Below are 72089 nucleotides of genomic sequence, written 5' to 3'. Positions count from 1 at the left end.
AATTCTCCTTAAGACAATACTTAAACAGCTTTGTAAGTATGGGAGCTAGTTCTGGTTGAGCGCTATAATTGGAATGTCATCAGGGCCAGTTGCTTAACTGGAATCAAGGATTTTTATTAGCTTAGCAACATCATGCACAGATATCTGTATGTTGCATAACGTGTTTTCAGATACAGGAGGAAATACGGGAGGTTGGCGGCCTTGATTGCATAAAGTAGAATTAGCTGAAAAGTTTTTGGCAATGAGATTGGCTTGGTCTGATGCTGACAAGATTACCTCAGGTCCATTGATGATGGTTGGGATAGAACACATGCCTCTGTTCAGGACCCTGTTTGTTATTTGCCAAAACTGGTGGAAACCAAGCTGCTGTTTAGCTACTTTGGACTTGATGGATTGAGCATACAATTCTCTGGTGTTCTTTATTACTTTTTACAGTGGTTGCTGGCAGTTCTGAAGGAGGTTTTAGTCTTAGGTTGGAAGCAATGGAAAAAGTGATTTCTGTATGCAATGGCAGCAGCATATTCTGGAGAGAACCATGGATGGCTGTTACATTTTTGCTGGAACTTTTTAAATAGTATGAAGTGATCTATATCTAAAATTAACCATTGCGTCAGATCTGATACTATAGAGGACACATTCTTTTTAAACATGGAATCCAGAGGTAGATCTGATATAAATGTACGGAAGCTATCTCACTCAGCCATATAGTATTGATATAATGTACGATGGAGAGGTACATCTGAGCACATTACATTTTGTGTTTATCTTAACTGAAACAACTGAGTGGTGGGAAGATCTCAGGGGAGATTTTGAGGATGAACATAGCTCAGGGCAAGTTGTGAGAAAAAGGTTTATGAGACTTACATACTGATCTTCAGCATCAGGCACATGGATGGGTTCGTGAACAATCTGAGTAAAGTCATAAGCAATTGAGAAATCGTGACAGAACCTCCCTATCTTGTTTTGGTGAGCTAACCATTCCACATTGTGAACAATGAAGTCTTCACAGATGTGACTGTTAGCCGAAGGATGAGCAGACAGGATGTGGTCAATTTTCTCTGGTATGCTCTTAAAGATAGTAACTCCGCTGTTGTGGGAGCGACAAAGGGCAAATATAAATACAGTGGTGTGAGCAAGCGCAAACCGGAAGCACATATAGTGTAATTTAGGGTCTTCTTTGCAGATGTCACTACCACATGGAAAGCTATCTTTAAAATAGGCACACATTTCATGCCTGTGACGATCTTGGGGTCAGATTTTGATGTTAAGTTAGAGTACCTTTTAATTACAAACTCATCTAGGGAAATAGTCAGTTCAATGCCAGTTCATTTAGGAATAATAGGTCAGGTTTGGTCTCCTGTAATTGGGTTTCAACCTCTTGGAGGTTGGAATGTAGACCTCTGATGTTGGAGAAAGAGATATGGTAGTGGGGGTCTATGTTGGAAATTGGAGTTCTGGGTTTAATCATGTTTTCTTTCTTAAGTCTTTTCATGATGGAGTGTGGGGATTTGTGGGACAGGTCGACAGACTTGGTTAAAGCAGGGCAGTGAGTGAAACAAAGAAATATTTTTTTTTGTAGCATCGAAATTGGCCAAAAACATTCATTCCTTCACCCTCAATTTGGCCGGGGTCGTTTTTTGCGCTGACATTTTTGCAAAGTCATCATCTCCTTTTGATTGATTATGCTTAATTTCAACACTCCACTTCCGTTCGCGCGATGGAGACATCGATTAAAACATTACGTTTTTTTCACTTTCTTTTCCTCCTTTGCCTTACGGATTCGAGTCTTTTAACAACACCTCTTTCCACCCGGGCCGCATAATCTGTTTTCACCACCCCCCTCCCTGCTACTACCACTATTTTTTTTTTCGGTGTTCCTTACTACACCACTGTCACACACCCGGGTGTAGGGGAATAAATAAGAGCACCAGATTACCGGTGTAGGGTAAGGAGTGAGGTCCCTTGAAAAAAGAAAAGGAGTGAGGTCCCTTGATAAAAGGAGAGAAGAGTCCGTACACATGAGGCACGGACGCAAAAAGTTCTTCTCCTAAAAGACAATGTTGGACAGGCAGAGTACAACTCTAGAATACAGTCCTCACTCCTCCCGTAAACCCCACTATTGAAGTGAGTAATCTTTTTACCTTAATGTTCTGAATTGCAGTGTTGTCACGTTTTCATGATTGTTAATAAATTCTTGTCGTTTATACTTGTTGTACGTTTAGTAATTATTAAAGCTGGTCGGTAGTTTTGGGACTTGGAAGAACCTAAACCCGTACCAACAGTGGTGACCCCAACTAGCAACATAGAATACGCAAAGCAACGTTTTTTTTTATGTTTTAATAACAAAAGGAAAATGCGTAAAATTAAAGTTTATTTTTAAATAAAAATAATCCATAACATGAATCCCGGCGTCAGAGTGGTTAAAAATAAATAAACAAAACATTTACGTACGTAAGTTAAAAATAAAAAAAAATAAAAAAATAATGACTAGTTATGTTTTTGTGCCGAGATTTATTTTATACAAGTATCGTTACCCTTTCATCGGGATATTCACATTTTTCTCGCACAACAAATATGGCCGACCGGGTCTTCTTCAATTTGCACGCGGCGCCAGTCTCGTGATTGGCTGATGTGAACACTACGTCACACTTCGTCTTCCTCTTGCTCTGTCCCTACTATTACTACTATACGGTGTCATCTAGCTAACTGTCGCTATAAATAAATAAATAAGATAAAAATAAATAATAATAATAATAATAAAAATCATAAATAAATGTGAAATGGCGTTGCCCACATTCAGTCTGATTCCAACGGATGTACGGAATGACCCTGCTTTGTTTTTTGCACAGCTAGATTTATATTTTCGGCAGAAAACGATATCAGGACAGACTGAAAAGTTTTGCCATGTGGCGACTATATTACCTCAGGATGTTATCGTCGAGGTGAGAGACCTAATTATATCTCCTCCCACGGAGAAACCATATGACACCCTACGAAAAAGAGTGACAACTGCTGTGTCAGTTTCAGCACACAGGCGAATCTCACAATTATTAGAACAGGAAACGATGGGGGATAGCACGCCGTCACAGTTTCTAAAGCGCCTGTAGAAGTTGGCTGAAGGGACAATGGACAATAATATTGTCAAACACATCTTCCTACAGCGCATACCAACCGAGTATAAGGTGGTAATAGCTGCACAAGATGAATCTATGCCAGTGGAACGAGTGGCTGAGATAGCTGACCATATTGCCGATATAATGTCGACACAGTCGTCAACGGTGGCTGGCGTTCAGACATCGGAGAAAGACGAGCTACTCTCCAAACTAATGGAGGGACAGACCAGATTGGAAGCTCGCATGAACAAAATGGCGGAGGACATCGCGAGACTTACCCTCGAGAATAAGCAAAGGCGGGGGGGTGCGCGCAGCCACTCCAGAGAACGGAGGCAAGATAGGACCATTTGCTGGAAGCACAAGAGATTTGGGGAGAAGGCAAATTCCTGTATCCTACCGTGTAGTTACAAGAGTTTGGGAAAAGCTTAAACCGACAGAAGAATGTGGCATCAACTGTCGGTTCATCTCGTTCAGGCCGCCTATTGTATGTGGTGGACAAAAACTCAGGTACGTCCTTTTTGGTGGACAGCGGGGCACAGGTGTCTCTCATTCCTGCGACAAGAAATCCCCTCCCTGTAAATTCACACTACGAGCTGTGAATGGCTCGTTAATACACACATATGGGGAGAAGTGTATGGACCTTAATTTAGGCCTGCATAGAACATTTACCCACATTTTTATAGTGGCGGATGTAGACAGTGCTATTTTAGGTACCGATTTTTTACAGGCGTTCGGTTTGGTGGTGGATATAACAGGCCAGTGTCTGAAAGATCCAGAAACGCATCTCACAGCATGTGGGGTAGTTAGGACTGGTACTCCATTGTGTCCAGCAGTGGCACATGCAAACCAGGATAACGATTTTCTGAGTCTCTTGAAGGAATACCCTTCAATTTCAGTGCCTTCTTTCCATAGGGACGTTTTGCCACACTCCACCACACACTATATCGAAACAAATGGTCCGCCCGTTCATAGCAAAGCTAGGCGCTTAGCACCAGAAAAGGTAACAGCGGCCAAGGCTGAATTTCAGCAAATGATGAAGTTAGGCATAGTTCGCCCTTCAAAGAGCGAATGGGCTTCACCTCTTCATCTTGTCAACAAAGGTGTTAACACATGGCGGGCATGTGGGGACTACAGAGCACTGAATGCAGTCACTAAACCAGATAGATACCCAGTACCACATGTCCAGGACGTGACAGCAGTGGCTCAAAATAACCGTTTTTTTACAAAATTGGATTTAATTCGAGCATATCACCAAATACCGATGGAGCCCGAACACATTCCTAAAACGGCTATCATCACCCCATTCGGGATGTTCGAGTTCATGCGAGTTCCTTTTGGGTTGCGGAATGCAGCACAAACATTCCAACGGTTCATAGACCAGGTGTTGTCAGATTTGCCATTCGTCTGTGCATATATTGACGATGTACTTATTGCTAGCCAAACTAGAAAAGAACACATCGGTCATGTGCGACAGGTCTTCGAACGTTTGAAGCAATATGGGATAGTCCTAAACCCATTAAAATGTGCTTTTGGTCAATCCGAAGTATTTTTTTAGGGCACCATATTTCAGAGGGGGGAATATCCCCATCACCAGAGATGGTCAAGGCCATTCAAAATTTCCCTATCCCTGCCACAATGAGGCAGCTGCGTCAATTCTTGGGGCTGATAAACTTTTATCGTAGGTTCTTACCTCACTGTGCACAAGTACTTTTACCATTGACAAGTTTGTTGACAAATGTGAGGAAGTGTGACATTGTATTTTCAGAGTACGCGGTAGAAGCATTCAACAAGATCAAGGCTATGTTGCAGGAGACTGCAAAATTGTCTCACATCCAACCCAATCAGGAGCTGTGCCTAGCAGTGGATGCATCCGCAATTGGAATTGGAGCGGTCCTACAACAAAAATGTGATGCAGACTGGAAACCCATTTGCTTTTTCTCAAAAAAATTAACAGAGACTGAGAAACGCTATAGTACATTTTCCAGAGAGCTGTTAGCTGCATTCTCCGCGATATGCCATTTCCGGCAGCACTTGGAAGGTCAGCAGTTCCATATCCTCACGAACCACAAACACCTGTTAGGTGCTTTACAGTCTTCCTCGGACAAATATTCTCCCAGAGAGATTCGCCAGATGGATTATATCCTTCAATTGACATCGGATATCCGGCACATCAAGGGAGCAGACAACATCCCAGCAGACACCTTATCGCGGGGAATTAATTCCTTCCTGTTGCAGCCGGCAATTGACGTCGACACCTTGTCTAAAGAACAACAGAAGGATGAACATTTACAAAATCTCCTGCAGAATAATCCAACTTAATTGAACCTAGTGACAATTACCAACCCTACCAGCCACACAAAAGTTGTGTGTGACACAAGCACAAACAAACTGCGACCATACGTTCCAGCATCGCTACGCAAAGACATATTTAAGGCAGTACACGGTCTATCGCATCCAGGGGCCAATGCCTCTGTAAGGCTACTAACAGACCAATATGTCTGGCCGCGAATAAAAGCTGATACAAGAGCGTGGGCGAAAACGTGTGTGGAGTGTCAAAAAGCCAAGGTCGGTCGTCACACACGGGCTCCTCTAGGCACGTTTCCAGTTCCAGATGAGAGATTTCAGCACATTCATGTACCTAAGGGTTTAGAGACTTGCACGCACGTCTTTATCCGTGATACGGAAAGGAGGCATTCCCTGCAACCGCTGTATCGTGGCCCCTTTAAGGTTGTGGAGAGACAAAATAAGTTTTTCAAGGTGCTTATCAAGAATGAGGAACAAAACATTTCGGTAGACAGGTTAAAACCCGCAGCACTGGAAGAGACATATCTGAAAGTATCACCCCCAAACGCCATGCCGGTAGATATGACACTTCAGAAAGTAGAAAAGAAAAAGACACGGTCAGGTAGACATGTCAGATGGCCAGCACATTTAAAAAATTTTGTGACGGTTTAAATAAAATTAAAAATGTTGCCCATTTATTTCAGGTACTCCGTATTTTGGGGGGGGGAGTACTGTAGGGGAATAAATAAGAGCACCGGATTACCGGTGTAGGGTAAGGAGTGAGGTCCCTTGAAAAAAGAAAAGGAGTGAGGTCCCTTGATAAAAGGAGAGAAGAGTCCGTACACATGAGGCACGGACGCAAAAAGTTCTTCTCCTAAAAGACAATGTTGGACAGGCAGAGTACAACTCTAGAATACAGTCCTCACTCCTCCTGTAAACCCCACTATTGAAGTGAGTAATCTTTTTACCTTAATGTTCTGAATTGCAGTGTTGTCATGTTTTCATGTTTGTTAATAAATTCTTGTCGTTTATACTTGTTGTACGTTTAGTAATTATTAAAGCTGGTCGGTAGTTTTGGGACTTGGAAGAACCTAAACCCGTACCAACACGGGCATCGCCGGGCACTCCTGCTAGTAAAAACTGAAAACAACTGATTACACCATTGTTGCATGTATGGACCCGGATTGGGTGTGACTTGGATGTCTTTAAACTGTCTACAATGTTTAGTTTCTACTTCGTTACTACCACTGACTAAAATTCTTCCCTTATATGCTAAATAAAAAAGTAAAAACAATTGATTACGCATTTATTGCAGTACAGACCCTGAATTTGTGTGATTTGGAAGCCATTAAACTGTTTTCTTCTTCTTTCCTTATATGCTAAATGCCAAACACCATTACTACATTATTACAGCCAAGACAGTGTGCTTTTGATGGCTTTAAACTGTGTTTTATTTGATAATTGAAAATTAAACACATTGATTATTAAAAATAAATTGTACCTTTACTTTTAGATATTGTTCTCGAAAACTAATATTCCAGAATGACGTTTCACAATAATTACATGTGCTTTGTTTTATAATTACATTTCATAAAAATTGATCAACAAAAATAAACTGTTGCTTCACTTTTACAGTAGATTTATTTCTGTTTATATTACGAGATTTATCGGTGATTACATGATTCCAGCTTGTTTAAAGCAGTCATTTCGAGAGTCATAACGTTGAACGTTCATAGAAGAGCAGTCGGGTAAAGTGTTTCCATTCTTTGCACCACCTTTTACAACTAGCGTTGAACGTTCGATCCTAACCTCTGCAGCTAATTTTTTTCTCCCTATAACAGGTTACCGCTGCTATTTACACTGTTTTTAGGGCGTGAATTAATTTTTTTTCCTATATTTTTGAGATACGTAAATAAGTCAAAAACCCAAATAAATTGTTTGTTTTTTTCCTAATTCACTATAATTGTATTCACACGAAAATAGCTCATTGAACATATTAAATTGTTTGGGCCCAATTTCATTTCTTTTCAGCTATATAATCAATATTTCTTTCATAAATTATATAATAATTCTGCTTCTGTTGTCTAACACTTAACATTTAAAAAGGTTTACATTGTTTCCATCTCTAAATTGTTCTACTTATATTGTTTATAATAGAAACAAAATCCTGTATATATTATTCAAAATAAAAAACAGTTGTTTATTACTTAAAGAAACCGTTCTGTTTATACTGTTCCTTTTTTCTGCTTACTTAAAACTATCAATTTCTGAAAAACCGTATACATTTTTACATGGTAACATACATGTGACTACAGAAATTTAGTTCCCTTGAAGTGATAAAGGGTTTGAGAGTTTTTTGCTACCTTAACTCCGTGCCCTGAAAAATACCCTGAACTATACCCTGCCTGCCAGCTTAGTCCGCATGAACCAAATGACATTGCAACTTTGGCGGTTACCATAAATTTTAACAACGTTTGAAAAAGGGTCACCATTTCAGTCGGTCCCCCTTCTGGGGCACCTCCGACATTAGAGAGAGAACAAGAATGCTGAAAAAGAGCGGTTGTGGAAAAGAAAACATTGGTTATAATTAAGTGCAACGAGACGTTAGGATTGATGATGTTTTATAAAGGTTTCCAAGATATAGGGGTACAAAGAGGATGGTACATTTCTTTGATAAAAGTCTTTACCCAGGGAAACTGGTCCGTCGCATGTGGATGCTTCTATCGTTCTCACATATCTGAGACAGATTTCTTCTTTGTATCTCCCTCCAGGACAATCCTCTATTCCGATTGGGTGAAACCTCTGGTGACATTGAGAGAAGAAAGGAAGAGAAAAGTAGAAGAGTAAGGAGAAAGAGAGAAATAAGGGAAGCATACCGTAGCAGCATCATAGTAGTAGTTCACTACACAACCACCAATTTTGGTTGTTTGTTCATAATATTTGCGCATGGGATTTCTGACAGCGATTAGCAAAGTTACATTTAGTTACATTTACGGAAAATTTTGTGACAACCCCACCCTCACTCACAAAATGAGGAGTCAATTCCGAAAGCCATTCTTGGAGGTGTCTATTCCGAAAGCCGTTGTTGGGGGTGTCTATTCTGAAAGCCATTCTTAACATGTAGAGGTTGGGAGTTGGCCAACAACAAAAACAACAACAGCCGTATTTTAAATTTTTACACGGGGTAATGCATGCTACCACCGGGCAACACCGGTTAGCGGGTCCTGCTAGTATAAATAATAATAATAATAATAATAATATAGAACGAAAGAGACTTATTAGCAGTGATGCAAGAAGAATGCCTTAAAGGATGAGTCACAGTTTAAAATTTTTTTTTAACAAAATAAAAGAATTTTTTAATTTTTGTTTCATTTTATTTCAAAGTTCTCACAAATCAAGGTGGGGACCCTTTCTGGGGCTAACACTTGATCTCTATATGAGATACATAAATATTCGAATATTCCATTAAAGTTCTCCTGAGTTAGTAAAGAAGTAGAGGACATCATTTTAATCTGCCTAATTGACCATTTAAATATCTTAAAGTATATCTTTCTTGTGGTCTCTTGGTCCTACTGGATTCCAGGACAATAATTCATCTAGTCTGGTGGAGTAACCAGCTTTGTGCTGTTACTTAGAATTTACATCATTTGGAGAAGGTGCACCATTCATCTTAAAAGCCAGTGTGTGTTAACCATACCGAAAAGATGCATTCTCTATCTGTATAAAAGCCAAGTACGTCCAAGGATAGAGTACTGCTGCCACATCTGGGCAGGAGCTGCTAAAAACAGCTTATCCTGCCTTGACAGAGTACAAAATAGACTTCGTAGCTGAGTGGGGGATGCCCTTTTCTCTTCCCTGCAGCCTCTCTCCCACAGAAGAGACGTTGCGAGCCTGTCTTTGTTTTATTGCTATTTCCATGGCAAGTGCTCGTCTGAACTCCAATCTCTCGTTCCCCCTCGCCAATCTTTCACAAGAAACACATGTCTGGCTGAAACTACTGTCAATAATAATTTTCCCCACTCTTTGTCTGTGCCTAAATCCAAACCTAGATTCCATGAGCAGAGCTTCTTTCTCAGAAGTGCACGACTGTGGAACTCTCTTTCATTTGCCTGTTTCCCACCTGACTACAACTTGGATGTCTTCAAGTCCAACATAAACAAATTCCTGACAAACCGCCCTCTTAAGTAAGACACTCTATCAAATCTCCAATACTAATGATTACTACAATACCATCTCATTGATCACTGTACACGCAATAACCCTTATCCCCGAGTGGCCTCCGTGCCTTGATAAAGTGGTGACCTTCATGTAAAAAAAAAAAAAAAAAAAAAAAAGATCTTATTTGAGCTACAAATGTTATATGATTTTTAATATTTAGCCAGAGTTTACTCGTAGGGAAAAATATCCTCACGCCAGGTTGTCTTGACAAACAAAGAGAAACATTAGACACTTAAGGATAGTGTCTAGTAGGCATTCAAGTTCTCTCCAGTAGGCATAAGTAGCGGTTGTGATTATGACTTAACAATACACACATATATCTACTAACAGATATTAGTGACTTTGCATAATTCTGTTGTTGTGTGGGAGTTGCATAAACTCAAGCCGATGAAAGGATTATAAAGAGTGACCTTGTACCATACTTAGTCTTGCGTGAGTTGGATCAATACAAACAAATAAAAGGGTTATAATATGTGACCTTGTAGCACATTCGCCATTTTGGAGTCGGTGAATGAATGCAAGCACGTTAGAAGGTCTGTTAAATGGGGATAGACCGCTAAGCTTACTAATTGACAAAAGCGTTAATCTCATTCACTGAGATCTACAATTGCTCTGTGCGAGCAGTGCAGTAGTTTATTGGATCAGCGTGAAGTACAGAAAAATTTGAGCTAGTGAATTTTTGTCCTATTTGAGGATTCAAGATAAGGTTTATGACAAGTTGGTTTGAGAAGTTTCTGAAGATTAATAAGATTGGTCTGGTGCAATTCATCAGTTCACTGGTCAAATACCTCACTATACTACAAGATCATATATGAAATACTGTTGTTATATTTGGGCTGGTGAATAACTGTCCCATTTGAAGGTTCTTGATAAGGTTTAGAAGTGTATCAGTAATTTGATTAGCCCCACTTCTCTATTTCCTCCCTGTCACAGATGCGATGTTGCTAGTCTCAGTCTCTTCTATAAAACTAATATGGAATGTTTTGAGAATTGTCTGATTTATTTCCTGCTTCTTTTGTACCAGCTTACTTGACTCGTTGGTTTAGTAGTCTCCATCAATTCGCTGTTTTGATACCCGATTATAATATATTTTCCTAGATTCTTTTCAAGAACTGTATGATTGTTAAACTCTCTTTCTGCTAACTGTTTTCCACCTACCTATAACCTTGATCTTAAAAAAAAAGTATGAAAGAAATAAATAGGCAACGAATAACTGTTACCAAAGGCAATACAGATTATTTTCTACCTACATGGATAAGGTTTTTGTGTGTTTTAAAGTATTTTAATGTTTATTTATTTATTTTTTTTTGCATTTTAATAACTAGATAAAAGTATGATCAATTTTATCTTAATTTTCAAAATGGCTGACCACCCTTAGCGAGAATTTACCAAAGAATTTTTTTTTTTTGTGAACTTGATTTTCAAGAAATAGTTAACAAATATGGGTTCTTAAAATCTTAAAATTTACTATTTTTATCAAATTGAAAAGAGAAAAGTACAAAAAACAAAAAAACAAAAGAATATCAAATTTCGGAGCAAGTAGACTGATGTGGTTCTCGATTGTCTAACTGTGTCGGATATATACTCGAGAGTCAAAACAATGAAAAGAATATTCTGTTGTCATAGTCCAACTCATTACATTCAGACTCAATATCTGGTTGGAATTAATGGGAGTAATGTTTTTTTGCATACATACACACATGATATATATGACACAATCATGTTGACACATCAGTTCTTGCTAGATCACCAAAGTTAAGCAACGATGAGGATGGCCAGTACCAGATGGGTGACCATTTGGGAAGGCTAGGCACTGTATGTACTGCACCAAATTGTAGAAATTTTCAGGTTCAAGGATGGAATACTGCTACCATATCTGGGCAGGAGCTGCTAAAAGCAGCCTATCCTGCCTTGACAGAGTACAAAATTGGCTTAGTGGGGGATGCCCTTTTCTCTTCCCTGCAACCTCTCTCCCACAGAAGAGACGTTGCGAGCCTATCCTTGTTTTATCGTTATTTCCATGGCAGGTGCTTGTCTGAACTCCAATCTCTGGTCCCCCCTCGCCAATCTTTCATGAAAAACACTCGTCTAGCTGAATCCATTGTGAAAAATTTTCCCCACTCTTTATCTGAGCCTAAATCGAAACGTAGATTCCATGAACAAAGCTTCTTTCTTAGAACTGCACGCCTGTGGAACTCTGTTCTGTCTGCCTGCTTCCCACCTGACTACAACCTGGATGTCTTCAAGTCCAACATAAACAAATTCCTAATGAACCCCCACCTCAAGTAAACACTTCAATAAATCTCCACACTAATGTACTGTACTTGCAATAACCCTTATCCCTGAGTGGCTTCCGGACCTTGATAAGTGGTGACCACCATGTAAAAAAAAAAAAAAAATGGTTGGTATCTGGGGGCGTGTTTAACTCACGGAGAGAGGTACACCTCCGAATCAAGACAGAAAGCAACAACCGTCTTTATTTGTCTTTCCAAGATTACCATCGCTCTACAATTTGGAGAGACTTGGTCGCTGACACTGTTAAAACAGCAGAGCCACTGCATGCATGCATACACACATGAATTGTGTGTTTATTAGTTATTAATTCCCTTTGTGATTGGGTTTGAATCTCCCGATCATCAGGAATTGTCACCTCGTACACTGATGATTGCATAAGCATGAAACACTAGTGTCTGTAGATATAAAAGAATAATTTCATTATAATTATCAAGCCCCTTTAAGATTACTTAAGGATGGGCACTGTGGAAAATATGAATTAAAAAGCAGTCAACTAGAGTTTACGCAGTGTTCACGACTTCCACTCATTCGAACACTCCACACCTGAATTGAGCATTTATTAGTTGTTAATTCCCTTCATTCCCGTAGCAATTGTTTGCTGGCCTGGAGGTAAAGACTTAACAAATGGAGTGAAAAATTGTTTCGCGGCTGGGTTCGAATCTCCTCACTGGCAAGAATTGCAATCTCCTATACTGCTGATTGCATAAACATGAAACACTCGTGTCTGTAGGTAAAAAAAAAAAAAAGCATTATTACTTAATCATAAATATAAATATATAAAATGTAGTAATAAGTAGTGATCTATAGTGATTAGTAGGGCTATGACAACAGCATATTCTTTTCATTGTTTTGACTCTTGATTGTATATTCTATATGCTTTTATATAGAGTGATGTGGTTCTCAGTTGATTAACTGTGCCTAACTGTGTCGGATATATACCCGAGAGTCAAAACAATGGTAAGAAAAATTTGTTGTCATAGCCCTAGTAATAAAAATGTACATTATTAAAAAATAAGAATAGATTTAAGGTTTCCAAAATTCATACTAGAATTGTACAAAAGGACCCATGGCATAACAGAACTGAATTTTACCAAATACTCTATGTGATACTCTTCTGGATGTTGAAGGTTCAATCCTCAGTGCGGACAATATAAAGAAATGACTGACGGAATGGGAGAATGCTACTCTGTGGATTAAGTAAAGGCGTTCAAAATTTTGTGCAGATTTTCGAGTTCGGGTTTGTATTACTGTACACATAGATTCGAAAAAGTTGTCAAAAAACAAATATAGAACAAATAAATGTTATCAAAAGCAAGATAAGTTACTTTTCTACCTAACTGGATATATTTTTTGTGTTTCTATTCAGTGTAACATGTTTATTCAGCTCGAAAAACATGCAGTGTTTACCGATGTATTGGAAAATTCAAAATGGCAGCCGACTCTCTCTCGGAGAGGGTACGTTTGGGAAAAGGTATTATAAATAATAAACTAGACAAAATACTGTTAGAAATTCGCTCAATATATGTTACCGTGACATAAGTTGACATGTATTCGGTTGTTTTCTAACAGTATTTTGTCTAGTTTATTATTTATAATACCTTTTCCCAAACGTACCCTCTCCGAGAGAGAGTCAGCTGCCATTTTGAATTTTCCAATACATCGGTAAACACTGCATGTTTTTCGAGCTGAATAAACATGTTACACTGAATAAAAACACAAAAAATATATCCAGTTAGGTAGAAAAGTAACTTATCTTGCCTTTGATAACATTTATTTGTTCTATATTTGTTTTTTGACAACTTTTTCGAATCTATGTGTACAGTAATACAAACCCTCGAGTTCAATAGAAAAATTATTGAGTTTGACAAAATACATCTAAAAAAAGTTATATCAGCCAAATCTTTGTCAAAAACAACACTCAAGATGAGAACAGTAGTTTGAATAATGCAGATATTTTTTATCAAAGATGAGTAACGACATCTATTTTGATGGCCTTGTACCCAATTTTTTTTTAAATGTAAGACTTTTTATATTTTTTGCAAATCAATAATGCAAAGGGTAGTATCTGTTCTCATACTACATTTATATTTTTTGCACCCTGTCAATAAAGGAGAGATCCTTGTAGACTGAGGCAACTTAACATTTTTGTCCCACCACAGTGCATCTGTTTGAGAGTTGTATTTCCCTACTTCAAAAAGCGACCTCGTGGGGAGGCAACTAAATAAGTATATGGACTTTTGATGAATTGTGATGCACCTAGAAGTGCACTCAATGATTCTATTATCTACATATTAATATGATAGCGTGTGTGTTATTGTGTGTCACACTTACAATTTTTTTTTTCTGAGTGACTCATTTAATTATGACCCTCCATTTCTTGTAATAAAGAATTTTACCAAGAATTCTTCATAAGTTTTGATTTTGGTTTCGCTTATAGCTGAAGGAACTCAAGTTTATATATATATATATATATATATATATATATATATATATATAAACTAATATGGGTGCCCGGCGTTGCCTGGGTGTTTGGGGGGTGTGTGTTGAGCAAAAAAAAAAAAAAAAAAGTGGTAGTAGGAACGCAGGCTCGAACCCATACCGCGAAGGAGGAAAAGAACGGGAAAAAAAACTGACGTCTTTGCTATTACGACCTTCGCCAAACTGGAAGTGATGTAGGTCTTAATAAAGGCTAGACAATCGAAAAGAGGGGAGGACTTTCAAAAATATCGGTGAAAAAAGTGCCCCCTCCCTGTAGAAAAGTGCTCAGGTGAAAAAATTAATGGTTTTAGCCAATTTTTCGGGATTTGCCGTCTGAAGAGTCGAGCTTCAAAACGATACTAATCTTGTGAAAATCCGTTGCCTCTGTTGAAAGTTTTAGGCAGACATGCAAACATATTAATACATTGGTAACTCAAGTTTTCGACCCAAACCAATTAAAAAACTTGCCATATCTCTGAATACCCTTTATGTCAAATTCCAAATGTTTAGACCAGAAATTGTCTGAGTAATTTGATAGAGACCGCAAAGGTCAAATTAAAAAATTTTTTTACCCCTATTATGACCCCTTAACATTTATTGTTTTCTGTTCAAATCAAGTTATTAAGTTAGATCCATGTCCAAGGAACTTATATCTAAAATTTCAATTGTTTAGACCCAAAATTGTCGGAGGAGTTTGGTAGAGTTCTCAAAAGTCAAATTGCTGAACTTTGACCCCTTAACAGCCAAATTTCTGGCCGAAAACTGATCACAAAAATTTTCCCAAATCTCAGTACCCTGTATATCAAATTTCGAGTCTGTAGACTTAAAATTGACAAAGTTATTGCGTAGGGAAATGTACACACACACACACACACACACACACACAGATGCGTTCACTTATATATATATTTCTTCACAAGTTTCGGTTTCGATTCAAGCTGATGTACTCAACTTTAACAACTTTATAAAATATAAGAATAGAAAATTGACTCTATAATAATATATACGAAATCTGCATAAAATAAAATATATTTAAACTTATTTTATGACCGAGCGTCCCTGCTGACTTAGATAAATACTTTTGCAGTTTTAACAAAGGAGCTAAAATAATATCAAGGTGTCTCCATTTATGCTAAACATCCACAGAATGCCAACATCAATATATTGCATATGAAAGAGTATGCTGTGGAATTTTCACAGATCCTATTAGTATTGTTATAATTCTTATGAGGTAATTCTTTTCATTTCACACCGGGAGGGATGAGGGAGCCCCAAGTTGAAGTGAGATGGGGAGCCCATTTTTTTGGTTATCATCATTCATCAACCCAAGCGTTTATACTTGTAGCATTTTAAACCCTTTTTTTTCTTTATTTTTTTTTTAAATTTTAACTAATTTAGATCACATGATAAAAATGAATGTCATTCACATAACAGGAAGTAGTCTGACCCTTTGACCTGAAACCATCATGTTGGTGATTAACTACTAGTAACTTCTCTCATTCAATTTGATTACCCCCCCCCCATCCTATTACAAGGTCTGACACTGGAGCTTTTTAAAACCATTCAAATGGAAACTCACAATTCACTTTTGGTCAAGGGGGCCCGGGCAGAGGTGAATATTAATCAGAATCAGAACTAAACTTTGAACATAAAAACGTACTGTGTAGGAGGTTTCTGTATTTGAAGTCATTATATCTAGAAGACCTTGAGTGAGTTATAATCACATCATGAAACTTTTTATCTTTTTTTTTTTTTAAACATGGAGTTCACCAAGACGGTCTTGCCAATAGCCACTCAGGGATAAGCGTTATTGTGTGTACAGTAATCAAAGGGATAGTGTAGCAATAGTATTGGAGAATTGGTAAGGTGTCATTACTTAGGGGGGGGGGGGGCGGTTCATCAGGAATTTGTTTGTGTTGGACTTGAAGACATCCAGGTTGAAGTCGGGAGGGAAATAGGCAAGCAGAACAGAGTAGCAACAACATTATTTCTAGGATTCCATCTTTCAGTATGAACTTCTCTTCAAGTTGACAAATTAAATTCTAGTGGCCAAATCCCAAATTAGAGATGTCTCATATGTTGATGATTTCTCTTTTCTTAAACATCTATCACTTGCAGCAAGGCATTGATTTGCATGCAACTGCCTAATGCATGTTTATACATATACTAGACTATCCGTGACCCGTTGAGTCAGTATGTTATATTAGCTAAGGAATTAATGTATGAGCGTGAAACTTGTGACGTAAAGAAAATAGTTTTTTGTGACATAACAGAAACATTTCTATGAAAGTATATTAAAATGAAAAAAGAATATAGATATATTTCTGAGTCGTTCTGTTTATAATTATTTTTGAAAAAAAAAAAACTTACAGCCATTGAATTATAAGTGATTTGCCATACTTATAGGTAACTGTGCACTGAACAGATGCCATAATACTTAAAGTTAAATTCAAATTTTGATATATCTTTTAATTTAAATGCAAAAAAAAACAAAAAAAAAACAAAAACAATTGGAACGCTGAAAATGTACACACAGTAAAACAATACATTTTATTGTTGCATTGATTATTTATTTGTAACGCAAATTAAAAAAAACATTTTCGGGGTTATTTATGTGGGTAGTGTAGAAGAAAATGTATGAATGTTTTTTAAGAAAGGTGTATTAAAAAATGGAGAATAAATTAAAAATAAGTTAAATGTAATATGGAAATCAACGACGTAAAAAAAAAAAAAGCAGAAAGTATTAACGATTGTTTATTTGAATAATTTAAAAGTGAAAAAAAATTGGGACGCTGAAAACGTACACAGTAAAACAATACGTTTTATTGTCACGTTGCTTATTATGGGTTTATGTTTATGTATGCATGCGCAACTGAAAGTCGTAAACATGATGTTGGGATATAACACCCGTTACAAGATCATTTGAGTTTTATAATTATATAGATTAATGGTGTTCTTATCTACTATTAGTAATTATTGGTTCCCATATTGTATTTAATTCTATACTAGGTCTACTTAGAAGATCATTGTGGCACAACCAATGTGCTGCTCCTTTGGAGCATCTTACTCTCTACTAGTGATGGGATGATTCCAATATTTTTACAGATTCTGATTCTTGTTAAATTTCTAAATATTATTTTTTAAGGCAAGGTGTTGGATTACCCTAAAAACCAATATAATATATGCATATATTTTCGCAAACATAAAAATATACTTGTGTAGATTGGTCTAGAGGTTTTTGTCTTACTGGTAGTTTTAAATCAATGAATAATTATTTCATTATTGATCCGAAAATGAAGTTTTAAACAAAAATAAATCTAAACAGTTAAAAAGAATCGTTTTCGGCATTGGAAAATGAGTACACATTTTTTCCAATTCCAATTAATTATAACATTACTCTCTACCATCTTTCACTGTCTATAACTTTTACCTTGTCCCATAAGAGTAGATGGCTTCCTTTTTCCCTCCACATGTGGCCAATCATACCAGTCTTTTGAATGGCTTCATGTATTATGGCTTTCTGATGTTCTAGGCTTATTTTTAATGGATGACATGTTTCATATTTGTATATTTTTTTTTTACATTTACATGATGATGTTTTCTGAAGGAGGTTGGACTGTGACAAGATATTTATAGAGAAAAATATAAAGTAGAAAGTATGTAAATTACGATGTCTTTTGATTAATAAAAGTGACCAAATTAGCAGAAAAATCACACCCCTTCTCTATTGAGGTCACTAGCAGGAAGATTTTTACTCTTAATTTCTACTTTTCTCAGATTACTTGCCTTTTGGATTCCCGCTCTAACCCCAATTATACCAACATACAGAAATTTAAATGTAATGTGAATGAACTCATCTCCCCACTTAGGTTGCACCCCTATCATGGTAGTTCCTTGTGCTTTCAGTGGTAATTGGGGTATTAATGTTGTTTTTTGACGTTCAACTTAAAAAGATCATAACTCCTTCCATAATAAGCTTCATTAAACCATTAGAATCGACACATTTTTTCCGACAAAAAACAAGTTTATTTATCCCATTAGCATAGAAATCTGGAGTTCTGGAAGTAATGACGTCATTGATCCTGGCTTTTGAAGTTTTTTTCACGCAATAAGTTGTCGAGATGCTTGAAAAAGTGACAGATGAGTTAGAGTCTCGTAGCCTAATTAGTTCAGCTTTTGCAGGGTCAGTTGAACAACATGCGGGCGAGCGTTGTCATGGAGGAGAATTGGTCCCTTCATATTGACCAATCTTGGAGTTTCTGGTGTATTTCGTCAATTTGTCAGCAGTACTTATCCACCGTAATCGTTTCACCCAGATTCAAGAAGCTGTGATGGAGGAGACCAGCTGCAGACCACCAAACAGTCATGTTAACCTCTTTGTGGTGCAATTTCGGCGTTGGGAAGTGTTATGGAGCTTCTCCAGCATCCAACCACTGTGTTGAATGTCGCCAGTTGTTGTGGAGGATTCACTTCTTATCACAAACTACAATCTGCTTCAGAAATGAGTCGTTTTTGTTGAGTAGAAGGAACGTAGAAGTCGCCTCAAAACGATTTCTTTTAATCATCGTTCAATTCATGCGGCACCCATTTATCCAACTTTTTTTACTTCCCTATTTGCTTTAAATAGTGAACGACTGTTGAGTGGTTGTCCTCAAGTTTAACAGCAACTTGTGTGGTTTTGCGTGGCTTTCAAATGTTCGTTATCAACCGCAGTCGGCCGGCAACGACCATCTTCATCTTTGAGGCTCTCGTCACCAGTGTGAAATTTCTTGAACCACAGTGGTTCCTGGGCCAAACACATCACTGATATCAAGAGCTGTTGGCAACTTTTCAGCCTAGTTTGAACTGGAATGAGAAAATCATGTGGAGTTGAATTTTGTCCATATTCTTGAAAAGCCTTCCCCAAAAAATGAATGAAGAGATTGAGAACTTTAACTAATAACACTATTCGATAGAGTGAAAAATGCGCTTCAAAATGATATATAACATGGCTATATATATATATATATATATATATATATATATATATATATATATCAACGAATTAATTCAGAAATCATATGAAATAACGTGAGAAAACGATATTGTTTTTGCACCAACCTAATAAACTTAATCTGAAAATGATATTCAATCAATTTCAGTGGATAAATCTATATAAATAAAAAATATGTTTGTATGTATGTATGTGCGAAAATATTTAACTGATAAACTCTTAAACTACTGGTTACATAACACTGGAATTAATAAGAAATAGTAATCATACACCAAGGATGGTTTATAACAAGTAAATCTTTTAAGATGGATGAATAGCATGTACAGAAATAAGTTGACAAGTTGAAATGCAAAATGTTCATTTCAACTTGCCGGCATATTTCTATGTGCAAATTCATTCATAGCTTGAAGTGGTTTAATTTTAAATCTTAATCTGCTGATAGATCAAAGGTTAGCGAACAAAAGGTGGAGTGCTAAATGTTTTGGTTTCTATTCTAGCTGATGGCAACCAAGTCATATATATATGACTAAACACTGGGTTTTTAATGTTGATGCAATAAATGAAAAAGAGATGCAGTTCATGCACTGAAACCTTTTAACATCTAATTTATAAAAACTTACTATATCTGTCTCCATTTTTTTTCAAAATGCATCTCCTCCGATACAAAGTCACAGAGCAGTGTGAAGTGACTCAAATAATTGCATTTTTATGGATCATTCTTTTATAGGCTTTAGCTGGTAAAAATAGCTGCTAAGGAGTCAAAATTGAAAAACTTTGGAACTTGGCAGGTGTAAGGCGACTTAAACTGCTCTTGTACCCATGAGGAATTATACGTTGATATGTTAAAGTCAGCTCATTTTTAATCATTTATTCATCTGACGACAGGTCACGCAGTAACAACCAAGGTTGGAACAGTAAATGTTTGGATTTCGATTCTAGCTGATGGTACCATCATATTTTTTTTTTTTTTATTCTAGCTGATGATTGGAAATCATTACTGTATATTGGATACAATATAATAATCAATAGAGAATTGGCTCTATGATAATAAATACAAAATCTGCATAAATTAAAATAGATCTGAGCATATTTTATGACCGGGCGACCTGCTAGTTTATATATATATGCATTAAACATGATAAAGACAAAAAATAATCTTTATACAGTAGCCTATCACAATAGAGAAAGCTCAACACGGATGGGTGGTGCAAATGAAGATAAGAAATAACTGATTACGGTTCAAAGTTAAGTAAAATATCTTTATTCTTTTATTATATTTTTCTATACTATTTTTTTGATATTTCTTCCTATATCTATATATTTTTTAAATTTTGTTTATTTCTTCTATTTATCTCTATTTTTTTTAATTTTCTATTCAACCTCTATTTACCTATAGTATATTTTTAGGCTAATATTTTTATGCTGTTTTTGTGTGTATATGTGTGTGTGTGTATACTTTGTTCCTCTTTTGATGAGAAACATTGAAATACCATGGTGTCAATATATATATATAGAATGGTTGAAACAAAAGTATTTTTCATGATGTAAACCATTAGTCTCGTTTTGGAGCAAAGTGAAAAAAAAAAAAAAAATGTAATAGGTTCTGTACTGTCTGACAAGCTCCAGCTCATTGCATCACCACAATGCTGCATCCCTAATTTGTTTTACAAGTATTTCTACAGAATATGTTCCAATGAACTTACTGCTTTTGTAATCCCAAAAGAAAATTTACCTACAAATCACACCTCTTCTCTATAGAGGTTGCTAGATAGATTTTTATTCTTAATTTCTACTTTCCTCAGATCACTTGCCTTTTGGATTCCCGATTATACAAACATCTTCTTGCTCAACTCCTCACTCAGGTTGCACCCCTATCACAATAGTTCCTTGTGCTTTCAGTGGTAATTTGAGCATTAATAATAAACGGAATATGAAAATAATGATATTCAATCAATTTCAGTGGATAAATCTGCATAAATAGAACAGTAGATGTACGTGTATTTGTGAAAATATTTAATTGATAAACTCCTGGTTACATAATACTGAAATTGACAGGAAATAGTAATTATACACCAAGGATGGTTTATAATGAGTAAAATCTTTGGATGAATGCATAGCATGTACAGAAATATGTCAGCAAGTTGAAATGCGAAATATTCATTTCAACTTGTCAATATATTTCCATTACTTTTGTGCATGCGTAAATTCATTCATAGCTTGAAGTGGTTTAATTTTAAATCTTTCTTATCTCTTAATAGCTCAAAGGTTAGGGAACATAGCTGGAGTGGTAAATGTTTTGGTTTCAATTCTAGCTGATGGCACTCAAGTCATTTTTTTTTTAATTTTTTAAATCAGTACTAATATATGATTCAATAAAGAATTGGCTCTGTAATAATAAATACAAAATCTGCATGAATTAAAATATAAGTGTATTTTACGCCCCCACCCCAGTTAACAACAAATTCACTAATTGTACTTTATATTTTTACGAGCGGGGGTACTCGGCGTTGCCCGTTTTTTTTTTTTTTTTTTTTTTTTTTTTTTTTTTTTTTAGGTGTGTTTGTAAGGGGGGGGGTAAAAAGAAAATAGCGAACAAACAGAAAACTTCTTTAAAGAGGAAATCGGAAAAAAACGAAGCATAAATCAGAGAAAATGATGGACATGTTCTGAAAAACAAAAAAACACAGCGAAAAGCAAAAAATGGCATAAATAACCCTTCGATTCGGTTAACTTCATGGTGCGTTTCACCCAGTAGAATTAAAATTCCATTCCAGTATTTTTATGCAACTACAAAGTAAAGAAAATCCAAACCAGTGTTCCTTTGTAACTGTTTCTTGTGGACGATCCCGCAATGGTGTGAAGTGGTGGCGTACGAGGGAGGAATTTATTAGAGAGAAAAGATTTTACCACTTCCATTGATCTTAACCGATTTTGGCCGTGAACTCTCAGCAGATAGAATATAGGAATCTACAATTATTGAGGAAGTGGATAGGTAATAGGCCTATAACACACCTCAGATATTGTGGTACAGTTTGTGCATATTACATTTGCATGAAATGTCTTGATTTTTAATCCTATTAAGGTCAAAATCAGAGGGGAAAAATGAGTTCATATATATATATATATACATACAAGAATAGCCATCCGTACAAAAAAAAAAAAATTTGCTTAAACTTTCCATCTCACTTGGCCCAAATGACACGACCATTAGTTGTATAAATAAATGGGTGATATTGAATTTTCTCGCTCACACACCCTTATTCTGAATTTGTGGCTTTGGGTTGCCATCAGTAGACCGTTTCTCTTTAAGCAAACGATCATAAACAACATTTTAAGTGTAATTTAGATAGTTTAAAACTGTTATAAATGGTTGCACGCTAAAAATAAAATAATTTTTTTTTCATAAAAAGAAAAAAACTTTTAGTAAAATTTGATGTTTTTTGTAATCAGGTAAAATTTGCATTTTTACTTGATATTTAATTTTCATTCAAAAAAAAAAAAAAAAAAAAAAAAAAGACTATTCCTGCAAATTTTAATAGCTATTAATTATAAAATAGTCGCTGAAAAAAAAAAAAAATTATGATGGTTTGCTGCAGAAGAGGCAGTCTATTCATGGCTGCCCACGGCTACAAATTTGGAACAGCAATATGCAAGAGAGAAATTTTAATATCACCAATAAATGTTATAAAGAAAAATAGATCAAACGTTGCTAAAGGCTCCATATTTATTTGCTACTACACAGATGCAAGGGGCAGTGCTACTCGTTTTCCTGGCTTGCTCCACTTAACATTATGAAGAGAGAATTAAAAAAAAAATTCCAAACAAGGTAGAATTAAATAGCATTTTTTAGTTTTAGTCTTACATATAACTTGACTCGATGTCTTTCTGGAAATATTTCTGACTAGAAAAATATCAGGGAAACCAGTGCCAACAATAGAATCTTCAATTCATACAATATGATATAACTTGATTGAAGATTGACCGGTCTCTACTCATTAGCGAACGTTAACCATTATGCTACAAATTATATTATTCCTTTAAAGCTACTAAGTAGTTGCTAATGAACTTAAACGATAAATTTTCAGTTTCAAAATAACTTCAAGAAAAACACAAAAAGACTAAACCAAAATTTCTTTATGGACACCCCCCACTTTTTTTTTTCCCCCCCCAAAATGGGAGGATGCTTGAAACGCTTTGTTAAAAAGAAAAAATAAAACATTTCAGCCAAGTCAGAGCATGAGTTTATTGCAAGAAAAAAAATAAAGTTCCTGGCATGCATTAACCTTTTTATTTTGTTAAAAATTATTATTGATGAGAAATCTTTTAGAGTTAAAATATATTGAGAAATACACATTTTGTATCGAGAAACACTTTAAATATGTAAACATTAGATAAAGAATAAGTTATCCAATATGGTCCAAATGAGATGGCCATTTTGGATAACTTCTTATTACTTACTTAATGTTTACATTTTTAAAACGTCCATAAATTTTTTTAACAATAGAGCAATTTTTTTAATATTTCAGATTTATGAAGACAAATCATTGCAAGGAAGATTAAAGTGGATTAAAAACTCATCCGCCTCTATACAATCTATTTTTATATAAAAGGAACTTTGTCTGGGAGTTCATTTCATATGGACTCCAAAACACCTGGCCTGATTTTTATGAAATTATATACGAAGTTACTTTATGTGCCTGGCAGTTTTTTTGTTTTTTTTGATCGGTTTTGTATTGGAACGTCTTCAATAAGTATCGATAATCAAAATAATCTGATGAAAGAAAGTTAACACCTTACACAGCCCAACATCACAAGTGCATCTGAAGTTTTATCACAAACCAAAACGCTCAACCTATAAAATCAATAGTAAGTTCTTTGATATGACAGGGATGCGTTCAAAATTAATAGGCGATTTCATAGATATCGATGACAATAAAAATATGGGAATGTGAAACATTTGTTGATCATCATTTAATCCCGTATAACGTTGGGTCACTCTGCTAGTCATTGTATGAATTTGAATATCTAATTCAATTCTATCTTACGCTTAAATTGAGGAAAAAATAAATCTAGTTCATTTTGCATGATTCTTCTGATTAAAATATTTAAAATAAAAAAAACAAAAAAAAAACATTTAAGACACAGCCTTTGCTTTGCTTATAATAGGAAAGAAAAGGAAAAAGCAAAAAACAGAAAGTGTTTCCATGCTTGATGAAAGCATATCATCGGAACTAAGTTGATATAAAAAATATAAATAAATTTGAATGTTCCTTTAGAAAAAAAAAAAAAAAATATATATATATATATATATATAAATATATATATATATATAATGCGTTGTATCGGTTTCTTGACTTACAAATTCTAAAGTAAATTACTGTCAATGATTAGTTGGGAAGTTGAAGACGAGGGAAAAATCAATTCAAAATGTGCACTTTTGCTTCTAGAGAAATTTTCAATGTTATCATTATCAAAGAAAAAAATAAAAATTGGAAACTTGTGTCCAGAAATTTAGAGCCCAGATAATCTTTTGACTGCTAATGGCAACAAAAGCCAATGATTCAGTGCCAAAAGAGCAAAGTTACTGACAATTTATGTTGTAGCAAAGTTACTGACAATTTATTATGCTGTAGTTGCACATAATTGAATGACAATAAAATAAGAACTGTTGTACATACATAAACTTGGTAGACAAGTCAGGCATAGTATGAAGTATATTTGTTCTAATCATGGTTGAATTGTAGAAAGGGTTTTCAACTTAATTAACGATTTCATAGGTAGCATTGTTTTTTATGCTTGTCTGGAGTTACCAAGCATATGAAAAAAAATCTGGGGGATGCATATACTCATGACTGAAAGAGCATAGCATATACCAAAAATCACACAATTTGAGCAAGCAGTTTTATTTTCATAAAAAAATTTTAAGCAATTAATGAGTATTCATAGAAGTTGCAAGGCTGAAAAAAAAAAAAAAAAAATTCACAAGTTTGAATTATTTGGAGTTATCTCCCTTCCCCTCCAATAATGTTTTCAAATGACCTCACAAAAACCAATTGCTCGTTCTCTAGCCATAAAATTTAATTTTCTTATTTAAAAATATAACAACTTGATCAATTTACATACTATTTGGAATACAATATTTTTTTTTCTGTTACAGGCAAATACATCATGCAGATTTTTCCTTATTTTTTTTTTTCATCGAAGTGGAGGAACTTTGGGCAAGCACTTTTTATTTTGTTTTTAGTCACCTTTTTTAAAGGGTCACCCTATATCAGGTAGAACCATCCATGGTATATCTAATGTAGAAGAATCAATGCTTCGTCGTTGTATTGAAATTAGAAAATGGAAATATTGAATTTCAAGTGAAACCAATGGTATCTACTGAATTGTCATGTTACAGCAATAAAAATACCTAAAAATTATAAAATACGATAAGGTAGAAAATTAATTATTAATGAAAACAGTTTTCAAAGACAATTAGCGAAAATTGAGTTTAAAAAAAAAAAAAAAAAAATTTTTTTTAAAATAGAAACCGGAGAGTTCTAGTTGTAATAAAAGGGAGGTAAATTTTTCTGAAAACTGAAAAATTTTGATCAATTTAGCAACTTAATTTTTGCCAATCATCTTCAAAAACTTTTCATTAATAATTCATTTTCTACCTTATCGTTTTTTTGTCATTTTTGCATATTTCCATTACTGTGACATGACAATTTACTAGATACTATTTAAGCTAAACCTAAGGGGAGGGAGGCCTCTCCGGTCTTGGATGACAACCTTCCTAAAGCTGGTGACTCAAAAAAATTACCGGTCTGCAAACCTAAACTGCTTAAGGAGTAGATAGGCACTGTCTATCACCTAGCTTCCATACTCCTTTTGCCTATTAGCCAGGCATAGAGGTGGAATCACAGGGATTCAACAGTAACACTCAGTGGTTCATCTTGTTTCCTGACTAGGGCAATGAACGTCGTTTTCTCCACTTCCAACATATCCCATCCCTCTAAACTTGGCACTTGGGAGTGCCTAAATGCCATAATGCCAAAGCAGGTAGATTGGGTTGACCATCTGATGGTTTGAGGGTACCGGATTGACAGATCCTGGCTGCTATTCCCAACTGGTAGTACAGGTGCTCTAACTCTTTGGTAGCGCTTAGAGCGGCTGCTCCATCAACAGTTGAATAATATCGGGATGGTTGTAGTGCCATATCGTGCATGGAAAGGGACCCTGCACTCATCTCCGGTGGGCTTTCCTGAGGTCACAATCCTAGTAGATGGAAGGTCAACTGATGGCTTACTTGTGTTGCATGTCTGGTATTCTGCATAACCATTTATTCAGCACCCCTTACCTAAACTGAAACTCTTAAAAAATGACAGTACAATAAAAAATTACGCTTAAACCAGGACAAAACTCAAACAAAACCAAATTGCCTCCTTACTTGAGTCTTGCATTTACGAACATCCATGAGCTTAGAACTAATTTAATTGATGTTGAAGCATTTCTCCTAACAAACACCCCGGATATCTTAGCACTAAGTAAGAATAACCTACACTCCTCCATCCCCTCTAACTACTTTAACATGCCCGGATATCTCCCACTCTGCCATAAGGACTGACAGACATATGGAGTCAATATTCGAAACACCCTCCTCATGACTAGAGAAACAAAACTAGAATCGGACAATCAAGCCTTTATGTGCTTTAGACTTAACATACAACATAATATTAGTTACTTTTATTGTCTCTACTGCTCTCCCTATACCCAGGACTGTACCCTAATAAACAAAGTTTCTGACATCATAGATACAGCACTCCCCCTCAACGCCAGCGCACAAGTGCATGGATTTGGGGACTTCAATGTTCACCACAGCACCTGGCTTGGATTTTCCACTTACACAGACGCAGCTGGTAGCACAACACAGCTTCTCTATATCTTATTCCCCATCACAGATGATTACGTTTCCAACCCGTTTTCCAGACCAGCAAGAAGAACACGCATCACTTCTAGATCTGTTTCTGACAACAGTTCCTGATGATTGTTACGAATGCCGACAGCCCACTTGGGAACGCTGATCATGCAGTGATAATGGTTAAAATCACCCTAAACTCTAGAGCCAAAACTGAAGCACCACTGCTCAAAACAACAAAATATTATAAAAAGGCTGATTGGGAAGCCATCAGAGATCTCATCAAAGACGTCCCATGGTGAAATACCTTTTCACTTCCTGCTGAACAGTGCGCAATTGAGACTACTGAATGGTTCAAAACAGCAATTGAAGCACATGTTCCTACGCAGAAATTTTATAGCAAGCCTCACTCTCCTCAATGGTTTACTTCCACTTGTGCAGCTGCCATTTCACTAAGGCAGCATGCGTACCACAAATTTAACTAACGTAAGCCCAGTTCAAACAGACAAATATATAGAAGCCAGAAATGACTGTAAGAAAGAAATAGCGACAGCTAAGAAAGAATTTACTGAATCCACCAAAAAACGCATTGAAGCACACAAATTAGAAACGCTTGACTTCTGGAAAATCTACAACAGTGTAGTAAATAATGGGCAATCAACAATTCCCTCACTATCCAACAATCATGAGGTTGTTTGCTCAGCAACAGAGAAGGCTAACATGCTTGCCAATTGGTTTGCCTCCAACTCTACACTGGCCCCTGCTAACTACCCCCTCCCTGACTTTCCTTTGCAGAAAGACGCCACACTAGACGATCTTGAAAATCACCCCTTCTCAGGTGAATGCAGTCATAAAAAATCTTGACACTTCAAAAGCATGTAGACCTGATTTCATCCCACCTGTGCTATTAAAAAAGTGCTCCGCTGAAGTAGCTCCAATCCTCTCCAAACTTTACAAATGCCTTAATGAATCTTGCTTTCCTGCCTGTTGGAAAACTGCTTCTGTGATACCAGCTATCAAGAATTCTCGCAAAAGAACTGACCCAGTAAATTATCGCCCCATTAGCTTCCTCCCACTTTCCGCCAAAATATTTGAGTCCATAATTGACTAAGCTCTAGTCCATCATCTTACAGATGCTAAACTTCTGACTGACCAACAATATGGATTTAGGCAAGCCCGTTCCACAGCAGACATTCTAACTAATCTCTGAATGTATATACCATTCACTGGACAAAGCAAGGGAGGGTAAGGCTTTTGACAGGGTATAGCATGAAGGTCTTCTCAGGAAAATCAGTTCATATGGTATCACTGGAAGAATATTAACATAATTAAATCCTTCTTAGATAAGAGAAAAACCCAGGTTGTCCTCGATGGCCGTACATCTAAACAATATGATATAAATGTGAGAGTGCCTCAAGGGTCTATCCTTGGACCTCTATTATTCCTAATATTCATAAATGACCTCTCTGACAAAATTGTCTGTGAGATGGCTATATATGCTGATGACACCACGCTCTATAACAGACAGGACAGGAAAAACAAAAGAACACATATCTAAAGAAATGGCAGAAACAATAGAGGATGACCTCCAATCTGTAGTGAAATGGGGACAAAAATGGATGGTCACATTCAATGCTGCTAAAACTAAACTTGTTTCCTTCAATAATTACAAGAAAGCATCAAAGACTCTTTATCTGAAAATACATCTTTAAAACTCCTCGGCCTAACGTTCACAGTAAACATGAGTTGGAACAATTACATTGAGAGCCAGGACCATTGCGAAGAAGGTAGGTTCCCTTTACTGTGCTAGAAAGCTAGTAACGCCTGAAAGTATCCTGGACCTCTATAAGGCCATCATTCGCCCATGTATGGATTATTGATGTCATATTTGGGCTGGTGCATCTGCTACTAGTCTCTCGCTCCTAGGCAAGGTTCAAAATAGAGTCGCCAACCTGATAGGTGCGTAACTGTCATCTAAGCTTCAACCTCTGTCCCATCGACGAAATGTAGCATCCCTCTGCCTTTTTTACAAGTACTTTAACAGAGAATGCTCTGACGAACTGCAAGCACTTGTACCCCATAGACATAAATATCCCCAACAAGCAGCTAAATCCTACCCCTTCACAGTAGAGATCTCTAGATGTAAGAGAGTTTCCTACTTCAGTAGTTTCTTCCCCAGAACCGCTAGACTTTGGAATTCCCTTCCGGGTTCCTGCTTCTCCAACTGTACTGACACGCAGAAGTTCAAGTGTAACATGAACCGACATCTTGCTGCCCAACTTCCCACCTAGTACCTCTGTAGCTTATGTGCCCGATAGTAGCCCCCTACATCAATGTTGCAATGTGCCTTCTTTGGAGTGAAAAATGTACTAAAAAAAAAAAAAAGAAATACATTATTGTTGGAAGAACCATAAATAAATGCATTTCATTTGCACTTAAAAAAAGTGCGGAGTCAGATTTTTATTTCTTTGTTTGTTTCTTTGCGACGGTACCAGACAATGTGTGGGTTCGAGTGGTTGAAATGTAATGACACGGATAAAGTGTAATAGCCATGAAAGAGTAGAACATTTTGAGAGAATGAAATCTGAATGAGATATCAAAACTGTTTAATTGTCAACTGAGCAAAAGAAGGAATTTATACAAAAAAAATGCAGTGAAAAAAGAAAACTTCTTGGAATGGAGGCATATCAGCAACAGCAATTGACAAAAACAAGTAAAAGAACCAAGTAGAACAGTATCATCATCACCTGGTACTCTTCATAAATGGTCATTGTTGCTTTGACTGAATATAAGGATTCTTGGGATTTTGCAGATACCCGGCCCCCATCCCATTTGTTACATGAAAATGTTTTAAAGAAAAAATATATTTTTAAATACATTTGTCCACAAATGTTTATTCTCAATTTTTTAACTTCCTTTACCATTTTTTTAAGTAATAAATATTTCAGAGATTTCTGAGATGCATACTGTCTACGGTAGAGTCAAGTTAATGTGACGAATGGGAGGGGGGATTACTTAGACAAGCAAAATCTACAAATAATAAAATGAAAACAAAAGAAACAAGTCTATTAAGATATATTAAGCAAAAATAGAAACATGTTTTGGGGTTTTTTTGTTTTTTTTTAAACATGCAACCGTTCTAGAGCATCATGTCATGTATCTTTCTTATTTTGGAAAGGACAAAGATTCAGTTTTTGAAAGGTGCTGGTCCCCAAAACAAAAAAAAATGTTGGATTTTAATGGAATTATACTTTACCTTTTTTATTTTTTTTAGAAGCAAAAAGCAGCCAATAATAAAAATAAAAAAAGATATTTCACATCTTATACATGAAATATCTTTGCTGAAAGAAAAATGAAACTACAGTTTTCAAATAAATAAAAAAAAGGAAAGATTTTAATAACAATCTGCCTAAATAAGTGCTCCATTAAAACAGTTGTAGAGTTTAATAATCTGAATGAAAACAAATTTATAAAAAAAGTTTTGTTTGTTTTGTTTTTTACAACTGCGCAAGATGACTTCCAGTTGTACAGTGACTTTTTCAGCAGGATTTAACGGCCACCTTGAATAAATTACATTTTTAGCTGCAGATCGGTTAGCATTTTTTGCATTGTGCTACGAGGTATTTGCAATTCAGCAGAGCGTTTACGTGCAGATTTTTTTGGCGATTGCATTACAGACTGCTCAACTGCAGAAACGAGCTCAACACTCGTCGTAGGCCTACCGCATCGGGGAGCATCCAGGACACATCCGGTCTCAAACACCTTTTTCTCCCATTCTCGTAAGACCCGGGGCGTTGGTGCCGGCTTTTCAAATCGTTCTTCGAATTTACGTCGGATGATTGGAACTTTCTGATTATTCCGATTTCGTTCGTGCATCCAGACTGAGGCCACCAATCTCTCTTCTATCGTATATGGACTTTGATCGCTCATTGTGTTGATCATCTGAAATCAGAAATAAAAGCAAAACTATTTTAATATAATTTCACATCAGTTCTAATTTTGCTGCGAAAATGTCGAAAAACATACCTATAAAGTTGAATTATATTACAGAAATTAGAAAGCCAAATAACGATGTGTTTTTCTCCAAAATAAATTATTCATCTTAAAGAATATATATATTTCGACTTATAAAAAAGGCTTCATCAACTTCCGACATATTTGTGAATCATTTTTTCTGTTGGAGATATAAAATCCCTCATGAATAGCAGACCATGGAGGTGTTAGTCATGGTTGGTTTAAATGTCTCTTGTGTTATACATAGAGGTGTGTTAGGGGTTAATATAAAGTTGAGTTTTTTGTCGCACTAATATTGATATTAAAAGCCTACATTTTCCATTTAAAAATTATTAAAACAAACTTTATATACTCAGTCATGGACATGCGAGCAACTAAAAAGATAAATTTGTCTCTCTCTCTCTCTCTCTATATATATATATATAAGCGAAAATGTGTGGGTGTTAGTGTGTGCACCTTTTCTCTATATCTACAAAAGGCTCTTAGAGGGGGGGGGCACTTGGTCGACTCACTCCTTAAAACTTTTTATATGCTATCTAAATCATAATATCTACGACTTAAGAACGGGGGTCACGTCTATCTTTTACGCGCTATTTTCAAGATTTTATTTTTTGATCGCCGCGAGTTGATTCAGCTTTTTCGTATAAAAGCGAAACTAATTCAAAGCTGGCATTGTTCCGGGCACGAATATCCAGAAAGCAATCAGCTTTGATCAATGCGGAGTTTCTCCTTATATCAGACAATTGCTATTCAATTTGGACAATTCCCTTTTTATGGGGAGCTGGTTTCTCCCCAACATCTTGGAGAAACAAAACCAGCCAAAGTTGGGTAAACAAACCCCCAAAAAAACTGCCCCTCAGTCCGCTACTTCTATTTGACCTCATTAAGTCATTAAGTGCGGGTACCTATCAATTCTTTTTCTACGTATATAAATTCAAATGTTTTTCAGTTACTCTTTCTTGCAGGCCAAGCGGCTAACATGTCACGTTTTTGCCACACTTTATTTTCCAACTTCGCCTCAAGGCTTCGGGTTCGATCCTGTCTACCTACCAAAACTTTTTTTTTTAAACTTCCCCACTCCCTCCTGACACAAACACCTGGGCAACGATTTTTTTTAATAAGTTTTAAAATTGTTAATTGTTTCTTTTTATATAATATTTAAACAGGGTTATTACTTCGCTTATTTTTTTGTTTTGAAATGGGGGCTCACCACGGGATATCTTTTTTCCAAGCAAATATAATATCTATGGATGATCTGATTCTGGCCAGAGATATTCAGCTCTTTATGTCCCACCCTCCCTTCTCTGACTAAGCATCTAACAAGTGCAGTGTCGACCACTCAAAGACGCTGGCAAAACATATTGCACATGTTTACATGAGTAAACATCAGAAAAAAGTGAGCTAGAAAATGAATAACAATAAAAAAAATATTAAAACTGATCATTGAACTCCACAGACCAGCAACGACATTACAATTAGTTGTTGACTTTCTGATTGGTCAGATAATGATGGTAAAAGTGAAGGGGAAAAAAAAATGAGTGTTTCTCGTTTCTAACAGTGAACTGAAAGAAAACCAGATGCAAGTGGAAAGTATATATATATATATATATATATATATATATACTAGCATGGGTACCGGCGATGCCCGGGTTGACATGAAGTTCTGTTTGGAACAAACCTGCTATACTAAGGATATTAGTCATTTTCATCGTGGGCAACGTCGATACCCCCACAACAATTTCAAAAATAAAAGAACGGATATAAATATGTAAATGAAATTGCCCCAAATCCTCTCCACCACTCCAGATATTTCGGCAGAATGGATACAAAGCGAAGCTATTCTCCAGATATTGAGCACTTTTTGTTGTTCCTGTGCTCCAATAACTAAGTCAACTTTCAGTCTACAGACTCGAAATTTGATATACAGGGTATCGAGATTTGGGAAAATCTTCGTAATCCGTTTTCGGCCGGAAATTCGGCTGTTAAGGAGTCAAAGCTCAACAATTTGACCTTTGAGTACCAAACTCCTCCGCCAATTTTGGGTATAAACACTTGAAATTTTAGATATAGGTTCCTTGGACATGGATCTAACTTAATAACTTGATTTGAGCCCAAAACAAATGTTAAGGGGTCATAATAGGGGTCAAAGTTAAAAGAAATTTGACTTCTGTGGTCTACCAAATTACTAAAGACAATTTCTGGTCTAAACATTTGAAATTTTACATAAAGGGTATTCAGAGATAGGGCAAGCTTTTTAATCGGTTTGGGTCGAAAATTTGAGCTACAAATATATAAATCTATGTATGTATGTTTGCATGTCTGCCTAAAACTTTCGAAAAAGGCAACGGATTTTCGCAAGATTTTTTTTTTTTTTTTTTTTTTACACAGTGATCACCACTTATCAAGGCCCGGAAGCCACTCAGGGATAAGGGTTATTGCAAGTACATCACGTTAGTGAGGAGATTTTATGAAGTGTTTAATTAGGGGGGCGGTTCATTAGGAATTTGTTAACATTAGACTTGAAGACATCCAAGTTGTAGTCCGGAGGGAAGCAGGCAGACGGAACAGAGTTCCACAGGCGTGCAGTTCTAGGAAAGAAGCTTTGCTCATGAAATCCGCGTTTTGATTTAGGCACAGATATAGAGTGGGGGAAATTTTTCACAGTGGATTCAGCTAGACGGGTGTTTTTCGTGAAAGTTTGGCGAGGGGGGACCAGGGATTGGAGTTCAGACGAGCACCTGCCATGAAAATAACGATAAAACAAGGATAGGCTCGCAACGTCTCTTCTGTGGGAGAGGGGTTGCAGGGTAGAGAAAAGGGCATCCCCCACTAAACCACAAAGTCTATTTTGTACTCTGTCAAGGCATGATAGGCTGTTTTTGGCAGCTCCTGCCCAGATATGGCAACAGTATTCCATCCTTGGCCGTACTTGGCTTTTATATAGATAGAGAATTGCATCAGTAGTGAGATATCTTCTGGAGCGGTAGAAGGATCCCACCATCTTTCCTGCGACCTTGGCAACAGACTTGATGTACGTGTTCCATTTCAGATCAGGAGTAAAGGTCAAACCCAGAAGCTTGTCAAAACACGGGGCCTCACCCAGACGAGAGCCATCCATCACAATTGATGCCAGCTGGGGATCAGAGCGTTGATGATGTAAGGATAGGAGTTTGGTTTTAGATGCATTAAAGGTAACTAGCCACATCTTCCCCCACTGAACCACGCGCTCGAGATCAGAGGAGAGAGAATCCGAGAGAACTTTGTCATTTACAGCCTTTGATGTGTTGCCGTAGATGGTCGTGTCATCAGCATAGATGTCAACGAATGATTTAAGTATGTGTTTAGGGAGGTCATTGATGTAGATCAGGAAGAGAGTTGGGCCGAGGATTGACCCCTGAGGGACTCCAGCATTTATATTGTAGGCCTCCGATTTTTGTCCATCTACCACTACTCTTATGAGCCTATCGGAGAGAAATGATTTAATGATTGAGAAAACATTTCCAGTTATACCGTAGCTGGAAATCTTGTGAAGTAGACCCTTATGCCATACTTTGTCAAAGGCCTTTGATATGTCAAGAGCAATTGCCCTAGAAAGGAAGCCTTTGTCAAGAGATTCACTAATCCTGTGGGATATAACCGTCAGCACATCTGCGGTAGATCTTGCAGAGCGGAAACCATATTGTGTGTCACTAAGAAGGTTGTTTCTGCTGAGGTGGTTGACTATTTCTCTATTTAATATTGATTCCAGTAACTTACTCATAACACAGAGAAGACTTATTGGTCTGTATTGAGAGGGAGATGACTTATCACCTGAATTCTTAAATACAGGGCAAACTGATGAGGTCTTCCAGATCAGTATCGTTTTGAAGCTCAACCCTTCAGACGAAAAATTGGCTAAAAACATTAATTCCTTCACCCTCAACTGGACACTTTTCTCCAGGGAAGGGTTGCTTTTTTCGCAGATATTTTCGAAAGTCATCCCCTCTTTTCGATTGTCTAGCCTTAATTTAAATCTACGTCACTTCCGATTTGGCGGTGGTCGTAACAGCAAAGATGTCACTTTTTTCACATTCTTTCCCTCCTTCGTGGTACGGATTCAAGCCTGCCTTCCTATTACCACTTTTTTTTTTTTTTTGCTCAACACACACCACCAAACACCTGGGCATCGCCGGGCACCCATGCTAGTTAAATATATTATCAATATAATTATTTAAAGTTAATGAAATAACAATCTTAACAGAACACTTAAAATAACTCTTTTGCTAGAAACTTAAACTAACATACAACTATTTAATCAAATCGATTTTCCTTAATATAATAATGAGGTAAACTTTTAATCGTATATTTTGAAAAAACCATACTATATATAGAAATGAATAAAATATTAAAGTAATGAACCTTTTGTATATATTAATCAAATTGTGTACAAACAAACAGACAAAGAGGAATAAGAATTATACACACACACACTGACTGTGAGAGGAGAATGAGCTGAGTAACAGAGGTTATCAATGGGGCCCCACAAAATCATGAAACAATCAACAGATAGCATATGGACCCCAAGTCATCTTGCTCCCCCTCCCCCAGAACAAACAAAGTTATCATCTATGACTTGTTTATGTTGGTCCTACTGCAACTTGATCCCTAACTAACCCTTATCCCTGAGTGGCTTCCGGGCCTTGATAAGTGGTGATCACTGTGTAAAAAAAAAAAAAAAAAAAAAAAAAATCCCTGAAAAGATCATAAGGTCACAGTATCAGTTCAACCTTAGGTCATTCTCCCATGCATTATCTTCTTCTTTTAGAGTTGGATGAGTTTATGGTAATTTTGCCATTAGTTCAAAAACATCCCCCAATGAAAAGCCAAAAATGAAAAAAAAATAAAATAAAAAATATGCACGATGTACATACAGATTTTACTTTATTTATAGGGGGGGGGGTAATTCTGGATAAAAATTATGCATATATATATATATATATATATATATATAATATACATATGCTATAAACATATATAAGTCACATCATGTTACCTATTGGGGGGGGGGGGTAAATTCTATGGTTCACTTTGGAGGTCCCTAAAGAAAAAACAGCTTCAATTAGATTTGTGTCAAACACACATTGAAATAATTCAGAGATTGCGAATTGTGTTTGCATATCATTCCACACATACACACACGTATATTAGGTTGTATATCGGTAATAACAACTTGAATGTTGTCTTCCAAGTGGTCTATCGTGCCCTATTTATCAGCATAGACCTAGAACTTTACATATCCCAAAAGAAAATAATCTATTGCGTTAAATTGCATGAACAAAGTGGCCAGTTGACAGGTCCATTTTGTAAAATTATTCGTTCATCAATTGTTTCTCTCAGTAAATTGATCAAAGTAATTGCAATTTGCAAATGCTGCTTGTAGATGTCAGTCTCTTAATGATGAATTGCTGAACTAAGCTGAACTCAAAATAACCGATAGTTGCCAAATCTGCAATTAAAGAAAATAGAGTTGTCAATTTACAGTTCGTCGCATCTAAAAAAAAATAAAATAAAAAAAAAAACTAGAAAAAAAAACAAAACAAAAAAAAAAAACAAGTGAAGCATGCATGGTTCCCCTGTGAGTGCACAGTGAACAAGGCATAAAAAAAATCACTAAGTTTGGCATTGGCCCCCCCCTCCTTCCAATTTAGCCCCAAAAGTCTCCAGGGGACATCAAATAAAGGTGAAAATGAACAAACGGTGCAGTTTTAGGCCTTAACATATGTAAATTTGAGTTTTGCACCATGCAAAAAAAAAAAAAAAAAAAAAAGGAAATAACTAAAAGTCCCCAAGGCCTTAACATATTTAAATTTGAGTTCAGCACCATGCAAACTGCTAAATAGACATACTGAAAATTTTGGACAAATATGGTAAAATAGTCCCAAAAATGGAGTGTTTTTATTAGCCCTAAAAGAGTCCCTGTGGCACACCCAAGAGTTATTGCAAAGTATAGACAAACAAAATTATATAGAAATCAGTTAGTCACAACTTTTCAGAAAGTTATAAAAATCCAAGACATCAATTTTTTTTGATAGGCACAAAAGTGTCAATTTTAACCTGAAAAGCATCACTATGGAGGCAACCGGAGTTTTCCTGGAAAATCCGTTCTGTTACTTTTTTTTATTCATATCATGTTTAATGTTTGTGCAAAAATTTTTTTAAATTCCAAGCGTAATTATTGAGAAAAGTGCAGACAGACGAACAGACCCCAATAAAAAACATGAGTTACTTTCTTTTAGTTAGTACATAATCTGGCTGGAAAACTGAATCTAGACGAAATCTGCTGGTTTAGTCAATACTTTTTATTTAGAGCAATGCGGATAAAAAAAAATATCAATTTTGTGGGTATTTGTCGTTTTTAACTTTAAGCTGGACATACAAACACACCAACAACTGCCCTTTATATAATAGATTATATATTTCTCTATGCATGTGTTAAGGACAGATACAAATATTGGTATTAACCCCCCCACACACACACACATTTTTCCTTTGATGATTTGCATTTGCTGAATAATGCTAAAGTCTTGTGTAATCTTCTAAATGTATTGTTTACATATCTGTGCTGATGAAGAGACAACTTGGAATCAACAAAAATTATATTGTCCCGGAAAAAATCGTACACAAACTTTTGATGTTGAATTCTTAAAACTGATATAAATGAATGCGATAAATCTTGTCTCTCTCACACATATGTATCTTCTTATATATTAAACTAGCCTGGGTGCCCGGCGTTGCCTAGGTGTTTGGAGGTGTTTAGCAAAAAAAAAAAAAAAAAATTAAAAAATAAAAAAAAGTGGTAGTTGGCAGGCAGGCTCGAACCCGTACCGCAGAGGAGGACAAGAACATAAAAAAAGAATGTGACGTGTTTGCTGTTACGTCCATCACCAAACCGGAAGTGGCGTAGGTTTAAATTAAGGCTAGACAATCGAAAAAAAGGGGATGACTTTTGAAAATATCAGTGAAAAAAAGTGACTCCTCCCTGTAGAAAAGTGCCCAGTTGAGTGTGAAGGAATTAATGGTTTGACCAATTTTTCAATATTGGCCATCCCAAGGGTCAAGCTTCAAAATGGTACCGATCATCAAAATCCATCGCCTCTGTCGAAAGTTTAAGCAAACAAACACACATACATTTAAACAGATAGGTGAGATTTATATTATAGATGATCATTTTTTTTCTCTCTAAATTCAGTCTCCATAGTACTATCAATGCAGGTGCTGCATATAATTCAAATATGCTAACACTTCTTGCCAATAACCGATGCACATTTCTAAAAATTAACATTCATTTCAATTTGATACCTACATAAATTCCTGTATCACTGATTCTCACAAAACAGTCATAAAAAGAATGGGAGTAACTTTCACTCAGACAGAAATATCTTCTACCACTCTCCTATCGAACCCCAAGACTTTCCCTTCATTGGTTACTTTTTTCACCTACATTCATTGTTTCAGCTACTTACTTCATGATATAATTCAACAGCTACAATTTCCCTTCAGATTCATAAATTATTCTTAAGTCATTCTGATTGGCTGACTACACTAATATTCCAGCAATACCAGATTATATTTGACAAACACTAAACAAATATGGTGTCTCCCATTCCATCTGTCAAAGCAAAGTCCCCAATAATGAAACCTGTTTCTCTAACGTAGGATACTTCACTTTAGTTAGTTCCAGGCAACATCAGGACACGGACAGCTACATATATATACTAGCTGTCATTTATTTCCAATATTTTGAATGAATTCCACTATTAATATAGAAAAGCATTCTACCTAAATGCTAGATGAGAAAATTATTCCCTCTATCAATATGATGACTCCATATGAGTGACATTTTAAAAATATCATTACCCACAGATGGCTGAACCTAGCAAGATTTAAAACCCCAATGAGGCCCGATACTTTAACACTGTGCCAAATCCTACTTTTATCGTGCACACACACACATGTAATGCATGTTTCTAGAACAGGGTAAATGTCCAGAGTGCTCAATTATCTTTTTAGTGAGATCTGAAATCTCTCTATAAACATATAGGTTTCTATTAATATTTTGTTTAATTTTTGATTTTTAAGCGATTATTAAGACTCCCCAGATGACCGTTTCATGTCAACCATTTTTTCTTGACACTCGACGCTAAACACTTTAAAATAAGTTAAAACACAAAAAATTTATCCAGGTAGGTGGAAGAGTAACTTATTTTGCCTTTGGTAATATTCATTATTTGATTTTTTTAATCACTTTTCTGCGTATACTGCAAAATGCCAGACATTAAATTTAAATCCTATTTTAACAAATAAGCAACACTTATTAGTTTTAATTTTATTGTATCATTTTATCCATATATCAATATATGGCCAAAGTCTAAAAAGTATTCTATTATTTTGGAGTAAAATAAAAAAAAATGCAAAGTCGAAAACGTGTACTTTTTTTACATTTTTCATTAAAATATAAATTAATCACCAAATTTTCAAATTATAATGTAAAAAAACAATAAAAATAGGTGCTTATTTAAAATTAAAAAGAAAAACTTAAAAAATACAGAAAAATCTTGATGTACGTATTCGTCACAGAACGAAGTTGTCATATTCCACAAATTACGTAAATTGATCAAATTATTTTTTTTCTAACTAAAAAATAAATTTTACGATTTTAGGGCGATTTTTGATACTGCTACAGTTTATCGCCGAAAATGGAGAAGTCATTTTTTCGGGCACCTGTCGTCAAAATCGGAGGAGAAATCATTATTTTAAACCATGACCGAGGCATGAAATAAATTAATTAAACTAGATAATGATTACTTCCGGAAAGAACTAATTACTACGTACCTCAGAGTAGTATAAATACCTGCAACCTCCCCATGTTCAGAACGACTTTCGAGGTTGTTGTTTATTCCGAAAACCGTTCTTAACATGAGGGGGGGGTTCATGCTTCGGTCATGGTTTTAAATACTGATTACTCCCGCTGATTTAGACGACAGGTGCCCGAATTTTTTTTTTTTTAAATTGTGTCCCCATATTCGGTGATAAACTGTAGAAGTACTGGCGAGGCTGAGTTTGTTCTCGATACTTCGAATTGAGTTGTCTTCCCCTTATCTCCGAAAAAAAAGTCTCGCTTAGTTATAAAATTTGATTTTCTTAGTTTAAAAAAAAAAAGAAAAAGGGGTACTAGTGCACTTATTGATCCGTGCTGAAATAATAACGTTATTATTTAAAAAGCCGCTCTTAACATGGGGAGGAGAGAGATTTTCTAACTATTCTATAACCTTACAATTGAATAATAAAAACAAAAACATAAAACTTTAATTAAACTTGGAAATACGATTTTAAAAAAATAGCGCGGCAGTTGCACTGCCACTGCACTAGCGCCAAAAAAGAAAAACAACTACTTTATCAATTTGTGATTTTTGGAATATGACATCTTCGTTCCGTAACGTGTACGTACATCATAAATTTTTTCTGCTCTTTTTTTTTTTTTTTAATTATTATTAACGTGACACACACAAAACAAGAAACCCTGCTCAATATTTAGAATCGTTGAACAAAGTTAAATTTTGAATTAACTGAACTTTTTACAAATCATACTCACAAAATATTTGCGTTGAAAAACAAATGTCCCGATCGTCTTTTGCCAAAAATACAATTGTTTTCGTAATAAAAACAAATATTAATAAATTTCCCCCCAAAAAGGCAAAATTTAACAAGTAAATAAATACATCAACAAAGAGTTCTTTTTGTGTGTTGTTTTTTGTTGTTGGGCAAAATACTGGATTTTTTAAAAGTTTTCTTTCCTCTTTTTTTTTTTCAAACAAAATTCTTCATAATTTAAAATATCAATTTTTTTATTTATTTTTATTTAAATCAAGAAATTTTTTTTCACGTGTGAAGATGATTTTTGTTATTTTGAGCCATTTCACCGAAAACAATGTACAAGAAGGCATCTTTCAAACGTTTCGTATCTTTTAACGTCGAAGAGTTCAAAACTTGAGCTAAATTAGCTACGACCTTAATATTACAGAGGGCCGTGAATTAGCCATATATAAGTTATGGAATGAAATATTTATGAGCAATTAAACTACACACCGACTTTCGCGTTTCATCCCCGTAAGGAATCGTCAGGCTAAAATGTGTGTGCCCGCGCGTGAAAAAATTATTACAGAGTGCTCAATGACATTAGAAAGAGCATAATATAAATAGATAGTATTCAAACATCTGTTGTCCCGGAAACCACCGGTATGGATTGATAATCAACACAATTGTACAATTCTGATTATATAAATAAGCACTTTACACTTGTCTGTTGTTTTTAATTATTAAAAAATATTAATTTTTTTTGCTATAATATATTTATTATTATAAATATTCGATCGAATTAATATATAGTGGTATTAGTTGGGTACTTGCACAATGTACAGGCGGTCCGGTCCGGTACTGAAATAATTGCATTTATATTTAGAAAGCTATTCTTAACATGAGTAGGGGGCGATTTGTTTCATTCACCTTAAAAGTAACGTATTTATGCAGAATACGAATCGTGCTATTTTTTTTTTTTTTTTTTTTTAATTTTCAGATAGGAATTTAAATTAAATTAATGTTGGTACTTATACACTTACGTTACCGTGCTGGCTGAACTAATAACGTTATTTAGAAAACCATTCTTGACATGGGGAGGGTGTTTTGTAATTAATCTGTACTTTCACCTAACAATTTAATTAAAAAAAAAAAAAAAGATACTGTAAAACTTGAACCTACTATATATATTATTTTTTAATTGGAATTCATTATTGAGATGAGTATTATTTATATTAATTTATTTATTGCGGACTATTATTCTCATCTACTACTAAAAGATGAGAATAATAGTCCGCAATAAATAAATTAAATGAAACTATTTTTGTTTTTAAATAGTACGATAACACTGACTTGCACAAGCACCCTTAAATTTTACGGTATCTTAAGATAACCACCCAGCGTTGATAATGGGTTTCTAAATAACGTTATTTCAGCACGATCCGTATTCTGCATATGTACCAAATTTATTAAACAAAAATACAGTAAAGAATAGAACTTTAAAATCTTATTTACAAAGAAATTGGGTGCTAATGCAATGCATTTACTGATCCGCGCTATTTTTTTAAGTCGTATTTCCAAGTTTAATTAAAGTTTTATGGTTTTTTTGTTGTTTTTTTTTTATTCAATTGTAATGTTAAAGTCGAGAATAGGTACAAAACACCCCCCCTCCCCATGTTAAGAATGGCCTTTTTAAATAACGTTATTATTTCAGCACGGATCAATAAGTGCACTACTGCCACTGCAGTACTGCAGTACTGCACTAGTACCAGAAATTGCACAGGTATCATTTATTCATAAGATATCCACAGATTATGCTCTGCTATACGTAATTGAGCACTCATTTCACCCCCGTACAAGTACATATCATTAGACAAATAGATACGCACTTATTAAAAATAATTTAATCCAAAAAATAAAATTAAGGCACATATATTAATTATAACAACAACAAAAAAAAGGTCGAATCGTGTTGACTACTTCCTTTTCCTGTTTAGAAGTAAAATTCCAATTTTCTCCAAATTCTTTTGTTAAAAAAAAAAAAAAAAAAAAAAAAAAAAAAAAAAAAACGTTTTCGTTTTTGTGTACCTGTTTATCATTTTTTTTTCTTCATCAGAATAGAAATAAAACCATTTTAAAATCATTCTATTTAATAAATGATAATCGAGGTTTATTAATTTTAAATTTAAACTATAGATGGAAATATCTGGAAAGAAAGACATCTTAACCCAATTTTTTTATACGAATAACCAAGTGCAACTACGTACGTTTTTAGCGTCCCAAATTAGTATTTTTTTTTTTTTTTTTTTTTTAACTACATTATGGCATCTGTAATTTTTAAATGTCATTGCAATCAAAGATGTAATAATATTATCAATAAAGCTTTGGTTTAGTATTAATTCTTTTAAAACAAACTTGTTAATCTAACTTTAATAATAGAAACAAAAAAGGAGAACAAAGTCACACATAAAGGGAATAATGGTAAATCCAAATTTAAAACTTTGTAAAATAAACAAAACATCCTCTTTAAAAATATTTGACATTAATTTGAAACTTTATGACGATTTAAAAATTTTAGCTTTAATTATATCTAAATTTGCAATTTGATTTTAAAACTACAAATAATCGTTTAAAATGACGTCTTTTGAAAATGAATTTCTGCCGCTGAAAAACGTATACAACAATTAGAAATAAGATTAGTTGTTAGACGCGTGTATAATTCAAATTAATATAAAAAGAACCCTATTACTGCTTTTCACGTAATTAATAGGCGACTATAAGCGTTGAATTAAAATAAATTCTTTTGTTAAAAAAAAAATAATAATAATATTTACCGGCCGTAAACGTCAACACGATTACTGTAGCAGTTTAAACGTACCCAAACGAGGAAATACTAGGAATGACTGAACATTTCGCGTGAAAAGTAGTTCGTTATAATAGGATTTTGAAATTTATTCACAAAATATCTCTTAACATTGCTCGCATTCAAAACTTGCTTAGTTTTGAGCAACGTGCTTCGAGCATGTTAGCGTGGAAATTTAAGGCTTCCACCACCTTAGGAAATAAATTTATCTAAAAAGGGAAGTGAGAAAAAGTCGGTGTCTACTCTAAGGTTTTCACGTGGTAGAAGGAAGAGGGGATGTAAACATTTTCAAAAAAATGCATGCGCGAATTTGATTGGTCAATGGTGAAATGAAATGTATCGGGTACATTCGTCTTAAAGCTTTAGCTTTTCGAACGAATATATATATGTACTAGCTGTACCCGGCCCCGCGTTGCTGTGGCTCAGTTTGTTAAAATGGAACACATTCCTCAAGGAAAATTGTATTTTGTTCGTTTATTTACTTTTATTATTTTTTGCAATTTTTTTTATCAATAAAAGTTGTTGTTTCCCCCCCCCAAAAAAAAAGAATTAATTTTTTACCATAAATTGTTAGGTGAAAGTTTTTTTGTTTTTTTTTCAGGAAAACTTGCACTTTTTTTTTAAAGAAATTTGGCAGTGAACGTTTCTTTTTGGAAACGGAATTTTTATTATAAAAAGAACAGATGAATGCTTTATATGAACATTGTAAATAGTTAGGTGAAAGTAGAGAAAAGTTTGATTTTTTTTCAAGAGACTGTGGGAGCCTTTTCTAGTCTCACACAAAAACACACGTTCACATCTCAAGCTATATTACTTGTCATATACATACGTGCACACAAACATACGTGCGCACATCCACACACGTACATATATTCACGTTCGCGTATATACACACACACGCTAACGTACACACATGTACTCACACACGCGCATACGTACGCACACAAGGACAATGTCACTTCCCCTTTCAAAGGAAATCCACACATGCGCAAAAGACCACCGGAAACAAGTATAAAAGCAAGAGCAATAAGAAGCATCTTCCTTTTTTCGACTTAGCTCTTGAGCTGAGCGGTCATCGGACCATTCGTCCCCCTTTCGGGGCGCCCGCGCGCGTCACGTCCCCTGCTACTATGTATGGGGGACAAGCTAACAGACAGTATGTACGCTTTATACGTTTTCTATCTCCATGTCCTGGATTGACTTTTTCTCATTTTCTCTCTCTCCCTATACCACAATAGATTTTCCTCCTCACCAGCTAACAGCGAGAGACGCACACCAAACTGGATTGAGTTTCTCTCTTTCTCTCTCTACAACAATAGACTTTCTCCTTCTCACCAGTAAACAGCGAGAGACGAACGCGGACATGAACACGTGTTTTACCCTTTTCTTTCACTTGTTTCTTCACGAAATAAATCCTAGTTCGTTTAATTCAAGTAAACGCGTTGTTCGTTCCTTCCTCAAAGCAATTCATTTTTCCTTTCTCAATTCAAATCATTTCTCCTATTTTGTACGACTGGGGGATATGTATAATATATCCACAAGTCACCTACAGATTGGTGACCCCGACGTGATGATGAACACGCATTTCCTTCTATACCCTAGACCGCTACAAAATGGTGACACACAAGAGGAACACACATTTTCTTCTCTAACCACAAATCCGCAATAAACTGGCGCCCGACTGACGTGAAACGAACACGCATGGTGACCCTACTTTTTTTTTAAAGGAATTGTTTTGAGCGAGACGCGCGTTTTATTTGATAAAGAAAAAAGGGAAGATGCTGCTTATTGCTCTTACTTTTATACTTGTTTCCGGTGGTCTTTTGCGCATGTGTGGATTTCCTTTGAAAGGGGAAATGATGTTGTCCTTGTGTGCGTAAGTGTGCATGTGTGTGAGTACCTGTGTGTACGTTAGTGTGTGTGTGTGTGTGTGTGTATATACGCAAACGTGAATATATGTACGTGTGTGGACATGCGCACGTATGTTTGTGTGCGCGTATGTATATGACGAGTAATATAGCTTGAGATGTGAACGTGTGTTTTTGTGTGAGACTAGAAAAGGCTCCCACAAGACTGTACAAATTATTTTTTTTTTCAACAGATGTTAATAAAAACAGAAAACATACTTCCATCATTAATTATGCAAAAAAATAAATAAAGTGGAAAACTTTCTGTTATTAATGTTTGCTAAAAAATAAATACAGTAAACTTCGATGAAGTATTAGCATATGCTGCATCTTAAAAAGTTGGTTCATGCTAACAATTAAATAAAATAAACGTCTAAAAATTAGTAAAAATAAGTAAAATCATGAATGATGGCTCTGGGGGGGAGGCAAGTAAGTAGAAACAACACAATCATTTGTGTAAAATAATTAATATTCGAGAAATTGTAAACAATAACAAAAATACCTGATACCAAATGCAGTAAAATTCAAGTATCTTTTATACCTGCTGAAACTGTGTTTAAGTTATTTTTACTTCATTTCTTTTATCAAAAGTTGTCTTTCCAACAATTAACTGGTTGCATGTCGGTTAACCATTGGGGACTTCACTCTTTATTACATAAAAAATCTATGACTATCACTAACTCTAAATTTGGGAGTGCAACTCGAACTTAGGGTTAGTGGTAGATAAGTCATTTGTTAGGTGTGTCAGAAATTTCGTGAAAAATATTGAATAATTCCACCCCAAGCTTATAACTCCTCGAAAAATGTAATTCAAGCCCTAAGCTTATAACTCCTCGAAAAATGTAATTCAAGCCCTAATTTTTTTTTCAATTAAAGGAGCAAGGACCAAGGTTTCATGAAAAAAATAAAATAAAATAAAAAAACAAACAACGTGTTTAAAAAAAAAAAAAGGTTTTAAACTTCGAACTTTACAGGTAAATTTCTAAAAAACACTACTTTTTTTTTTGTTTTAAATTTGAATATATTATTTATTGATCTTTTATCTTCAATTTGTGATATATAACACTTTGGTGAGTAAATTAATTATTTACTTTTTAATAGACATTTCAAAATGGGAGGCGTGAATTAATTCGCCCCCCTGTCTTTCCAAGCTTATAACTACTCGAAAAATATAATTCAAGCCCTAATTTTTTTTCAATTAAAGGAGCAAGGACCAAAGTTTCATTAAAAAGAACAAAAACAAAAACAAAAAACAACGTGTTTAAAAAAAAAAAGGGTTTTAAACTTCGAACTTTACAGGTAAATTTCTAAAAAACACTACTTTTTTTTTTGTTTTAAATTTGAATATATTATTTATTGATCTTTTATCTTCAATTTGTGATATATAAAACTTTGGTGAGTAAATTAATTATTTACTTTTTAATAGACATTTGAAAATGGAGGGGGGCTTGAATTTTAAAAAAAAGGTTTGTCTAAAATTGTTCGGTTTATTGGAAAGAGCATAAAATTTCACATTGACCCTGAAAATATCGTAAAAGTTGAATCAATAAAAAAATTTGGATAGATTTTTAAAGTTTAAAAATTGAAAATACTGAGCTTGTAAAATTCAATTAATTTCATTACTGTTTTTTAAAAAATAAAAAAAAAATATTTCTATTACTTTTTATACAACTTTAATAGTTTATTTTGGAAGTATAATTCATAAAGAAAATAAACAACCCACTTTTAAAAGAGAAATTACAAGTTTTTTTATATTTTATTCGCAGTTTCATGTTAGGGGTGTCAAAAATTCATACAAATATTCTGATACACCTAGTTATTTGTTTACAACTTTTAAGAAATTAAGCCTCCTTACTCCTTAAGCGATAAGCAGACATTTGTTTATTATTTTTTTTTTATTCAGTGTGTAAAATCCACTTTGAACAACATATTTGGAAATTAGAAAAGTAAAAAAACAAAAAAACTTAGTTTTAGCATGTTAAAAGTATTTTGGTTGCTCGAGCCTTTTCAAGTCTTACACAAAAACACACATTCACATTTCAAGCTATATTACTTGTCATATACATACACACACAGAAACATACGTGCCCACGTCCACACACGTACATATATTCACGTTCGCGTACATACCCTCACATTCACATGTATATACACACACGCTAACGTACACACATGTACTCACATACACGCACGCATGGACAACGTCACTTCCACTTTCAAAGGAAATCCGCACATGCGCAAAAGACACTCCAGAAACGAGTATAAAAGAAAGAGCAATAAGCGGCTCCTCCTTTTAGGCCCAGCTTTCGAGCTGGTCAGTCTACGGACCGACCGCGCGTACCTCACACCACTTGCTACTATGTGGGGCAAAAAGCTAACAGACCGTACGTACGCATTCTCACTCTTTCTCTCTCTATCTACTACTGGCCCCCTGAGAACACCTTCGCGTAGCTGACTGCTAACTGACGTCAACCCTCTATCCTTTTCTTTGTCTACACGATGGACAGCCATTTCTGGTTCCATTACATTACTCACTTCTCTTCCCACGCCCAAACAAACGATAGTGACACGAACGTGAGATGAAAACACATTTCTTTTTTCCTTCTACAATACCAGTCCTCTACAAACGATGGTTACACCCGCGCAGACATGAACACATGTTATATCTAAAACATTCATTCTTTCAACCGTAAATAAACGACGCTTATCTTAACCATCAATTGAGTTTTTGTTTCCTTCAATTCCAATCGTTTCATTATTTCTTTTGTAATGGGATTAGGATTTATATAGTCCCCTACAAATGATGGTGACCCCTTTATTTTAAAATGAAATGGATGAGGTTGAACAAAACACTCATACACACACAGACTCTCTCTCTACAACAATAAACTTTTCTTCTCACCAGCTAACAACGAGAGACGCACGGCAAACTAAACACGAGTGGTACCCTTTTCTCTCATCTGTTTCTTTCATGAAAGAAATTCCTGTTCGTTTAATTCAATTTAACAGGTTGTTCGTTTCTTCCTCGAGACAATTCATTTTCCCTATTTTGCACCACCACCACAAAATGGTGACAACCCAACGCAAGACGAGCAAGCATTGCCTCCTATGCCACAAGTCCACAAAAAACTGGCGCCCGACTGACGCGAAACGAACAAGCATGCCAACCCTACCTTTTTTTAAATTAATTGTTTTGAGCGAGACGCACATTTTATTTGATAAAGAAAAAAACGAACTTTTCAACAAGATAAACAAGTGAACTGCTACCAACAAGGACCTCAACGAACAACAATGACGAACCTCTTCGTCAGACTCGGCAGAAAATAAACACGGAGCTGTCGACTTCATAGCGAATTTAAAAGAAAAATTTGAGCTCGACAAACATTTTTCATGGTTTCCTGACATTACCCTGCAACAAACGCGAGGAGCAAAATCATATAGGCCTATACACATTCCCTCCCACACACAGCAGACGCTACAACAAAGAAACAGGACATCCCTATCAACACATAGGAAGAAGTTGAATCAACAATACGAGTTGAGATGCACCACGCACGCTGATAAACTCACAACTTGGAAGTTTCGTTGACAGCCGGCAACCAAACCCCGTTCAACACGAACGAATGTGCAACTAGCGCCAGTCCAAACATTACACACATTACCGCAGACTCACTTGCAAAGATACCGTCAACTGGGCACACACACGACGTCACCACGAAACAAAAAATTTTCCTTCCAAACGAACAATTCACTTCTTTGTCCAAGCAACCCGTTACACATGTCAGCACACAAAAAAAAAAAAAACAAACAAACAAATGTCAGCCTAAAAAAAAAAAAAGAATAAACGCATTTTCCTCGCGTAAGTAAATATTTTTTTATGAACACACTATGTTTTTGACATTCCGTTCCTTTTGATGTTTTTCAAACAACCACACCAACAGCAAAAAACAGGACGAAAAGTCAATTGCCGAAAACATTACTTATAAAATATATATATATATATATATATATATATATATATAAATAAAATAAAAAAATATATATATATATAAATATATATACACTGTATATTTTTTTTTTTTTTTCCTAGGAAGGGGAGTATTGTGCGAGCCTTTTCAAGTCTCACACAAAAACACACATTCACATTTCAAGCTATATAACATGAACACATGTTATATCTAAAACATTCATTCTTTCAACGACGCTTATCTTAACCATCAATTGAATTTTTGTTTCCTTCAATTCCATTCGTTTCATTATTTTCTTGTAGTGAGTTAGGGTATTTATACATCCTGGTCCGCAACAAGGTTGGTAGATAATTAAATTCTATTGTGTTTGGTATAAGTTTTTTTATTTGCTGTTGTTTCTTGCTTTTTAGAATTTTTGACTAAGGACGGTTGCTTAGATCGTATTTTAAACTAAACTACGGAGGTTGGAATGCCCCTCCCCCTAAAATGTACTTGGAAAAATCGATTTTATAGCGAGATTTAAGAATGGTTAGCCCAAAAAAAGGTGAAAAACAAAACAAATAATCAATAAATAATTGTTACCAAAGGCAATAAATGCTACTTTTTTTACTTACATGAATGAGTTTATTTTGTTTGAAAGTATTTTCAAGCGCTTTTCTTTATTTTTTAATCTAAAATTGCGGGTGTGTGGGTGCGAAATATCTCCAAATTTTCTAGAATTCCCCGCTAGATTGCAGAAAAAATCTCCAGATCTAGTGGGAAAACCGCTAAATTGGAAACACTGGTTACGTGACGGCAAGCGGTGATAAATAATTGTCCATAATTAAAAAGTGGCCTATCGGTACAGAGAAAACCACCTATTTATTATAGAAAAATTAAGTATAATGTTATAACTAAAAAGAGATATATAAAAACACGCATGAGTACAATAAACATATTATACCAAAATGTTGAAGCAATCATTTATTTAGTTATTTAGACTATTAATTACGAACGAACCAAGAGTTACATTTATATATATATATATATATATATATATATATATATATATATATATATATATATATATGTGTGTATGTATGTATGTATTTATGTAGGTAGGTAGGTAGGTAGGTAGGTAGGTGGTATTTTGCTTGAAGCATTGTTGGTAAAGGAATATATGGAAGTTTTAAAAGCCAAAAACAATGCGAAATAGACCGGAATCATGAGAGTAAAGAAAAGAAACAAACAAGTAGACGGGTGTGTTTGAGAAGAGAAATGTTTAACTGTTTATTCATCTATCATTCCTACCTCGATGTATAATTATTTTATAACCAAGTTGCTGGTATGTCCAGTGTATATGGAGTCCGTTGGTGGTACGGAACTTTGATTAATTTCGGGAGACAGGTACCTCCCATTTTCAAAAATAAAAACAAAAGTATATTCAAGCTATTTATTAAGGTCGAAGTCCACTTGAGGATAAGGATAAGGTGGAATGATTGTCAGTTGAGAGATGAATAACCATATGAGAGGATTGGAAAGGATTCATGGGATGAACCCAGCTCGAATGACTAGTGGGTACAATTTATTGCAAATGGGGAAAGACATTGAAGGTGTCAATCAAACGTAAACTAATAAAGTAGACAAAAAGGCATAGAGGTAATAGCAATAACAAAGAAGGATGGCAAACACAGTTAAAGTTAAAGACGATATGTATTGTGTTTTATTTTTACCAAGAAATAAATGGTAAAGTGTATGGCAATGGATTCAAGATCAGCCGGAGCAAAAACAGGAGTTTTGTTAGGTTGAGATTGGAAGGTTGATAAGATTCGTGGGTCCTTGAGGTAGGAACATCAAGAGCCATAGGAGCTGCAGGAATGAGCTGGAGGCGCTGCAGTAGAAAGCTGGAGAGATACTGGAATGAGATGGGGTGGGTGCCAGAGTTGCTACAGGATTAAGCTGGAGTTGCTGGAAGCTTCAAGTGAGCTGGAAGGTGCAGAAGTAAGCTGCAATCGTTGGAAACTACAGAAACTGGTGTAACAGACTGTAAGAGAGAGTTCCAGAAGGCAGGCTGCAGCAGAGTGTGGAGTGTACATTGCGTTCTGCTCCCCTTTGGTCCCCATGGCAGCAACACCAATTTGACACTCATCAAGTCGAGATGGGAGTGCTTCTAGCTCTCAAGCTGAACTGTCGATTTGCTGTGAAAGCCACTAGCTAGGAGAGGAGTTAATGATACAGAGATAGTGATGGCGTTGCTAAACAATGAATAACTATAAGAAGGCTGACTGGGAAGCCATCAGGGATCTCATCAGAGATGCCCCATGGGAAAATATCTTTTCTATTCCTGCTGAACAATATGCAAAAGAGACCCCAGAATGGTTCAAAACAAAAACAAATGTTCCCACATGGAAATTCTACAGCAAACCCCATTCTCCCCAATGGTTTACTTCAACTTGTGCAGCTGCCATTGCTCAAAGCAACATGCATACCTCAGATTTAACCGACATAAGTCCAGTACAAACAGACAGAAGTTTATAGAAGTCAAAAATAATTGTAAGAAAGAAATAGTGACAGCTAAGAGAGAATATACAGAAACCACCAGAAAACACATCAAAGCAAGGAACCCGTGATTTCTGGAAAATCTACAATAGTGTAGTAAATAATGGGTAATCAACAATTCTTCCACTATCCAATAATCATGAAGCTGTTTGCACAGCAACCAAGAAGGCTAACATACTTGCCAGTCGGTTAGCCTCAAACTTCACATGGGACCCAGCAGATCACTTCTTCTCTGACTTTCATAGATGATCTGAAAATCACTTCTCAGGTGCATGATATCATAGAAAACCTAGACACCTCAAAAGCATGTGGACCTGATCTCATCCCAGCTGTACTATTAAAACAATGCTCCGCTGAGGTTGCTCCAATCTTCTCCAAACTATACAACAAATGCCTTAAGAAACCTTGCTTTCCTGCTTAGATTATCGCCCCATTAGCCTCCTTCCGCTTTTTGCTAAGTGAGTCCATAATTAACCAAGCTCTAGTCCATCACCTTACAGCTGCTAAACTTCTGACTGACCAAAAATATGGATTTTTTAAATAAGAGATGTATACAGGTTGTCCTCGACGGTTGTACATCTAAACAATATGATATAAATATGGGTGTACCTCAGGGGTCTATTATTGGACCTTTATTATTCCTAATATTCATAAATGATCTCCCTGATAAAATCGTCTTCAAGATGAGTATATTTGCTAATGACATCATGCTCTGTAACAGGCACGAGGGGAAAACAAAAGAACACATATCTAAGGAAATGGCAGAAACACTAGAGGATGGCCTTTTTGGGGGGACAAAAACGGATGGGAACATTCAATGCTGCAAAAACTAAGCTTGTTTCCTTCAATAATTACTTTCTCAACCACCAATAGCTATGACTAAAGATGCATTACCTGAAAGTGCTTCTTTCAAACTCCTTGGCTTAATGCATACAGGGGACATAAGCTGGAACAGATACATTGAGAGCAGTGCCATGCCCACTGCAAAGAAGGTGGGCTGCCTCTACCGTGCTAGAAAACTATTTATGGCTGGAAGTATCCTATATCTCTACAAGGCGGCCATTTTCCATGTATGGAGTATTGTTGTCACGTTTGGGTCGGTGCATCTGCTTCTAATCTCTTACTCCTGGACAGGGTTCAAAAGAGAGTCACCAACCTGATAAGTCCTAAACTGTCATCTAAGCTTTAGCCTCTATCCCATCGACGAAATGTTGCATCCCTCTGCCTGTCCTACAAGTATCTTAATGGTGAAAAAGGAGCAAATAAAAACTACACCCAAAAAGTATATAAATTTAGTTAAAGTTTTATTAAAAAGAAATAAAATGCTGTTGCTTTTATTCCCAAATAAAGAGTAAAAAAATAACCTTAAAGTCACAATTACAAAAAGTTTTAAAAAATAGAAACATACGTAAAAAGGATTTCTAATTGAGAAACTATTTCAGAATTAGCTCTACCGACTGGAATGACACAATTAAATTTATCGTCCAAACAATAGCAACAAATTATATGAAAAAAAACGTGAAAATATTTGTTTTCCTATTTAGAATAAAAGAATAATCTTACTTGACATAAAAACCTGAAAAACAAGAAACAAGCAAACATACAAAAAATTTTTTTAAATGTTCTCCTCTTTCAGTATTTTTCTTTGAGAGACATTCTCTCAATCTTCTGGGACTTTCTGGTCCTAATATTTTTTTCTTTTAAAATAAAAATGATCTCCTATGAAGAAGATTTCTTTCTTTAACCAATTTGGGTTAAATTATCTTCCAAGAACTTTAAGTTCCTTGAACAAAAAAAAATTTCTTTTCCTGTGGATCACATGGGGGGGGGGGCGATAATCTGCTCATCTTCATCTTTTCTAGCTGGCCAGCAAATTTAAATTCTGTCTCTTACAGAAAATATCCCCCAAACCACAATATATTTCTTCCGCTGGTTTTCTTGATATAAATAATTTTCCAGTTGATAAGGCCTTTTTGCCTTGTAATTAAAGGAGAATGAAATTACGTTGAAAGTTTAGTACATTAAGACATAAAAGTGGTGCAAAATTTCCATGTTTGGGGAATTCATTCTGCCCACCTTACAACGAATATTCGTCATGTTCGGCATAAAATAAATGTATAAAATAAAAAAAAAACGAAACTTTGTGTCATTAAAAGCGCCCCCCCCGCCCGGACTGAAGACTTCTAACTCTGGAATCAATTTCAAATTGAAGGCAATCAATTAAGAGAAAAATTGGGTTTTTTTATTTAAATTCTATGTTTTGTTAACGGCAAGCAGAAGAAAGATTGGGGTGGCAGATTTGGGGCAGATTTATTTTTACTGTTATATTTTGATGGAAGTATACACTCTCATGGGTGCAATTCTAGTTTTAGTATAAAGCAAAAGAACCCATTATAGGCAAATCACATTTTGCTGATTTGGGGAGTTTGCCAGATCTTCTAAAACATAGCAATTATATATGAACCCTATACTTGAGTGCTTTGTATATCACTTTTGGTCAACTTGACACATATTTCTTTTGTGTGCAGATAATTATAATATTATTGTTGGATTATCTCCTCTTCTACACCCCCTCTCTCTCTCTCTAATATGTGTGTGTGTGTGTGTGTGTGTGTGTGTGTGTGTGTGTGTGTGTGAGTGTGTGTTTATATATGTATGTATATATACATACATATGTATGTATATGTATACATATATATGTTTGTATGTGTATACATATGTATGTATGTATATATATCTTATGTATGTATATACATATATATATAAGTATATATACACACAGACAGATAGATAGATACATACATACATACATACATACATACATACATACATTATATATTTCTTTTGTATGGAGATAATTATAATATATACAAATTATTGTATTATTAAAACTTCCCCCCCTGCCTCAATTTCTTATTTATATATATATATATATATATATATATATATATATATATATATATATATATATATATATATATATATATATATTAGAAAGAGAAGGGGTGAAGTGGGTGAGAATAATACAATAATATCATTCTCCATTATCTCTCTCATATATATGATGTATGAGGACAGCCATTAGGGTTGATTTTCCAACGAAAAGTGTGGATGAAAGTCGAAGGAAAAAACACAAAGTAAATAATTGACCCAAACAAAAGCATCAAAACAAACAAGTAAGTAAGTGATATATTTTTTTACTTATACATTTTTACTGAGAAGAAAATAAAGTTTCATGCGGAATTTCGGAATACGTCATTTTTACAAGGTACGTTTCAAAGATGAGGTGTGTAGTATATCAGACAGCCGTTTAGATTTATGCGATTCTTTATCACACAATTACGGTCTGTTTTCTTTTTGTCTTTGCATCTTCTCATTCGCAGAGCGATTGATTCACTTGTTGGCCAAAACATTTTTGTGTGGAATAATACTTTCACCAAAACCTTTATAATTTATGAACGTTCAAGGTTTCCAATTTCCGACTCTTGTATCATCCTGACATGGGAGGGAAGATAAAAATCATGATTAATATGTGGTTCAGTAAAGACACGCTGGCATGTTCTCCTACGCATAGTGATATGTCGTCCGATTCGAAAACTGTTCATGCGCGGATATTTTCATTTTCACCCAAATTGTTTCATGCTCGTTTGTAAACAGCTCCATTTGAGATGTCATTAAAACAAGTCGTATATCTCTCTTCGACTGTGTTGTTCGAGAAAAAGGAATTTATCGATTCAATTCCACTTCTTTAGTACATATGCGCCGAAGGAACCAACTTGTTCTGTATGACTATTTTCATGGAATACGTCATTATTACAAGGTATGTTTGGGAGAGGAGTGTGGTTCACATCAGACAGCTCTTCTGATTGGTCAGGACTTTTACATTTTTGTGATCCTTTATCACGCTACATCAGTTACATAATTACGATTTATTTCCTGTTGCACTTACATGTTTCCATTCGTGGAATGATTGATGCATTGTTCAGCCAGAATACTTTTGTGTGAGATAGCACTTTTACTTAAATGTCTTTGCATATTTTTCATGTTCTGGAAAGAAAAAAAAAAATCTGGAACTTTTCACCAACTCCTCAATTCACACCAACCCTCTTTAACTCAATTCGATGCATCAACTCCTCTTAATTCACTGCACCAACTGCTTTTAAAGCAATTCGCCACACAAGCTACAAGCGATTTACAACACCACTGCTGAATGACTTCAGAGTTATTCCTATATTACTCCTGGGTCTGTGCATTTTTGTACCTTTGAGCACTTCTGTGCACACCTATTACATTACAAAGTGCCACCTTGATAAGGTATCATATTCCTGGCCTGCCTCTTGCCAGGACTTTGATTTATATATTACATACATATTGGCTGAATCAATCAGTTTTTTATTTTTAATCATGTTCACCCCTACCAAAGCATATCGTTACTTGGACGTAAGGGGCTACTATTTGGTATCATGTTTAGGAAAGTTAACAAGATGTTTATAGTTTGCATAACATTTAAATTTCTGCATATCAATATAGTTAGAAAAGCAGATAGCAAGAAAGGAATTCCGAAGGTAATGTTCGAAGGAAGAAACTATTAGAGTAGAAAGCTTTCTGGCATTTATATTCCTGATTTTTTTTTTGATTTGTTCCGATCATGTCCTGTCTTGTGTTAATGAAAATGTTGAAAAGTAATATGCCTTGCATGTTGTCACTTACAAATTAATTGATGCGTTGTTCAGACAAAATACTCTTGTGCAGAATAGCACTTCCTCCAAAACACTTTTGTGCCTTTTATAAACCATCAGACTTTGAGTGCCATGTATTATTTGTTTTGATCGGACCATTGTTCTCATCTTGAGTGTTTTTGTGCAATGTTTCATTTGATGTAACCTTCAATCTTCATCAAGTATGTTGGTCGCTACCTTGGAAAAGAAAGGAGAAAAGTTACTGGCTCCGTAGATATTTTTTATTCTTGGAGTTTTTTTTTTTTTGTTTTGTCGTGGTTTCATATGTGTGAAAAAAATTTGGTTGACAAAGAGAAGTAACTCTAGTAAAGTTTGACAGGGGATTATCTCCCTTATACTGTAGAAATTTTAAGGAGGGGTTGAATAATTTTTTTTTATTAGAGATTCTCGCATAATCATAGTTTGGTTAAAAAGACAAACGTATACAATCTAATTAATTTTATTCAATCAGTTTCATCAACATAATAGACATGATCAGGAAAAGTCAAATGAACAAGAATAAAAAAATTGTGCTGAGTCAGTAGAAATACATATATATATATATATATGTGTATATATCATAATTATGAAACTGCTGCAATATTGCATTTGAAGAGGACCATATTGTAGTCTGCAGGGAAGCAGTCATGGAGGAAAGGAGAATTGCTAGCTTCCATCTACTCTCACTGTCTTCAGTCGATTGCACGCGGATTTGTAAACAGTAATAAATTGAAAGAAAACTTACTTTTGTAACAGAGCGTGGGCGTGTGTATGCAAGTAAGAAAAAGACTATAAAAAAAGGAGAAAGAACACTTTAGAGAAAACGATCACATTAGCGATGTGGATGACGTTCGAGAGCACGTTAGAGACATGGTGATGTCACAGCTATAATGAGAAGTCACAAAGAGTTAGAACAGATACATTGAGGGCATTGCCAGGGCCGCTGCGAGGAAGGTGGGCTCTCTCTACAGTGCTAGGAAGTTATTTATACCTGAAAGTATCCTGTACCTCACAAGGCCACCATTGGCCGATGCATTGAGTATTGTTGTCACATTTGGACTGGTGCATCTGCTACTAGTCTCTCACTCCTGGACATGGTTCAAAAGAGAGTTGCCAACCTGATAGATCCTGAACTGTCATCTAAGCTTTAACCTTTGTCCCATTGACGAAATGTTGCGTTCCTCTGCCTGTTCTACAAGTATTTTAGTAGTGAATGCTTCAACGAGTACAAGCACTTGTACCCCCTCGACATAAATACCCCCAACAAACCCGGCAAGCAGCAAAGTAGAGATCCCTAGATGTAAGAAAGCGCTCTACTCCAATAGTTTCTTCCCCAGAACTGCTAGACTTTGGAACTCCTTTCCGGGATTCTGCTTTCCAACTGTACTGACATGCAGAAGTTCCAGTGTAATGTGAACAGATATTTTGTTGCTCAACTCCCTACATAGTATCCCTGGAACTTATGGCCCCGATAGTAGACCCCTACATCAAAGTGACTTGTTTGGAGTGAAAATGGGATAAAAAAATAAACCCCAAAAAACTAAAGCAATCGTTTCCCATTTATATTATTTATAGCATTGCCGATTATCTTTCACTCTTTGGCTTAATTAGTTAAACTGTCGTACTTACATACAGAGGTTTTGGGTTCAAACCTGACTCAGACATATGCCGAATCAGTAGACATTGGGAGGTCTCTCATCTTTCCTATTCTGGTCATGGTTAAGTGTGAGAAAGGAAATATAGCATCTTGGCACATTTACGTTTTTTGACTGTTAGAAAAAGAGTGAGAAATAATTTGAGTGATTTACCTCCTATGCACAAGTGTTCTAACCGGACAACATATCAATCACTCCACAAGTGAGAACAAGAAAATAGTACTAATATAACGATTGCATTCTTGTATATAAAGTAAATAATTTTTCTCTGCATCTTTTGTAATTAATAGTTTCTTACTACAAGTTGCATCATAGCATCTGTTTCTTCAGTCATATACAGCAAATATTGGTTTCTGCTTTTAAACAAAAAAATGTATTTTCGATCAATTTAAATATTTCAAAATTTAATCTAGATTTATATTTCATTTTCTTTTTTATCAAAAATAGAGGAAGAGAGAGCATTTTTTTTTTTTTTTTTTACCTTATTTCTTCCATTTACTCCCACTGTCCTCCTGGACACTTGGTGGAAAAAAGTAAGTAAGAACTTTTTTAGAGATTTACAGAGAAGAAATATTCAACTGTGAACTCTCTAAGAAATGCCATATAGACATTTAGAAAATAGGCGTGAAAAGAAATTTGAACATTTCAAAAAAGGCTTACTAAGGGAATAGATATAAGTGAAGTCTAGAATATATTTATTTTGTTTACTTTAATTTACCAATAAAAAAAGTTACAATAAACTCTGAGAGTAAAGGAATGAGATTCCTAACCCGTGACCCTTAGCCTTATATTGTAAATAAACACTAATAATAAATAAATGCATTGTATTTGTTTCATTTTTTTTTTTTTATTGTCAGGAAAAATATTAAAATAATCGTTTTTGGAAATGGATAAAAGGCTAAAATTTTTCTGATTCCAATCAATTTAAAGTAAAGAAAATACAGAAAATGATGTACATATCAGTTATGGAATGAAGATGAAAAATTAAAAAAAAAAAAGAAGTAATTTGATCAAATAGTTTTTTTTTTATTGAAGAAAATTAAGTTTTACAACTTGGTGAGTTATAGTGTTTTCACCCGCCACGATTAAATCCAATGAAATTGAAAAGTGGAGACAACTCAAATTGAAGTTGAGAGATGAAAACTCAGCATTACGTTAAATGCAAATGTATGTATGTGTGTGTGTGTCTATGTGCAAATATTTAACCAATAAACTCTTAAACTACTCGTCACATAACGCTGACATTAACAGGAAATAGCAATCAAGGATGGTTTACAACGAGTAAAATTTTTTGAAAGATGAATAACGCGCACAAAAATATGTTCGCAAAATTGAAATGCAAAATGTTCATTTCTACTTGCCAACATATTTCTATTACTTTTGCGCATGCGCAAATTTATTCATAGTTTGAAGTTTAATTTAAAATCTTTTTGTATCTATTGATAGTTCAAATGGCAGGAAATACATTTGGAGCGCTAAATGTTTTGGTTTTGATTCTAGCTAATGAGTCATTTTTTTTTTAAATCTTTTAATTTTTATATATTAGGTCTAATATAATATTTAATTATATAATGGACTCTGCAATAATGAACACGAAATCTGCATAAATGAAAATATATTTAAGCATTATTTATGACCGGGCAAGGCCAAGCGCCCCACCATTAGTTTATAATAAACTATTTACAAATCTTAAGTTTAATTATTTTTTGTTACTTCTGCATCTCTGTTATCACGCTGAAATAATAATATTATATAATGATATTATTTAGAAATACATAGGGAGGGGAGGATGTTTTGTAACTATTCTTTATTTTCGCCTAACAATTCAATAGACAAAAATATCATAAAAACTAAATTGAACTTGAAAATACAATTAAAAAAATAGCGCAATAACATAGATGCAAAGCACCAGTTATTTTCTTAATCATATCCTTTTTAAATTTATGACGATCAAAGGGAGATTACTCACGATTAATTATGTCTCTTTGATCTGCCTCAATCTATATTACGAAATCACCGATTCTGGTACTTAGGAGTATATGCACACATAGAAATGTGTCTGATATTGATTGGATGGAAGCTTAATCTTAATTGATTTATATATATATATATATATATATATATATATATATATATATATATATATATATATATATATATATATATATATATGTATATGTATATATATATATATATATATATAAAGTATATAAAGTATAAGTGTTAAAATATGTCTAATGTTGATAGAATAACAGCTTAATATGCACTTGCACTACTAGCAGGGAGACCTGATGTTGCCTGAGATTGAATGCTGATCGACGATGGTTTCACACTCCCATATTTTTTATTGCCATCCAAATTGGTGAAATCGCCCATTTTAAAATTGATTGATTGCCGACTCTAATTAAGGACCCATCATAGTGCACCTGGAGAGTGGTTCACATGCCTCCTCTGCATTGACTTAGTCCACAATACATTGAAATCTACATTGCACTGTAGAGAACCTACTGTTGAGTTTATAAAATTATTTTTATATATAATGGCTTGAATTAAATTTAAAAGTGTAAAAGTCAAGTATCATGGTTTATTTATTTTAATTTTTTACTTTTTTTTACAAGGTGGTCACCACTTATCAAAGCCTGGAAGCCACTCAGGAATAACGGTTATTGTAAGTACAGTACGTTAGTGTCGATATTTAAAGTGTCTACTTAAGGGGGCGGTTCATCAGGAATTTGCTTATGTTGGACTTGAAGACATCCAAGTTGTAGTCAGGAAGGAAGCAGGCAGACGGAACAGAGTTCCACAGGCATGCAGTTCTAAGAAAAGCTTTGTTCATCGAATCTACGTTTTGATTTAGGCATAGATAAAGAGTGGGGAAAGTTTTTGACTGTGGATTCAGCTAGACGGGTGTTTTTTGTAAAAGATTGGCAAGTGGGGGGACCAGAGATTGGAGTTCAGACGAGCACCTGCCATGGAAATAACGATAAAACAAAGATAGGCTTGCAACGTCTCTTCTGTGGGAGAGAGGTTGCAGGGAAGAGAAAAGGGCATCCCCCACTAAGCCATGAAGTCTATTTTGTACTCTGTCAAGGCAGGATAGGCTGTTTTTAGCAGCTCCTGCCCAGATATGGCAGCAGTATTCCATCCTTGGACATACTTGGCTTTTATATAGATAGAGAATTGCATCAGTAGTGAGATATCTTTTGGAGTGGTAGAAGGGTCCCACCATCTTTCCAGCGACCTTGGCAACAGACTTGATGTACGTGTTCCATTTTAGATCAGGAGTGAAGGTCAAGCCCAAAAGCTTGTCAAAACATGGGGCTTCTCCTAGACGAGAGCCATCCATCCCAATTGATGCCAGATGGGGATCAGAGCGTTGAAGATGTAAAGATAGGAGTTTGGTTTTAGATGCATTAAAGGTAACCAGCCACGTCTTCCCCCACTAAACCACGCGCTCGAGATCAGAGGAGATAGAATCAGAGAGAGCTTTGTCATTTACAGCCTTTGATGTGTTGCTGTAGATGGTCGTGCCATTTAATTGTGCTATAAACAGGAACATACATTTCGAATACCAAACATCATATCAAAGAACCTTCTGTTGATTTTATATGTTGAGCCTTTCAGCATGTATAAAACGTATCAAATGCACTTGTGATTTTAGACCGTGACGCAGTTGTCATATCGAATTCTGGGGTCTTTTTGTAGAAGTTGAACACAAGGCCAAAGTTCCAGGAGGGTTTGGGTCTAAAGAAAGAAGATCAGGATTTGAAAGAAGGGCCATGGAATGAGTCAGATCACTGGAGGTCTCCTGGTTTCGTGGATACATGAACTATTACTACTACTACTACTACTAATAATAATAATACTAGTAGTAGTAGTAGTAGTAGTAATAATAATAATAATAATTCATCATCATCAAAATCGCCTGTTCCTTCTTTCATCCAATTATTTTACTTATTGATACTTATTGAAGACATTGCAATACAAAACCTAAGAACACTGCCAGGCACTTAAAGTACCTTTGTGTGAAATTTCATAAAAATCGACCCAGCCGTTTTCGAGTCGACACACAGAGACAAAGTTCCAGAAATTTGGCTGTTAAGAACTCTACCAAACTTCTCCGACAATTTTGGGTATAAACAATTGAAATTTTAGATATCGGTCCCTTGGACATGGATCTAACTTAATAACTTGATTTGAGCCCAAAACAATAAATGTTAAGGGGTCATAATGAGATTTGGGAAAATCTTTTTAATCAGGTTTCGGCCAGTAATTTTGCTGTTAAGGGGTCAAAGTTCAACGATTTGACCTTTGAGAACTCTCCCAAACTCCTCCGCCAATTCTGGGTTTAAACACTTGAAATTTTAGATATAGGTTACTTGGACATGGATCTAACTTTATAATTTGATTTGAGCCCAAAACAATAAATGTTAAGAGGTTGAAATTGGGGTCAAAGTTAAAAAAAATTTGATCTCTGCGGTCTCTAACAAATAACTCAGCCAATTTTTGATCTAAACATTTGAAATTTTACATAAAAGGTATTCAGACATAGGGTGAGATTTTTAATCATTTATTTTTTTGCTGAAAATTTGGCTTCTAAGGGGTCAAAGTTAAAAAAAATCTGACCTTTGCGGTCGCTAGCAAACTATTAAGCCAATTTTGGGTCTAAACATTTGAAATTTTACATATAGGGTATTCAGCTTTTCAGCAAGCTTCTTAATCAGTTTTTGGGGGAAAATTTGGCTGTCAAGAGATCAAAGTTGAAAGAGTGGACCTTCGCAGATTCTACCAAACTCATCCACCGGTTTTGGGTCTAAACACTTGAAATTTTAGATGTAGGTTACTTGGATATGGGTCAGACATTTTAATTTGATTTGAGCCCAAAATGATAAATGTTAAGGGGTCAAAATTAGGGTCAAAGTAAAAAAAAAAATTTGACCTCTGCGGTCTCTAGCAACTTTTCTCTATGGTTGTTAAGTAAGTCTATAATATAGAAAGGCATTACCGTACATATGCACACTTTTTAATGTATACATATGCATATAAAGTTATGAACAGTACATAATGCCCGCGCAAAGCCGAACTGAACTGCTAGTATATAATTAAAATAGTATTAAATATTTCATGATTTTCCAGAACAGCCAACAAAGCAAAAAATAGTTGAAAATCTAAATATATAACAAATAAATGTTACCAAAGGCAAGATAAATTACGCTTCTACCTATCTAAATGAGTTATTTTGCATTTTGACTTATTTTAAAATGAAGGTAGTGTGATGGCTGTCGAATTGAAATGAAAAATAAAACAGTAGTCTCAGTCGAGCTCTGATAATTGCTCAAAAATCGAAAATTAAACAAAATAGTGATAGGAACACATCCAATGAATGTTACTAACCATATGAAAATGTAATGTTCTTTCAATATTTTGTATGATTTTCGATTTTTGAAAGATTATTGAGGCTCAATTATGGCTTGAATCAGACTAATGTTTTGTTTTTTGTTCTAACTCAACATGCTTTACACTATCTATATTTTTTAGATTAAAAAACATCTTAAAATAAATTAAAGCACAAAAACTTATCTAGGTAGGTAGCTTGCCTTTGGTAACAGTTATTTGTTCTGTATTTATCTTTTTTTGACTCCTTTTTATGTTTTGTGAGCTATTCTGGAAAAATATAAAATGATAATTTCATTGAAATAAATAAATATTAATATCTTTAGAGCAAATAATATTAATTTGATTTCTTCCCCTGTTGCATTCCTTGCTATTTGTATGTTTGTGAGATTCATCTTTTAAGAGAGAGGCAGCCATCTTGAATTCTCCACTCCAGTTGTGGGTTCCACTTCTGTATTTCCTTTTAAGAAGGGCAAGTTTTCTTCCAAAATTATCAACGATGTTACACCATCCTGGTTATTAAAAGTTAATAGTAAGTCTCGTATTTACTGATTTGATATGTGGAAAATCTTTTGAAAAAGAAATAAATTTTGTGAAGATTCCTAATCCAAATATTGCCTCTGATTGTTTTTGTTTATACTTTCTTTCACCATTTCAGTTTTTCTGCATTATAACCCTGAAGGTATAAATATGTATACCACCTCTCCACCCTCTGTATGTCTGTCTGTATGTCTGTCTGTCTCTCTCTCTCTCTCTATATATATATATATATATATATATATATATTCCTTTTTCCAATCTTTCCAAGCTGTTTTTTTAATTTCGGCAGGTATCTACGAAATGTTGCATCTCTCTGCAAGTACTTTAATGGTGAATACTCTGACGAACTGCAAGCACTTGTGCTCCCTCGACGTAAATACCCCCGACAAACCCGGCAAGCAGCTAAATCCCACCCCTTCACAGTAGAGATCCCTAAATGTAAGAGAGCCTTCTACTCCAGTAGTTTCTTCCCCAGGACAGCTAAACTTTGGAATTTTCTGCTGGGTCCCTGCTTCCCCAACTGTACTGACATGCAGAAGTTTAAGTGCAACGTGAATGGACATCTTGCTGCCGAACTCCCTGCACAGTACTCCTGATGCCTATGTCCCTGATAGTAGCCCCCTACACCAAAGTGGCAATGTGCCTTGTTTGGGGGTGAAAATGTAACTAAAAAAAAATATATATTATATAGAATTGTGCCCAAAAGTTGTTGTTCAGCCATATTTTTTCTCAAGCGCTTTCTATCGGGCATCCGATTATCGTCAGGAGCAATTGTTGTTGTTTTCTTTTCCTTTGAGGCTTAATGTAATCATATCATTTTTTTTTATTATTGGCTATAAACGTGGGTACAGGAGGGTTGGGTGCAAATTATTTTTATTTTATTTTTAGTTTCGATTTTCCTATTTTATAGTTTATTAATTTAGTTTCATGTTAGTTATTAAATACTGTTGGTATATTTGTCCCGGTGTTAAATGAGATTCGGGTTAAAAGGGTTATAGTTTTTTTATAAGTATGGCTTTTAGTAATTTTAGTTGTCGTGTGCAGTTGTTAAGGTATCGAATTTTAGTATTTTTAGTTAAGATATTTCTACTGTTGGACGACTGTAGGTTTTTACCATGGGATATTATGTATTGTTTTATGGCACTATTGGCTGCTAAATGATAGATTAGTTGTCAGGAGAGTGTTGTTGTTGTGTGGCCTATATATGCGTTTTATGAGTTTTTAGAGTGTGTTCGAGGACATTCTTCGAAGGGGTCACGAATTTAACAAAGTTATTAAGAGTGGTCAATAAAATAGGAGTAAGATTCTTTTTATTAATATAAACAAATTTACAAGCTCGTGACACTGGACATGCTAATGTTTCAGAAAGATGTTTGATTAAAATCACAGGTTCTTATCAGATGACTTAAAAAAGGGTTACCTTCCACTAAAGAAACCAATCCTCAAAAACTAAATACGTACATATGTATACATAAATGCATATATACATACATACATACATATATATATATATATATATATATATATATATATATATATATACACACTCATGTATTGAGGATAAACATTAGGAAATCAAAATGCATTACTGATTTGCATGAATTTGAAAAATATATAATTTTTTTTTTTTTTTTTTTACATAGGCATCACCACATTATCAAGGCCCAGAGGCCACTCAAGGATAAGGGTTAAAGAGTGTACAGTAGAAATTGGACAATATAGTAATCATTAGTAATGAAAATTTGGTAAATTTGATAACTTATATGGAACGGCTCATCAAGAACTTATTTACTTTAGACTTGAACACAACCATATTGTAGTTAGCCGGAAAGCAGGAAAACGGAAGACAATTCCACAGGCGTGCAGTTCTAAGAAAGAAGCTTTGTTCATGGAATCTACGTTTAGGTTTAGGCACAGATAAAGAGTGGGGGGAATTATTGATAGTCTTTACAGCTAGACGAGTGTTTCTTGTGAAAGTTTGGCGAGGGGGGACCATAGATTGAAGCTCAGTCGAACACTTTCCATGAAAATAACGATACATCAGAGACAAACTCGCAACATCTCTTCTGTGAGATAGAGGTTGCAAGGAGGAGAAAAGGACATCTTCTACGAGGCTACGAAGTCTATTTTGAACTCTATCAAGGCAGGACAAGTCCTTTCTAGCAGCTCCTGCCCAGATGTGGCAACAGTATTCCATCCTTGGACGTACCTGGCTCTTATATAGATAGAGAATAGCATCAGCAGTGAGATATCTACCGGATCGATAGAAAGATCCCACCATTTTTCCAGCGGCCTTGGCAACAAATTTGATGTACGTGTTCCATTTAAGATCAGGAGTAATGGTCAAGCCCAGAAGTTTGTCAAAACTTGAGGCCTCCTGAAGACGAGAGCCATTCATTTCAATTGATGCCAAATGTGGATTAGAATGTTGATGATGTAAAGAGAGAAGCTTGGTTTTAGATGCATTAAAAGTAACCAGCCACTCCTTTCCTCATTGTACTACGTGCTCAAGATCAGAGGAGAGAGAATTGGAGAGAACTTGGTCGTTTACTGTCTTAGATGTGCTACCATAAATGGTAGTGTCGTCAGGATGTGATTTGGAAGATCATTAATGTAGATCAGGAAAAGAGTTGGGCCCAGGATGGACCCCTGAGGGACACCGGCATTAATACTGTGAGCTTCTGATTTTTGCCCCTCAACTACTACTCTTATGAACCTATCAGAGAGAAATGATTTAATAATTGAGAAGACTTTTCCAGCTATACCATAGCTAGCGATCTTATGAAGTAAACCTTTATGCCATACCCTATCAAAGGCTTTAGATATGTCAAGAGCAATTGCCCTAGAAAGATTGCCACCGTCGAGAGATTTGCTAATCCTATGCGATATAACTGTAAGCACATCTGCTGTAGATCTAGCAGAACGGAAACCATATTGAGTGTCACTAAGAAGGTTATTTTTGTTGAGATGGTTGATTACTTCTGTATTTAACACAGATTCTAGCAACTTACTCATGACGCACAGGAGACTTATTGGCCTGTACTGAGAGGGGGATGAGCGATTACCTGAATTCTTAAATACAGGGTATACTGATGAGATTTTCCAGGGAGATGGGAAACTATTCTCCTTAAGACAACGTTTAAGCAGTTTTGTAAGTATGGGCGCTAGTTCAGGTTGAAGTTTTTTGAGTACTATAATTGGAATACCGTCAGGGCCAGTTGCTTTACTGGAATCAAGGTTTTTGATTAGCTTCGCAACATCACGTACAGATATACGTATATCACATAGCGTGTTTTCTGATACAGGAGGAAATATTGGGGGTTGGCGGCCTTGGTCGCAAAGGATAGAATTAGCTGCAAAGTTCTTGACAAAGAGTTTGATTTGTCTGATGCTGACGAGATTACCTCAGGTCCATTGATAATAGTTGGGATGGAGCACACGCTTCTGTTCAGGATTCTGTTTGCTATTTGCCAAAACTGGTGGGAACCAAGCTGCTGCTCAGCTACTTTGGACTTAACAGATTGAGCATACAACTCTCTTGCGTTCCTTATTACTTTCTTACAATGGTTGCTGGCAGTCCTGAAAACGGCTTTAGTTTCCATACATCTATTACGTTTGAAGCAGTGGAAAAAGTGATTTCTGTGCGCAATGGCAGCAGCACATTCTGGAGAGAACCATGGCTGGCTGTTAGGTTTTTGTTGAAACTTTTAGAGGGTATGAAATGGTCAATACCTACAATTAACCATTCAGTCAGGTCTAATACTATAGAGGACACATCCTTTTTAAACATGGAATGCAGAGGTAGATCAGATATAAATGTACGGAAGCTATCCCAGTCAGCCTTAGTGTATCGATATACTGTACGATGGAGAGGTACGTCTGGGGACTTATTACATTTCATTTTTATCTTAATTGATACAACAGAGTGGTCGGAAGATCCAAACGGCGACAGAACAGAAACTGAACATAGTTCAGGGCATAATATATATATTTTTATTGTATATTTGTATAGTTTCAAATTTATTGTTTCATTAGACAGTGTCAATTTAGATTAAATTTTGGAAGATTAAAATCCGGACGAAACTTATGGGATGCCCTGATGCCATTATTTATGCAGAGTTATGTCCCTTAGACAACTTTTGTTAAATTTCAAGGATGTTAAGTATGGTTCAACTTTTACTGAAATGTCATTATTTTCTGCTTAGATCTCCACAACCACACGCACGCGCACACACACTGGACCATCTGTAAAAAGTTGAATATTAAATGCATCAGCAAGTCCTGGGAACATATACATGAAAGAACAATTGGAATTAAGTTATACACCATCCATTATGACTATGCAATTCCTACATCAAGGTACCTAAAAAACGGAGCCATTAAACCTTACATAATGATATGAGACAAGAAAGAGAAAGAAGCAACCTTAGTAGAAGTCAGTGTTCTCAATGATGCTGAGTTACACAAAGCTGAGAAGGAATATATGACGAAATATCAAGGTTTTATGTATGACATGTAAAGAAACTGGAATCTTAGAAAGATCTCTATAATTCCAGTAATTATAGGAGCAATTGAACTCATGAAAAAATATTCCAAACACAACCTGGCAAATATACCCGGTGAACCAAGTGCAAGGGAGATGCAAACAATTTCACTTAAAGGGACGGTTAGAATCTTAAAAAGACCTCTTGGTTAGAATGTATGAGATAGTAAGAATGTTTGCCCAATTGCGAGCTAGAACAAAAAAATAAGAGAATGGAAACATGCACACATATGCATGTTGGCTGTTCATAAAGTTTTACAGCAACTTTAATCAAGGGCATAACCAGAAACGACCAAGGGTGGTGTCCAAAATTTTGTAGCAAAAATTTATAACATGAAATTTAAATATTTTGATTGATTTATGAAATTTGTTATATAATTACTTTGTCAAATTACTCAACCTGATTAATAAATGCAATTTTGGGGTAGCCCTAATTATAAATTTTCATGTTTCGTAGTTTTTTTTGTCAAACCTTGGTACCTTTTGTCACATTTTGGTTGTAATTAAATACTAATAGATGTTGGAAGCAAAATGAAAAATGAACAAAATGAATTGATACGAGAAGTTTTGTTTCATTTTCATACAAAAAAAAAAATGAAAGGAAATATTTTGAACAAAACAAAACGAATCCAACCCTACAAAATTCATCTATAGGTAGGTAAACTTTGAGCCATTATTGTGAAATGGCAGGCAAAATCGACTCACAAGCAATAAATAATTCTTACATTAGTAGACAAATTATTTATAACAAGGCAAATGCCTATCTTTTGCTGCTCTATTGGCGCTTTAAGTTAGGGAAAAAATTTCGCTCGACTTCTCCGAGGAAGGTTAAAAAAACATAGAGTGCATGGCTGGATACACCCTTGAGATTAATGTTTAATAATGATTTTATTTAGTTTACGTTGCCAAATTTCTGCAGCACTGGTTAACAGACAGCATTTAAAAAAAAAAAAGAATGAAGCAGTCTGCAATTATGCAAGAAAACAAACAAACAAAAAAAAAAAAACAAAGAAATTGAGTGTGAATTTAATTACTTTTCAATATTTTTTTTTATTATTCAGTTTCTTAATTTTTCTTTTTCATTTTACAAACCAATCTAAATCTGCCTTCTCATGAGACTGGAGTTAAAAACAAGGCCAGATTTTAGTTTAGAAAAAAAAATCAAGCTTTCAAATAGAGGCACTTTGGATTAGGATAAAAATTAAAATTACCTTAGCCTAGAAAGATTTCTGCTTGACTGACCGAGGACAGAGAAAATGAAGCATAGTATCAGAGTAGATACTACCCTTTTCTCCAAACCAAAAGGCCCAAGAAATAATGCCAAATCCAATCAATTTAAATAAATAAATTAGCATTTATTTTTGTGGCGCTTGAACACTAAAATGGAATTTCAAACAAATGCATTTCAAGTAAAAACATTATTACATACAGGTCATGTCAAAATTAGTATAAATTCCCAAAATTATGAAAAATGATCCGGTAGAAAAATAATTACAAGTAAAAATTGAATTTATGAAAGTATCAAGTTTTATCATATGTTTTATTGTAGAAGAATTGTGTGACCAATTTTGTATGACAAACTGACTTATCTCCCTTGCTTGTCTTTGAAATCTGCGATTGAAAAAGTAGAAAATGTCGAACTGCTTGTGTCCATGATTTATTTTTTGTAAAAAATAAATCTAGCACATCTACTAAATTATTTTTGTAATTTTTAGAATACATACTAATTTTGACATGACGCGTAAGTATGTAATAATGTTTTCACGCGAAATATGTAGGTTTCAAAATTCATTATTCTGCACAAGCACCATTTTCACTCCAAGTTTTTAATATTTTAAAATATTTATTTATAGGTTTTGCTTCTCTTAGTTATTCAGGAAGAAATTTGTGTGTATATCACTGGTCATAGCTTCATTTTATTGTCAGGACAGATTCTATTTAATACATAGATGGGGCTCTGACAAGTATTACCACTTTTCCAGACTAGAGAGAGAACATGGGAGCAGTAGTAACCCAAGGAGTGGCTTCACACTCAGAAATAGGCACTTCACCAGTGAATGAATGCATTTTAACAACATTCCCAGGACACATTCTATTTTTACAGTTGATTTTGATAGTGATCAAGAATAATAGATACATGTTCATATTGATCAGAATATTGTTTTCATCTTGAGTGTTATTTGAGCAACGTTTCGGTTGGTTTGGCCTTCGACCGTCTTCAGGTATGTTGGTTGTTGTTTGAAAAAGAAAAGAGAAAAGTTACTGGATCCGTAGATGCTTTTGTATTCTTTGATCTGTACAAGTAATATAAGCAAGCAGAACTTTAAAATACGTGTTGATTTAGTTGTTTTGTTTTGTGGCATATCAACCCATTTCATATTATTTAATGCCAAATCTGATCATTACGATAAAAACTTTCCTGGACCACTCTAAGATTGACAAGAACGCCTGCGAGGCCAGCTGAAGACGTACTTGCACTTCATCAAAGCCAGTGTCGAACCTACCTCCAGTCCACAGGTCTACAATGTTTAACACTAGTCCCGGAACTGGCTGCCATCATAACTGTCTTGGCTGCCGTGGACTGCCATGTATGGTCTGTGTTTATATGGAACTGTTCTATGTGAGGAGCCAGCTCAACCTATCCTGAGTGAATATCACCAAAAGTCAATTATGAAAAAAGTTTTTTATATCTTCAAATATTTATTCATAGTGTTTGGTTTGTTTGTTTTGTTTTATTGCATATCAACCCTTTTCAGGTCATTTAACGTCAAATCCAGTCATCTTGGTAAAAGTTTTTATGCTTCAAGTTCTTTAAATCTTCAAATTTTTATTCATAGTGTTTGGTTTGGTTTGGTTTGGTTGTTTTGTTAAAGGAAAATTCTTGTTTTTGTTTTTGACTTTGCAGAACATGGTTGAGTTTTACAAAGGGGAATGAAAAGAACAATAACACCAATGTTTAGTGCATTTTAGGTCATGAAACCAGATTTTCAGACAACTTGATCTGGTAGTACCAAAATAGATCCATATTGACTCTTTCCAATAAATTATGTCATCAAC

General features: G+C 35.1%; 1 protein-coding gene across 2 annotated transcripts; it reads right to left on the bottom strand.

Annotated features, from left to right (window-relative positions):
• Window positions 1–30340: 30340 nt before the first annotated feature.
• Window positions 30341–44010, bottom strand: LOC145283527 (uncharacterized). 2 transcript variants are annotated; one of them, XM_080132393.1, is made up of 2 exons: window positions 43741–44010; window positions 30341–31222 (listed from the first exon to the last, which is right to left on the bottom strand). In XM_080132393.1, the coding sequence occupies exon 2, from the start codon at window positions 31220–31222 to the stop codon at window positions 30851–30853; it is 372 nt and encodes a 123-aa protein (XP_079988519.1). In that variant the 5' UTR covers window positions 43741–44010; the 3' UTR covers window positions 30341–30850. The 2 variants fall into 2 exon arrangements, with proteins under 2 accessions (XP_079988519.1, XP_079988520.1); XM_080132394.1 differs by having other exon boundaries at window positions 30341–31246; window positions 43741–43980.
• Between the last annotated feature and the right edge of the window lie 28079 nt (window positions 44011–72089).

This window comes from Euprymna scolopes, chromosome 8, assembly GCF_053919585.1.
Source record: "Euprymna scolopes isolate OS-2025 chromosome 8, ASM5391958v1, whole genome shotgun sequence".
NCBI classification, from domain to species: Eukaryota; Metazoa; Mollusca; class Cephalopoda; order Sepiida; family Sepiolidae; genus Euprymna; species Euprymna scolopes.
The sequence above is the reverse complement of the archived record's forward strand: the minus strand, read 5'-3'. Positions and strand labels throughout refer to the sequence as shown.

What these genes read in the sequence shown, in the direction of transcription:
- LOC145283527 (XM_080132393.1), bottom strand. Translation starts at nt 31,222, where the DNA reads ATGATCAACACAATGAGCGATCAAAGTCCATATACGATAGAAGAGAGA.